The 71090-nt window shown below is 36.0% G+C and overlaps 6 protein-coding genes and 1 non-coding gene across 9 annotated transcripts; 2 read left to right on the top strand and 5 right to left on the bottom strand.

The window, feature by feature from the left end:
• Positions 1-23134: 23134 nt before the first annotated feature.
• LOC107611918 (protein STRICTOSIDINE SYNTHASE-LIKE 11-like) lies at positions 23135-24295 on the bottom strand. The gene is made up of 2 exons (XM_016313791.3): positions 23748-24295; positions 23135-23677 (listed from the first exon to the last, which is right to left on the bottom strand). Exons 1-2 carry the CDS (start codon positions 24257-24259, stop codon positions 23188-23190), a joined length of 1002 nt encoding a protein of 333 aa, XP_016169277.2. The 5' UTR covers positions 24260-24295; the 3' UTR covers positions 23135-23187.
• A 7149-nt stretch (positions 24296-31444) lies between these two features.
• LOC107635080 (tRNA synthetase beta subunit family protein) lies at positions 31445-39024 on the bottom strand. Of its 2 annotated transcripts, none has more exons than XM_016338442.3 (20): positions 38866-39024; positions 38725-38780; positions 38518-38621; positions 38244-38373; positions 37973-38088; positions 37578-37644; positions 36901-36942; positions 36664-36705; positions 36429-36505; positions 35571-35697; positions 35326-35493; positions 34779-34907; positions 34545-34676; positions 34265-34399; positions 33120-33194; positions 32898-33005; positions 32580-32675; positions 32378-32461; positions 31959-32045; positions 31445-31815 (listed from the first exon to the last, which is right to left on the bottom strand). In XM_016338442.3, exons 1-19 carry the CDS (start codon positions 38921-38923, stop codon positions 31977-31979), a joined length of 1815 nt encoding a protein of 604 aa, XP_016193928.1. In that variant the 5' UTR covers positions 38924-39024; the 3' UTR covers positions 31445-31815; positions 31959-31976. The 2 variants fall into 2 exon arrangements, with proteins under 2 accessions (XP_016193928.1, XP_016193946.1); XM_016338460.3 differs by having other exon boundaries at positions 38518-38635; positions 38866-39003.
• Positions 33711-33853, bottom strand: LOC148578476 (small nucleolar RNA snoR135). The gene has a single exon (XR_015904387.1). It is a non-coding gene; the product is annotated as a small nucleolar RNA snoR135 (small nucleolar RNA).
• Positions 39025-39555: 531 nt separating the features above from the next.
• LOC107635069 (Ribosomal protein L7Ae/L30e/S12e/Gadd45 family protein) lies at positions 39556-40766 on the top strand. The gene is made up of 4 exons (XM_016338433.3): positions 39556-39798; positions 40016-40085; positions 40259-40364; positions 40491-40766. Exons 1-4 carry the CDS (start codon positions 39663-39665, stop codon positions 40650-40652), a joined length of 474 nt encoding a protein of 157 aa, XP_016193919.1. The 5' UTR covers positions 39556-39662; the 3' UTR covers positions 40653-40766.
• Positions 40767-41062: 296 nt separating this feature from the next.
• Positions 41063-48421, bottom strand: LOC107635051 (inorganic pyrophosphatase TTM1). Of its 2 annotated transcripts, none has more exons than XM_016338414.3 (12): positions 47972-48421; positions 45773-46144; positions 44487-44601; positions 44184-44379; positions 43939-44052; positions 43677-43850; positions 43081-43275; positions 42856-42978; positions 42674-42786; positions 42396-42519; positions 41756-42022; positions 41063-41489 (listed from the first exon to the last, which is right to left on the bottom strand). In XM_016338414.3, the coding sequence occupies exons 2-12, from the start codon at positions 46113-46115 to the stop codon at positions 41271-41273; spliced, it is 1983 nt and encodes a 660-aa protein (XP_016193900.1). In that variant the 5' UTR covers positions 46116-46144; positions 47972-48421; the 3' UTR covers positions 41063-41270. The 2 variants fall into 2 exon arrangements, with proteins under 2 accessions (XP_016193900.1, XP_016193914.1); XM_016338428.3 differs by having other exon boundaries at positions 42686-42786; positions 47972-48294.
• Positions 48422-50580: 2159 nt separating this feature from the next.
• LOC148578475 (uncharacterized) lies at positions 50581-54823 on the bottom strand. The gene is made up of 8 exons (XM_088503057.1): positions 54758-54823; positions 54065-54172; positions 53600-53907; positions 53170-53493; positions 52566-52759; positions 51983-52450; positions 51286-51426; positions 50581-51059 (listed from the first exon to the last, which is right to left on the bottom strand). The coding sequence occupies exons 1-8, from the start codon at positions 54821-54823 to the stop codon at positions 50581-50583; spliced, it is 2088 nt and encodes a 695-aa protein (XP_088359183.1).
• Positions 54824-62819: 7996 nt separating this feature from the next.
• Positions 62820-64033, top strand: LOC148578474 (uncharacterized). The gene is made up of 4 exons (XM_088503056.1): positions 62820-62878; positions 62949-63041; positions 63472-63723; positions 63820-64033. Exons 1-4 carry the CDS (start codon positions 62820-62822, stop codon positions 64031-64033), a joined length of 618 nt encoding a protein of 205 aa, XP_088359182.1.
• The last annotated feature ends 7057 nt before the right edge of the window (positions 64034-71090 follow it).

The raw sequence follows: 71090 nt of genomic DNA, 5'->3' as shown, positions 1-71090 counted from the left end.
AGAGGATGAAGATCTTCATCTAATTCATTGACTACAACATATGGAATATTGTTGTAAGCGGCCCCAAGATTCCTACAAAAACAAGTGTTGATGTAGTGGTGACTCCAAAAGAAGAAACTAAATGGAATGACGATGACAAGAAGAAAATAGAACTGAATGCCAAAGCCATCAACCTTCTTCACTGTGCTATCAGCTTTGAAGAGTACCGAAATGTGTCTAGATGCAAGACAGTCAAAGAAATATGGGAGAAACTCCAGGTTACACACGAAGGCACTAAACATGTCAAAGAAACGAGGATTGATATGCTGCGAAAAAAATACGAGATGTTCAACATGAAGGACGAAGAAAGTATTGATGAAGTGTTTGAGAGATTCTCAATCATAATCAACAACCTTGATGCTATGGGTACAACCTACTCAGAACAAACCTTAGTGAGAAAACTACTTAGAAGCCTCACAAAGGAATGGAAAACAACAGCCATTGTCCTAGCCGAGAGTAACAATCTAAGTCCCATAACCTATGATGAGCTGAGAGGAAAACTCCTTTCCTATGAAGCCATACACATAAGCCCGGACTCAAAGAAAATAGGAATAGCCCTTAAGTCAAAAATAAAACCAAAAGAGAGTGAGTCTAGTGATGGTTTTTCATATGATGAACTTGTGTTTTTTGCTAGGAGAGTTAGAAGGCTAATGAGAAACAAAGGCAAGTACAAGGGTTCAAGCTTAAAAGAATACAAGAAGGACTTGAGCAAGGTGATTTGTCATCATTGTGAGGAGGCTGGACATTTTAAGTTCAACTGTCCGAAGCTCAAGAAGGAAGAAAAAGGAAAGAAAGAAAAGAAAAGAGTGCACATGGCATCTTGGGAAGATCTTGAAAACGATTCGGATGAAGAAGAAGACTCCGAATGTGAAGCACAAATCTGCTTCATGGCTGGTGATGATCAACTTAATGAGGTAAATTACTATGACTTGTCCATAGATGATTTACATGTTATAATTGATGATCTCACAGAAAATTCTTCAAAACTGCTGGAAAAATACACTAAATGTAAATATGAAAAAGAAATGTTGAAAGGTGAAAATAATTTTTTGAAAGAAAAGGTGAAGAAAACTAAATGTGCTTTGGATATTATTGAAGAAAACAGATTTTTAAAATCTGAACTTGAAAAACTAAAGGGAAAGCACATTGTGGATCTTTCTCAAGAGCTTATTGCTGAAAATAAAAGACTAAATGAAATGATTAAAAGATTGAATGTTGACTTAGTAAAATTTGCTCAAAGTTCTAGCAACTTGGACAAATTACTTGCAAGTCAAAAACCATTGTTTGAAAAATCTGGTTTAAGATATGTGACAAATAATGATGCTATTTTTGATAGATCTCCTACAATATTTCTGGCCTCTTCATCGAAAATTAAGTCCAACATGGACAAATCTGTTTTGGGACATGTTCCCACATATGAAGAAAATTCTGGAAGTTCCTTTTCAAATGAAAATGCTTTGTCTTCAAGAACCGAATCTGTTTCTAACAAGTCGGGTCTAGGCTATGTTCCAACCAATGAGGTTACATTAAAAAAACCAATATTTAACAACAGAACCTCATCTTCAAAAAGCCAAAATATATTCAAAAATTCTAGTTGGAATGCTTTTACAAAAAGAAAAAATAATAACAAAAATTATTTTGTCAAAAGAAATGCACCTCTTCTAAAAACCAGAAAATTTCAGTCATTTAATCATTTCCAGCATCATAACTCACCTCCATTTTAGCAACATGCATCAGAAAATTATTGTTTTAATTGTAAGAAATTTGGTCACTCATACTTACAATGCTTCATTGAAAAAAGAATAGTAGGAAACCAAATTTACAATGTTGTCTATGATTTTAATACACTTTAGCAACCAAGGTGGATTAACTTCAAATGATCCAAATTAATTTGGGTACCTAAGGTTACTTAAAGTCTTAACGCAGATTTGCCTAGCATCCAAGAACAAAAGGGAGACGTGGTACTTGGACAGTGGATGCTCAAGGCACATGATTGGAAGGTCAACTTTCTTCATCAAACTAAGCAAGTATGATGGAGGCTTTGTGACCTTTGGAGATGATGAAAAAGGTAAAATTGTGGCTGTTAGAAAAGTAGGTAACAATCAATCTACTTTCATTGATGATGTCTTCTTGGTAAATGGCTTAAGGCATAATCTTTTGAGTATAAGTCAATTGTGTGACTTAGGTTATTTGGTAATTTTTAAAAGATTGGAATGTTGTGTTGTAAATAAAAAGACCAATGAAGTGTTGTTTATTGCTAAGCATTGTGATAATGTGTATGGACTTACCCTTGATGAACTAAAGGATCAAAATGTAGCTTGTTTTCATTCTAAAGAATCTGAAAAGTGGTTATGGCATAAGAGATTGGGCCATACAAGTATGTTTTAAATAAACAAACTTGTCAAGAAAGGATTAGTAAGAGGTCTTCCTTTGATAAGGTTTGACAAAGACATCACTTGTGATGCTTGCCAAATGAAAAAACAAACAAAGAGTTTATTTAAATCAAAGGAAGACATCTCTACTAAAAGACCACTTGAATTGCTACATATTGATTTATTTAGTCCAACAAGAACTCAAAGCTTAGGTGGTAAACATTATGGTTTAGTAATTGTGGATGACTACTCTAGATTTGGTTGAGTTTTATTTCTTACACACAAAAATGAAGCCTTTTCGGCCTTTGAAATTTTTAGCAAGAAAGTTCAAAATAAAAAGGATTTAAAAATCTCTTCTATAAGAAGTGATCATGGAATTGAATTTGAAAACCATTTATTTGAATCCTTTTGTGAGGAATTTGGAATATCACACAACTTCTCTTGTCAAAGAACACCACAACAAAATGGTGTTGTGGAAAGAAGAAACAGGAGTATTCAAGAAATGACAAGAGCTATGCTTTGTGAGAGCAATGTTCCGAAATTTCTTTAGGCTGAGGCGGTTAACACTGCTTGCCACATTTTGAATAGAACTATCATAAGAAAATTTTTGAAGAAAATACCTTATGAACTTTGGAAAGGTCACCCGCCAAATTTAAATTACTTACATATCTTTGGATGCAAATGCTTTATTCTTAATAACAAAGTTAATTTGGAAAAATTTTATCCAAAGGCATATGAGTGTTTATTTGTAGGATACTCCACAAATAGTAAAGCATATAAAGTTTATTATCAAGATGCTAGAATAATTGAGGAGTCCATACATGTTACATTTTGTGATACTAACTTGGTTCAAAAGGATGTTGAAAAGGAACAAAATCATGAAAATGAGAATTCTGAGCAAGTTGAATCAGAAACTGCAGTTACTGAAAATTCTGCAAGAGACAATTCTGTTTTGTCTCATGAATTTGGAGAAAATCCTGAAACCACCAGTTTCTTGAATTCCTTAGTGACTGAATCTACATCCAAGTCTACTAGACCTCGTAAATGGAGATTCTTAAACAATTATCCTGAGAAATTTGTCATCGGGGACGTCTCACAAGATGTCAAGACTCGTTCTTCTACTAGGAAGGCAAATGAAGAAACTAACATTGCTTTTCTATCTCAAATGGAGCCTCAAAACATCAAAGAATCCCTTGACGACCCCTCTTGGGTAAAGGCAATGAAGGATGACCTTCATGAGTTTGAGAAAAATCAAGTTTGGACATTAATTCTAAAGCCAAGTGGAAAGAAAGTAACAGACACCAAATGGATATTTCAGAACAAGCTTGGTGAAGATAGAAGCATTGCCAGAAATAAAGCAAGATTGGTGGCATAAGGATATGACCAAGAAGAGGGAATAGATTTTGATGAATCCATTGCCCGTGTTGCCCGAATGGAAGCCATAAGACTTCTTCTAGCTTATGCTGCTTTTTGTGGTTTTAAATTATATCAAATGGATGTGAAATGTGCATTCTTGAATGGTGCGATAGATAGAGAAGTGTATGTGGCTCAGCCGCCTGGTTTTGAAAATAAAGAATTTTCTGACCATGTTTTCAAACTATCAAAAGCTCTCTATGGTTTAAGACAAGCTCCTAGAGCTTGGTATGAGAGACTTAGCTCTTTTCTATTGAAAAATAGTTTTCAAAGAGGCACCATAGACACTACTCTATTTATCAAGAATTCTAATGATTCTTTCATTCTAGTCCAAATTTTTGTTGATGACATTATTTTTGGATCAGCCAATGAATCCCTTTGTACTGAATTTGGAAAACTCATGACAAGTGAATTTGACATGAATATGATGGGTGAACTTAATTTTTTCCTTGGGCTTCAAATTAAGCAAACTAAACTTGGTACTTTTATTCATCAAGAGAAGTATGCCAAGGAACTAGTTAAAAAATTTGGTATGAAATATGCCAAACCCATGGGAACTCCCATGCACCCTAATTCAAAATTAGAAAAGGGAGAAATTGAGAAAGATATAGACGAGACTAGGTATAGAGGAATAATTGGCTCTCTTATGTACTTAACTTCCTCTAGACCTGATATTGTGCAAAGTGTTGGAATGTGTTCAAGATTCCAATCAAAACCAAAAGAATCACATCTTTTAGTAGTTAAGAGAATCATTAGATATGTTCATGACACATCCAATTTTGGTTTATGGTATCCTAAGACTGATGATTTTTCTGCAGTTGGTTATTGTGATGCAGATTTTGCTGGTGATAGAGTTAATAGAAGGAGCAAATTAGGCATACGTTATTTCATTGGAAAGTTTCTAAATGTCTGGTGAAGTAAAAAGCAGTCCACATTGGCTTTATCCACTGCAGATGCTGAGTATATAACTACTTCTTCTTGTTGTTCTCAACTTATGTGGTTAAAAACACAACTTGCTAATTATAAATTAAATACTGAAAATATTCCCTTGTTGTGTGATAATATGAGTGCCATTAATATTTCAAAGAATCCAGTTTTGCACTCTAGAACTAGTCTAAACATATTGAAGTGAGATTTCACTCAATAAGAGAACATGTTCAAAAAAGGGATATTAACATTCAATATGTTAAATCAGAAGAGCAATTAGCTGATATTTTCACTAAACCACTCGCTGAAGACAGATTCTGCATGCTTAGGACTAGTCTAGGGATTTTAAGTCATGATTCATTGTTTGAAAATTGCTAATGTGTTTGTTGAAGTTTTTGTCTCATAGGTCGGGATGAGACAATTCTGGGCATATGAAGAACCATCTCTCTGAACTTTGCTCTCTGGGCCAACCTTAAAAATTTCAGATTCTGAATGGTCTTATGTGTTTCCTTAAACCCAACCACCTCTGGCCCAAAATGAGTGTTACATTATCCATGTGTTTTTATTTTATTTTATTCCTTTGTCCTTTAGTAAAAAAATTTCAAATTTAAATTACTTTCTATTTTAATTTTTAATAAAATCAAATCACTTTTTCTTTGTGATGTCAAGTCTTTTCAAGGTCAAATCATAGATGATGCAGTTGCATGTTTCAAGAAAATCCTTTTTCATGGTGCGGTTACCAACACTCCATCTTCTCCCTTCATAACTCCTTCTTTCAACCCTTCGGTTTCTCCCCACAACCTTTACTGCTTCTCTTTGTTCCAAAAAAAAAAACCAACCAAATGAGGAAGAAAACTGTTCTTCAAAAGCCTCCTCGTGAAAAGGTTCTCAAGCTTCCAGCAAAATCAAAACCCTCCACTCGTTCACAAGACCGAACCTTTACACCTTCTCCTTCTCCTCCTACATCTCATCCTCACACAGATCCCATGGCTTGCACCAAGAATCCCTCAAGGATTCCATTTTTCTCCAAGACAACCTCAAATCCCAGCGCTCCTCACAGCGCTCCATCGAAGCCAAGCACCTCGAAAGGGAAACGCCCTGCTACAGTCGAACTAGCCATTGAGCCAACTCAACCTAAGACAAGGTCTGTTTCCAATCGTCCTCAGAGAGGTAAACCACGTATCCCTCTTAAATTTATTAGGGAATCAGACGTTGATTCTTTTGCACATAATTCACACTTCATGACCTCCCACTCAAACTATAACCCTCACAGGTTTAGGTCTTCCATGAATAATAATTTTTTTGAAGGAGTCATTCAGTACCGTACCCTATGTCCCACTTTTCTTGCTGATTTACCCTCTGAAAAAGAAATATTTTCCTTTTGTTGAAAATTTAAAATTTCTGAACTGGCATCATCTTTTTAAAATTAAAAAACCTGTTTACCCACTGTTAGTCAAGGAGTTTTATGCAAATATGACGTACCATGAGGGCAATATTCATTCTTATGTTAAGGGTTGAGACATTGTGCTAAACAATGAAACTATCAGTGATTTCTTGAAATACAATGATGTTGGGGCGTGTACCTATGCTTCAGGTAAGTGGGACGAAGGAGCTGGTATCTCTTTCAATGATGCTCTGGCTTATGTATGTGAACATGTTTCTCTGATTGATGGCATCACACCCACTCACAAGGCCCTGGGTTATGATCGTGCCCAACTGCACCGTATAGTAAATCATATTATCCTTCCGCAGAGTGGTTCATACCAAAGGATATCTTACACTAACACTCTTGTTTTGTATGCTATTCTCACAAAAACAAAAATCTCTTTTTCTTATCTAATAGTAAGATATATGTTTGATTCTGTTAGAAGTGAGAAAGATAAAGCCCTTTCTTATGGCATGTTCTTGTATTTTTGAGCATTTTGGTGTTGACTTGTCAAATGAGAATTATGAAAATAGACTCTCATATCTAAAAGGAGGTGGTTAAGTGAAACAGCAGAAAAAATATTCGTTCTAAAAGGGTAGTGCTTGATGATGATGATGATGAATCTGTTCCTGAGGATTTCCCTCCTCCTTCTATAGAGGGTACCTCAGTCTCAACTGGACAAAAATCTGCTTTATTTGGGGTTGTTAAGGACGTGATACAAGAATTTGTCTCCCGGTCAAACCATATGATTGCTATGAGCAACGAACATAGGAAGCCAGCAAGCAAGCATGAGAACTTTCTCCAGAAATCAAGTGATAGAGTGGCTGTTTTCATGAAGTTCATTGATAATCTCCAACAGGATGAAGATGCTGCCACTGATGCTGAAGAAGAAGCTGATTCTGAGGAGGATGATTCGGATGCCTGAAATTGTCTCATGATTGCTGTTGCCTTGTGTTCACTTTTATCTCATGAAAACTGTTGTCATTTACTTTTGAACTACTCTATGTTTTATTCTGGATGACTGTAATATTTTTAACTACTGTTGCACTTAGTTAATTACCTACCTATTTTAGACTTTGCACTAACACTTTTTTGCAGGTTTTAGTTCACTTTTGCTCCACCCTTGATGACAAAAGGGGGAGTAGTTGCATAGTTATCTACTGTATAGTTGCATGTGAATATTTGCTGTGTGAATATTTACTGCTGTGACATTTTTTGTTTATTGAATTTGAAAGTGAATATTTGCTGCTGTGACATTTTTTGTGAATTGAACTTGAAAGCTCGATGCTGATATGATCAGGCTGTGATCATCATATTTGACCTCACCTCACAAGATTTATTGCTTGGTCATGTCTTTGTTTGTCTTGATGCTCTGTTTTGTTTAATTTTGAGCAGTTTTTTTTGAAACGAATATTTGTTAAAATTACTGATGTAATCTGTCAAAGTTTGGGCTGGATTTTTGTTGATGGTTGTGTAAAATTCCTTAGTCAAGTTAAATTGTGTGTTGTACTTTATTGTGTTCTCTATAAGAATAATAAACAAGAAGGAAGAGAAGAGCACTAATCTAGGGGGAGCAACCCTTTTAAAGGAAAGGGGGAGCAATACAAAATCAAAGAGAAGTTCCTTAACTATATTTAAATTTAATTCTTTTTTATTAATATTTTAATTACGTTTGTCATCAAGAGGGAGATTGTTGAGTTAAGAAATTAACTAAATTAAATTAATGATGACAAACATTATCTTTTAGTGGGCTAATCACCGAATTAGTTTTGATTATTTCTGATTAAGTGATGCAGGCCATTATTAGCAAACATAGTAGTAGCCCAATATGGAACAAAATGAATCTACTGGTGGACCGTCTAAACAAAGGAAGCCTAAAGAAATCAAAGCAAGAAATTCAGCTGGGTCAATTGGATCAAAGCCAACCTAAGCCCAATGTAATTCTCTCAAGCTAATCTCTCCAGGTGCTTGCCTCCAAAGTAACGTTCCTTTTTCAATTCGGACAAAACTCAGAGAAAAGAGAGAGTGCTTCGTTCCTAACTCAATCATCGAAGAAGAAAGAAAGAGAAGGGTTAAGCTAAAAAGGTTGAGGTCTAATCACCTAAATCAAACCATATCAAGCTAAGATAGAGGCTAAAGGTGATTTATTTCCTTTTATATGCATCTTACTTTCTTTCCTCCTTCTCCAACTCTTTGCTACTTCATTTTGAGATATATGGAGAAAGTGATTTTTGAGACACACTGCTGTGAATCAAAGGTCAAGATCGTTTCTTGAGGATCAAGTAGTATCTCAAGGGTTCAGATGTGAGATTGCCATTGAAAACTTTTTTTCTTTGCTGTTCTGAGTCTTTCGATCAAGAAAAAGGGATCTGTTCCAAAATTTCAATTTGGGATTAATGGAAGAAAGTGAACGGCTAAGTTGGTGAAGCACAAAACTCGAGGGTTGACTTGGAAGAGAGCATCTCAGCAACATACAAGGAGATATAAAAAGAAAAAAAATTTGTTTCTGCTGAAGCAAGGAGAGAGAACCAAGGTTTGAAGTTCATGTTCTGAGAAGTCTTCTCTGAGAGAGTTTGACTGGGAATTGATTAGTTGGAATCCCTATTATTGTTGGAATGCTCTCAGGATTAATTGACAATTAAAGGTTATCCTGTTTAGTTATCCTTCACTAGGTGAAGGAAAGTTAAACAAGTTGGAATACTACGTCCGTTCACAAGTTGCAATCCACTTAATTAAAAGGGATTGGTGTTAGTGATTAAGAGGCAATCCAACCATAAACCCAATTACAACTTTTCTTTCAAGCCTTCCAACTCAAGGTTTCCTTTCAATCAATTCCCCATCAAGTTAGGAAACTACTCACTCATAAAGGTAAAATTCATAGCATATAAAAAGGAATTAAGGAAAGACATTGTAAATAAAATTAAAATAGTCAATTAAAAATTAAAGTGATCCCTGTATTAAATATCCCTAAGAATATTCCAAGGGTAAAATTAAACAAAGCAAAGAACATGGAAGAGTAAGACCAAGTAAAGAAAACGAACTAGAATGACGAAGTCTTGATGAGGTAATAACTCTTCTCAATATCCCAAACTATGAATGTAAAATAATAATCCTAAAAACTATGAATGTGTAGAGAGAAAAACCTAGAGGAGAGTAAAACTAGATCTAAAACTAAAATTGTGTAGAATGAATGTTGTCCTTGGTTTCTGCATGTTCTCTGGCTCTAGTCTGCTGTTCCGGGCCAAAAACTGGGTCAAGATAGGGCCCGAAATCATCCCCAGCGAATCTGCAAATTATGCAGATCGCGCACGTCACGTGATTACGTCGCTCATGTGGACGCGTCATTCGCGTTTTTGCTTTGCCACGCGGACGCGTCGTCTATGCGGCCGCGTCACTCGTGCTATTTCATGCCGCGCGGTTGACGATTGGATTTTTGATGGTTTAGAAATTCACTAATAAAATCTCGTTGTAAAGTATAGTTTCTAAACCAAGCAATAATCCTTTCATACAAAAAGTTGTTTGTCACTAGTACAAACCCCTAAAATTTATAAACCGAAGTATTGGACCTCGGGTCGTTCTCCCTAGGAATTACAATAAAGTGTCTTGTTATTGGTTATGGATTGTATTTTGGGGTTTTGGGATAAGAGACATGAAATGTAAATGACAATGAAAATAAACTAACAACTAAAAAAGGCTCTTGGTAAGGTGTGAGAACTAGAAGTCCTATCCTAGTTATCCTTCTCAATTGTGATGAGAATTGTTCATTGCTACCACTTAGTTAACCCTTACTAATTAAAGGAAAGTCAAGTGGATGAATTGACTTGAGCCACAAGTCCTAGCCAACTCCCAAGGAAAGACTAGCTTTAGTGCACTCCAAACCAATTAGCAATCTCTCCAATTGCCAATCAACAAAGGAATTAGATAACTCAAGCGTCACTAATTGCTCTACCATAGCCAAGAGGAACAAAATCTATACTAAAATCCAACCAAGCATTTCATCAAACACTTAGAAGGCATAAAAGAAAGGCAAAGTAATTTGATAACAAAAATAGAATCTAACAACAATTATGGCAATGAATTAACACAACAATCAAAAGGAACACAATTATTATGAATTACCTCTAATTGAATTGAAAGAAAATAGAAGGAGCAAAAGTAGATCTACAACAAAACATAAGAACAACATAAAGGAAATTGCAACAAAAGAATGGAAGAATGGTGAATGTAACAACAAAGAATTGAAAAGTAGAAGTAGAAGAAAGCAAAGATTAAAACCTAGATCTAAGAACTAAACCTAATCCTAATCCTAATTCTAGAGAGAAGAGAGAGCTTCTCTCTCTAGAAACTAACTCTCACTACTAAGCTAAAACTAAACTAATGATAACTAACATCTAAAGTATGAAAAGTATGAAAAGTACCTCCATTCCCCCTTTAATCCTTGGCTTAAATAGCATCAGAAATGAGTTGGATTGGGCCCACAAGGCTTCTAAAATCGCTGGCCACGAGTTGCATTAAGTGGGTCATGTGTCACCATCGGCGCGTCCGCGTACCGTGCACGTGCGCGCCCCTATGCGCAATGAAGCTATGGCAAATCTTATATCGTTTCGAAGCCCCGGATGTTAGCTTTCCAACGCAACTGGAACCGCATCATTTGGACCTCTGTAGCTCAAGTTATGGTCGTTTAAGTGCAAAGAGGTCGGCTTGACAGCTTTCCGGTTCTTTCATTTCTTCATGAGTTCTCCAACTTTTCATGCTTTCTTTCTTCATTCCCTTGATCCAATCTTTGCCTCCTAAACCTTAAATCACTTAACAAACATATCAAGGCATCTAATAGAATCAAGGTGAATTAAATTTAGCTATTTTGAGTCCTAAAAAGCATGTTTTCACATTCAAGCACAATTAAAGGAGAATATACAAAACCATGCCATTTCTTGAATAAATATGGGTAAAAGGTGATAAAATCCCCAAAAATTAATACAAGATAAACCCTACAAATGGGGTTTGTCAACCTCCCCACACTTAAACCAAGCATGTCCTCATGCTTAAACCAAGAATGAAGTAAGGGTATGGCATTTATTCAATGGAAACTAACTAAATGCAATCTACCTATATGCAACTATCTAAATGAATGCAAGTGCTTGGTTAAAATAAATCAATTCCCAAGAAACATATATGCACAAGGGCTAAGGACTAGCAAGTCTAATCCACAATTGAATTGAGTTATTAAATATTTTTACAAACTTGCATGAAGAATGATGATCATAGGTGAAAACATGTAATTGAGCATCAAACCCTCACCGGATGTGTTTGCACTCTATTCGCTCAAGTGTTTAGGGTTGATTCACTCAATTCTCCTCTATTTCATGCTTTCCAAGATTTATTTTTTTCTTCTAACAATCAACATTTATTTCATGCATGCATACAAGTATCATGAGGTCTTTTCATTGGTTGTAATGGGGCTAGGGTCAAGGTAGGATGCATATTTGGTTAAGTGAGCTTGAAATTTGAATCTTTGATAAGCTTAAACTTCCCACCTAACCTATGACATCCTATACAATTAAGTTCTAATCTAACTACCCATTTTTCACCTTTTCACATACTCATGCATTTTCTTTTTCATTTCACAACACTTATGCATTGATTTTATTGGACCTTGCCTTGGGGCATTTTGTCCCCTTTTTATTATTTTTTTCTTCTTTTTTTTCTATTTTTTTTCTTTTCCATATTTTTTTTCTTTTCTTTTTCTTTTGTTTTTCTCATTTTTTTTTTCTTTCTATATACAAGAGCATCAATGCATAAGGTTTTACATTTGATCAATACATGAGTATGTACCCAATTCCCAATATTTTCAATAACAATACAAAATACCCTTTTATTCACCCAATGTCCCAAGGTTCCCACACTTGAATGATACTCACACACACTAGCCTAAGCTAATCAAAGATCCAAATTAAGGGACAATTATTGTTTTTCGCTTTAAGGCTTGTAATGTGCTAAAATAAGAATAAGTGGGTTAAGCGTAGGCTCAAATTTGGCTAACAAAGGAAGATAAAAGGTAAGGCTATTTGGGTAAGTGAGCTAATAAAATGATGGCCTCAATCATATAAATGCATGAATACACAAAATAATGGACATAAAAAATCAAACAAATCAAAGATTACAATCATAGAAAGAGAATAATGCACACAAGAAGGAAAAATAAGTGGTTGTAAGATGTAACCACACCGTTAGGCTCAAATCTCACAAGCTTGTGTTCTTAGCTCAAAACATGTTCCACAATATATATAATTCAAGCAAGTTCTATGAAAAGTTTTCACTCAAATCAATTGACATGCCCTATAGATAGAAATCTTGAAAAATTCTCATTATCTTGACTAAGCTTATTGTGTATACATATGCAAAAATAAGAAAATGCAAGTAAAAATCCTAAAATCCTAAAATGAAATGCAAAAGTGTTGGGATTAGAAATTTGTCACCCAAAATCGCCGACCGGTCGGACGACCTCCCCACACTTAAAAGTTTGCACCGTCCTCGGTGCACTCAAAGATGAGCAAGGGGGTACGGCGACTCTCCGGATTGCTATGTGTTCTTTCTTCCGCTTCCATGGTTGCTTGTGGTGCATTCGTTAGGAAAAACAAAAATATAACACCATAAGATGAGAAGATATAAAAGCAAGGAAGCATACATTGTTGGAATGAGGTAAATCACTAGAATGAGGTGAGTGAATTAGTGTGACATTAAGAAATATTAGGTGTGTGAATTCTAAATTGCGCGGTTTAGAATACACATTAGCATAAAAGCTATGTCACAAAAGAAGCATGCACTTCACTTATCCTAGTGTGCTTGAGATGCTTTAAGTAAGCTTGTAAGGTAAGACAAGCATTAGAGAAGCATGAAAGCATTCAAGTCAAACATATGGATGGATATGATCATGAAATACAATGCATTAAGGTAAATGCTCAACATTATCCATCAAGAGATTGCCTAATCAAAGAATACGGTTCAAATCACATGGTGGCTAGCTACAACATGCAATTCAAAAGAGTTATAAGCTCGAAGACAATTCTCATCACTTGGTATTTTTCAAAAGGTAAGCATGAAGAACTCAAAACCAAGTAACAAAATATAACCTCAATCATATAATCCAACAAAGATTATCTAAAAACATTCATGCTAAAATAGCATTTAGGCAATAAGGGATATAGCAATGTATAGTAAACAAAGTCAATACTCCAACACTTATGATGAAAAGAGAGAAAATAAAATGAAAACTAAACTAAAACTAACTAATCAACTAACTAACTAACTAATTTGTTAACTAAAATAAATGGTTGTCAATGGTGTTTGGAAGTGTTGGATGAGGGGTAGGAGGAGGGAAGAAGAAAGGAAAAGGGGAGAAATGGAAGGAGGAGAAGAAAAGAAATGGATGGAAGAAAGGGCATCCACGCGCACGCACGCATGGCGCGCGCGCGTCGTTGGCTTATTTCGAGAGTGGCGCGTACGCGTCATGTGCGCGTACGCGCGAGTTGGTTTGTGCGAAAGGCACAACGTTGGCGCGGCGCAGGCACAACTCTCTGGAAAATGTATGGAGGTTGGAACTTCTCAATCCACGCGTACGCACGCATGGCGCGCGCGCGTGGATGGTCGGAAATGCTGTAAGTGCGCGTACGCGCCATGTACGCGTACGCGTGGATGGTGCTCTGTTTTTCAAAATTTTTTTCTATGTTTTTTTTTTTTTTTTTTGCACCAACCCAAGCATTCCAAACCTCCAAACAGCTACCAAAACACCATAAAACCTTATTTAACATACTTAAACTACCGAACATACTCAACTAACTAAACAAAACATGAAATTAAGCTAATTTTACCAATATATACAAAAGAGAAAATGAAAGGATTTTACCATGGTGGGTTGTCTCCCACCTAGCACTTTTGTTTATTGTCCTTAAGTTGGACTTATGGGGAGCTCCTCATCAAGGTGGCTTGTGCTTGTATTCATCTTGGAACTCCCACCAATGCTTGGTTCTCCATTGTGCCCCAAGTAGATTCTTCATGGATTGAGCCAAGTCTTGATGGAGTTCTTCACAAGCTTGGGGCTCCCAAAGTTGATCCTCTTGTAATCCGGGATCCCACACTTTGTTTTCACACCCGTCTTGAGGTTGATCATCATTATTAGTCCAACCGGGTGGTGAGTGAGGTGAATTCTCTATATAGTGGCCAACAATCCTCCTAGACCCATCTAATTGAGCACTACTCCAACCTTTATATCTCATGTTTGATGCATCAACCATAATGAGCCTTGATTTGCAACGCCAACCACGAAACATCTTTCGCTTACGCTTCATCCCACAAAGCTCCCTAAGTTGGCCATCCGTTTCAAGCAAACCATATTCAAGTGGGATAATAAAGCTAATAGAAATAAATTTCACCCACTCAAATGAAGGAGTAGATGGCAACCTAGGCAAAGACAACTCCAAGAGTTTTGATAAAGCGTATTCAATTCCCATCCTCCTTTTTCTAAGGATTTCCACCTCTTCACAAGACTTCTCAATTATAATCCTTTGTTCAACAATTTTATATAAACCTTTTCTCCTACTCAAGTCATAAATGGGAGGGTAAGAAAAATTTACCTCCACATTGCTTTCCATCTTGTTGGGAGAAGGTTCTTCATGCTCAAAGGATTCTTCACCACTAAGGTTTGATGCTTGATCTTCATCACCAAGGGAACTCACTTCTTGCTCTATCCCATCCAAATCTTCATATGGAATATGTCTTGGAAGGTGTGCACTTTCCTCCCTAGCATCAATTTCAATCATCTTGGAGGGGTTTTCTTCAACTCTATGTTCCCATGGAGGTTCCGCATCTCCTAAGTCATCAACCACTTCTTCCTTTTCTTTAATAATCATAGGCTCCTCCAATTGTTCTAACACAAAGTAGCATTCCTCCTTTTCCACCGGAGTTTTCAATCTCTCCTTCATGCTATGTTCCTTTTTAGAGTCTCCACATGTAGCCATGGGAGTTCCTTGAGTGTCCAAAAGTTGGGATGCTAGCCGGTTTACCACCTCATCCAAGGCGGTCATGAATTGTTGCACATCCCTTGTCATCTCCTCTTGTCCTTGAAGAAGAACATCGAGGGTTTCATCCATTAGAGGTTGGGGTGGATGGGAGGGTTCATCATATTGGAGAAAGGGTTCATTATAGGAAGGTGGTTCTTCTTGGTAAGGTGGTGGTGTGTATTGAGGTGGTTCTTGGGAGTAGTAATCTTGAAATTGTGGTTCCATGTATGGCTCATATGGTTCAAAAGGAGGTTGGTATGGTGGGTAAGGATCATGATCATATGGAGGTGTTTGTTGAAAATAGGCTTGTGAGTGTGGTTGAGACTCATGTTGAGGATATGACTCATAGGCATATGGTGGTGGTTCTTGAAAGTCACAAGGAGATTCACCATAGCCATTGGATTGGTATGCATCATAGAATGGCTCTTCTTCATAGTGCATTGGTGGAGGTTGTTGCCATGAAGATTGATCATGTGCATGTGGCTCTTCCCACCTTTGGTCATCCCATTCTTGATACACATCTTCATTGTAGCTCCCATCACCTACAACATAGTTGTAATCACACTCATAGCCAAAGTGAGAATTCATAGTGAAAAGTAAAAATAGGAAGCAAAAGCTAACAAGAAATAATGAAACAAAGTCCTAGAACTAGCAAAAACTAACAAGCAATCCAAAAATCAAGCTATTCACAATATTCACATATATACAATAACCAATAACATAACACCATTGCAACTCCCCGGCAACGGTGCCATTTTGACGATTGGATTTTTGATGGTTTAGAAATTCACTAATAAAATCTCGTTGTAAAGTATAGTTTCTAAACCAAGCAATAATCCTTTCATACAAAAAGTTGTTTGTCACTAGTACAAACCCCTAAAATTTATAAACCGAAGTATTGGACCTCGGGTCGTTCTCCCTAGGAATTACAATAAAGTGTCTTGTTATTGGTTATGGATTGTATTTTGGGGTTTTGGGATAAGAGACATGAAATGTAAATGACAATGAAAATAAACTAACAACTAAAAAAGGCTCTTGGTAAGGTGTGAGAACTAGAAGTCCTATCCTAGTTATCCTTCTCAATTGTGATGAGAATTGTTCATTGCTACCACTTAGTTAACCCTTACTAATTAAAGGAAAGTCAAGTGGATGAATTGACTTGAGCCACAAGTCCTAGCCAACTCCCAAGGAAAGACTAGCTTTAGTGCACTCCAAACTAATTAGCAATCTCTCCAATTGCCAATCAACAAAGGAATTAGATAACTCAAGCATCACTAATTGCTCTACCATAGCCAAGAGGAACAAAATCTATACTAAAATCCAACCAAGCATTTCATCAAACACTTAGAAGGCATAAAAGAAAGGCAAAGTAATTTGATAACAAAAATAGAATCTAACAACAATTATGGCAATGAATTAACACAACAATCAAAAGGAACACAATTATTATGAATTACCTCTAATTGAATTGAAAGAAAATAGAAGGAGCAAAAGTAGATCTACAACAAAACATAAGAACAACATAAAGGAAATTGCAACAAAAGAATGGAAGAATGGTGAATGTAACAACAAAGAATTGAAAAGTAGAAGTAGAAGAAAGCAAAGATTAAAACCTAGATCTAAGAACTAAACCTAATCCTAATCCTAATTCTAGAGAGAAGAAAGAGCTTCTCTCTCTAGAAACTAACTCTCACTACTAAGCTAAAACTAAACTAATGATAACTAACATCTAAAGTATGAAAAGTATGAAAAGTCTCTCCATTCCCCCTTCAATTCTTGGCTTAAATAGCATCAGAAATGAGTTGGATTGGGCCCACAAGGCTTCTAAAATCGCTGGCCACGAGTTGCATTAAGTGGGTCATGTGTCACCATCGGCGCGTCCGCGTACCATGCGCGTGCGCGCCCCTATGCGCAATGAAGCTATGACAAATCTTATATCGTTTCGAAGCCCCGGATGTTAGCTTTCCAACGCAACTGGAACCGCATCATTTGGACCTCTGTAGCTCAAGTTATGGTCGTTTAAGTGCAAAGAGGTCGGCTTGACAGCTTTCCGGTTCTTTCATTTCTTCATGAGTTCTCCAACTTTTCATGCTTTCTTTCTTCATTCCCTTGATCCAATCTTTGCCTCCTAAACCTTAAATCACTTAACAAACATATCAAGGCATCTAATAGAATCAAGGTGAATTAAATTTAGCTATTTTGAGTCCTAAAAAGCATGTTTTCACATTCAAGCACAATTAAAGGAGAATATACAAAACCATGCCATTTCTTGAATAAATATGGGTAAAAGGTGATAAAATCCCCAAAAATCAATACAAGATAAACCCTACAAATGGGGTTTGTCAGCGGTCGCGTCATCCATGCGGCCGCGTCGCTTCTCGCTGGTCATCTCCTCAATTTCTTGTGTTCCTTCCATTTTTGCAGGCCTCCCTTCCAATCTCCGACTCATTCATGCCCTATAAAGCCTGAAACACTTAACACACAGATCACGGCATCGAATGGAATAAGGGAGAAAAAAAATACATAATTAAAAGTCTCTAGGAAGCAAGTTTTCAACCATAAAACATTTTTAGGAAGGAAATATAAATGCATGCTTATTTAATGAATAAGTGGGTAAAGATCATGATAAAACCACACAATTAAACACAATATAAACCATGAAATAGTGGTTTATCAGAGTTCATCAACTTGGACAGTGTTTTCTATCAAAGGAGCATTCTGCCAGAATGAGGAACGAAATCAGAGTTAAGTAAATCTGGTTCATCGCATAGTAATAGAGGTTGTTGAAGTAATCAATCTCCTTCATGTTTTACAGATTGTAGTTTTCCTTTTTAATGTATATCTTTCTGTAATTTTTTGAATGTAAAAAAGCATAAAGAGAGAGATCAAGTAAAAGCCAAAGAGTGATAAAAAGGCTGAGTGATACACTTGAGAGAAAAGCCTAGAGTGATTTCAGATTTTTTTAGGTTGTTTATTGTATCTTGTATCTTGTACCTGTGAGGTACCCCTTTCTTAGTTGGGTAAGCACTAAGAGTGAAGAGTTAGATATTAGCATAACCAAGTCAAGTTAGGTTAGAACTTGAGAGGGAAAGGATTGTGTCAATCCTATGGAATTGGTGTATGTAACACTTTAACTATAGTGAAACTTTTACTACTGTTGTAGTGGAGACTGGATATAGGTTGCATTGCACAAAGTAACTGAACCAAGATACATGATGGTGTCAGTTTCTCTTTTCCCTTCTCTGTTCTGTTTTCTGATATTTATGAGACAAAATGAAATTGTCTCATAAATTTTTCGCTGCTGAGTTCAAATAGATTCAGGTTGAAAGTTTGTAATTAAAAGGTTATTTTATTAAAGTAAAAGAAGGCCATAGATTCAACCCCCTTCTCTAAGCCATCTACAACCTTCAATTGATGAATAATTTGAGTCTTTTAGTAAGGCACTTGCAAGAAACCTAATGGCACTATTGTCATCCATGTGGCTTACTGGCGTAAGAGGTGTGCATGAGCACATCATGAGGTTGAGAGACATAGCAGCACAATTAAAAACTTTAGAGGTTGAGATTTCTGACTCATTTTTGGTGCATTTTATTTTGAATTCTCTTCCTACCCAGTATGAGCCATTTAAATTTTCTTATAACACACATAAATAAAAATGGTCCATTAATGAATTACTGGTGATGTGTGTCCAAGAAGAAGGAAGACTAGTTCAAAAATTTGGTAAAAATGCACTGTTGGTGATAAATGAGTAGTAAGAAGCAAGTTCATAAGAAGAAAGGAAAGGGTATTGTATCCTATTCTATAAAAAAAGGTGCACAATGTTTCTTTTGCAATAAAAAAGAAACACATGAAAAAGGAGTACCCAAAGTTTAAAGTTGACTTGAGAAAAAATGTACTAACCTTTGTGATCTTATTCCTTTAGTATGTTTTGAATATAATTTTATTGAAATATGTCATGACACTTAGTGGATTGATTCTGGTACTAAAATTCATATTTCAAATATCATGCAAGATTTCATAAGGAAAAAAAATCGATAGGAAGTGAACTGAACATCTATATGAACAATCGGATGCGTTCATATGTGAAAGCTGCTAGAACATTTAAGCTTGTATTAAGTACTGATTGTATTTTAGATTTAGAAAGAACATTTTATATTTCAGACTTCTCTAAAAATTTGATTTTTTTTTTATCAAAACTTGTAAAACAAGAATTATGTATATATTTTTATGATGATATTGTTGACATTATTACAAATTCTAATATTATTGGACGTGGTACTTTAATTGGTGATTTATTCACTGTTCATTTAACTAATAATGTTCCATCAGGTTTAATGGTTATACATGGTAATGTTATGAATAAAAAATTCTCCACGTTATGGCACCGTAGGTTGGGACACATCTCCATTAGAAGAATGAAGAAATTAGTAAATGATAGAGTTCTTAAACCTCTAGACTTTACTAATGTTGATACTTATATGGATTGCATTAAGGAAAAGCAAACTTAAAAGTCTCAAAAAAGTGCTAGAAGAAATTCTGACATATTAGAAATAATTCACACTAACATATGTTGTCTTAATATGTCCTCAACTGGTAAGAAATACTTCATCTCCTTCATTGATGATTATTCACGATATATGTATCTCTATATGCTTCATAATAAATATGAGACATTGGATGCTTTTAAAGTTTATAAAGTTAAAGTAGAGAAACAATGTAAAAAGAAAATTAAGACCGTGAGATCAGATAAAAGTGGAAAATTTTATGGGAGATATATTGAAAGTGGACAAGGACTTGGTCCATTTGCAAAGTATCTTCAAGAACATGGTATTGTGGTACAATACACCATGCCTAGCACACCAAATCAAAATGGTGTAGGTAAAAAAAGAAATAGGACTTTGCTGAATATGGTGAGGAGTATGTTTAGCAACTCTAATCTTCCTTTATCTTTGTGGAGTGAAATCCTTAAGACAGCCATATATATATATTAAATAGAGTTCCAACCAAGACAGTTGCTAAAATATCATTTGAACTATGCAAAGGTTGAAAATCTAGTTTTAATCATATACGCATTTGGGGCTGTCCTACTGAAGTTCGGGTTTATAATCCACAAAAAAAAAAAAAAGAAGTGGGACCTAAGGATAATAAGTGCTTATTTTATAGGTTATGCAAAAAAGTCTAAGGGTTATTGGTTTTATTGTCTCTCCCATTCAAGTAAAATAGTTAAATCTATAAATGCAAGGTTTTTAGAGTATGATGTGAAAAGTGGGAGAAATTGTTCTCTTAAGGTTATTGAGAATAATAATATTTGTCAAACCTCTCCATGTAGAAGAGTGATTGTTCAATATAATGCCCATACAGATAGGGTCAATGTAGAACAACCTATTACTGATATTTCACATTATGAGAATAATATTTTAGTAGATCATATAGTGGAAAATCAAACTCTTTATAATGAAAATATTGTTCAAAAATACATTGTTCAAGAACAACCTCAAGAAGAGAAAGAACTTGTTATGCCACTACCTTTACAAGAGGTTGATGATGCAATATTAAAAATATTAACTAGAATAAGAAAACCTACAATTTCTAGTGACTATATAGTGTATCTTGCTAAATCTGACTATGATGTTTGTGATGAAAAAGACCCAACGATGTTTTTCACAAGTAATGAAAAGTCGTAATTCTAATTTATAACTAGATGTTATGAATGATGAAATGAATTCTATGGCGAATAATTAAATTTGGGATCTTATAGAATTGCCTGATAGGAAAAAGACATTGGACGTAAATGGGTCTTTAAGACAAAAAAGGATTCATCAGAAAATATTGAGTGCTACAAGATTCGACTTGTTGCCAAAGGAATTACTCAAAGGGAAGGAGTTGACTACAAGAAAACCTTTTCTCCTGTTTTAAAGAAAGACTCTTTTCACATCATTATATCATTGGTAGCACACTTTAACATAAAATTGTATCAAATAGATGTGAAAACGGCCTTCTTTAATGGAGATTTAGAAGAAGATGTCTATATGAGACAACCCAAAGAGTTAATCTCTGGTAAGAAGTTAGTTTGCAAGCTTAAGAGAGCAATATATGGTCTTAAGCAAGCTTCCTGACAGTGGTATTTGAAGTTTCACAATGTGATTTCTTCGTTTGGTTTCATTGAGAATATTTTTAATCAATGTATATACCACAAAATTAGTGGGAGTAAGATCATATTTCTCATCTTATATATAGATGATATTTTACTTGCAACAAATGACTTGGGATTGTTACATGAAGTGAAATAATTTCTCTTAGACATTTTGATATGAAAGATATGGGTGACGCATCTTATGTCATTGGCATAAAGATTCATGGAGATAAACATAAAGAAATTTTAGATTTATCTCAAAAAACCTATATTAATAAAATTTTTGAGAGGTTTAAAATACAAAATTGTTCACTAAGTGTTGCACCTATTGTGAAAGGTGATAGTTCTGCTTAGATCAATTTCTTAAAAATGAACTTGGAAAAGAATAGATACAAAATATTCCTTATGCTTTAGTCATTGGAAAGCTAATGTATGCTCAGGTCTGTACAAGCCCTGACATTGCTTTTGCTGTTGGAATGTTAGAAAGATATCAAATTAATCCAGGAATTATCCATTGGAGTGCTGCAAAGAAGGTCTTAAGATATCTTCAAGAGACCAAGGACTTCATGCTTACATATAGAAGAACCGACAATTTAAAAATTGTTGGATACTCAGATTCAGACATGGCGGGATGTGTTGATTCTAGGAAGTCAACGTCAGGATACATCTTTATGCTTGCTGATGGAGCAGTATTTTAGAAGATTGCAAAATAATCACTTGTAGCCACTTCTACCATGGAAGTCGAGTTTATTGCTTGTTTTGAGGCTGCATCACAAGGTGTTTAGTTAAAAAATTTTATCTCTAAGCTTAAGATTATGGATTGTATCTCTAGGCCATTGTGAATATATTGTGACAATTCCATTGCTGTATTTATGACTAAAAATAATAGAAATAGTAGTCGAAGTAAGTACATTGACATTAAGTACTTAACCATTAAAGACCGAATTAGGTCTAATGAGGTACATATAAAGCATATTAGTGCTAAACATATGATAGCTGATCCTTTGACAAAAGACATGCCACTAAAATTGTTTAAGGATCACGTTACTATTATAGATTTATGTTCTGTAACGTCACTTATATGACTTATGTTGTATTATATGACATATTTGAATATGAAATTCTTATTATTATTTATTTCTCATTTGGTTAGTATATATGTACATACATGATTGAGAATGACAAATAAAATTTAGTGAAGGACCTAAAATAAGCATTGGGTTTATTCCTACAAAAATATCACATAAAAAAATTTATTCAATTAGAAGATATTACATTGCAATATATAGAAGGTAATACTCGATTAATGAGGATTTACTACTATAATTTGTGTAAGTTGTCTTAATTATTTAAGCATAGTATGTAATCACAAACTATATGTAACAAAAATTAGACCAAATACGAAAATGTTAAAATTTTTATTTTATTTGTAGTCTAATTTATTAATATAGAAATTAGTTTAAGTGTTATTGACAGTTAGTTTGTTCTTTTGACGAAAAGAACACAATTGTTAATAAAAAATTATAAAGTTTGGATCTCTAACCAATTTTAATAAACACAATAACCAAACACATTCTGATTTCATCTTTCTTGGTGTATCAAAAATTAAAAATTCTAAATTAAATTAAAGAATATAACAATGACTAAAAGTACTTAAATTACTTGTTTTTATAAAATATCTAACATGGACGGCATTGATTTATAAGTTGTTGAGATCTATAAGTGACAATAAGAAGAGCAAGAGGTTTTTTCAGTGCTACTCCCTGGATTCATCAAGATTTTCTTTTTTATTTATAAGAATTTTGCTCATACTTTTCATAATTAGGGTGTAAAAACGACAGCATAGGAAGCAAAGAGGGATCCTCCATAGAGCGTCCCATTAAACTCTTGAACTTCACTGACTGCTTGTGTACGATACTCATCTACAAGAGGCACAATCTGTAAAGGAATCCCGGAATCGCTGATTCTGATTCCTGAGGCCATAAAAGGGGGCAGTGGAGGTGGAGGTGGTCCTAAGGGATTGTTAACTGCCACCCAAAACTGGTTCCTGGGGTTCCTCTTGATGTTATCTGGGCTTCCCGGAATTCGCGCAAATATATCCGATGTGTTTGCTTTTTGTCCTTTGAGCCAGAATCGCTGGATTCTTCTTCCTGAGAATTCAGTAACAAGGACAAATGATCCATCACCGCTCACTGCCACCCCGGCTGCAGAAGCAAGACCACGGAGCAACTCCGTGGTTTGGTTGGTGCTTGGGTCATATCTGAATAGGCTTCCAGAACTATCTCTGCTGTTTATCAATGCTGTCAAATTTCTGCAAAAAATTACATGTCAATTTGAGAAATAATAAATCCTTCAACTTAAAGAATGAAGTAATTAATTACCTGATCTGAAAATTTGCACTAGACTGTGCAAAATAAACGATTCCAGTTTGAGGGTCGACGTCCAAGGCGTCTGTAAAGCGAAGAGGAGTGCCTTGTACAGCTTCAACAAGCTGGGTTGGAGGCCCTCCATTGGGACCAATCTTGACCAAACCAAAATATGCATCAGCAACATACAATTCGTTTGTCTGATGATTGAAACCCAACCCCAAAGGCCTCCCACAGGTTGTTTGGAGGTCTGAGAAGTCAGTAAGGCCATCACATACTGTCTTGTTCCTCGTTGGCGAAGAGTAACCATATTCGACAAAACTACCATTTCGTGGTCCGGTAGCTACATATTTAAAAATCCTTCCATCAGAAGAACCAACATAAGGCCCTCCGCCGTTTCGATCAAATGCGAGGGACTCAGGGCCTCTCAACGGATTTGGTAGCTGGAGTTGGTTGAGTAAATAGGCTGCTGATGGGAAACACATGAAAAATAGGAGGATCAAACTTGTTAAGATACCCATCACCATAGTAACGTTTGATGTGATTCACAAAGCTTTTGAAACCAGTAATATTTATAGGCATGCATGCAATGCTCTTACGTGAAACCTTAATAAGAGTAAGATTATGGACACAACAAAAGCAACCACCTCGTGAAAAGAACACAGAGGATAGCAAGAGATTCATGTTAGAAAGGCTCATGTTTGTTATGAGTTAGGAATTTTAGTTGGAGTCATACATAGAAAAAGCTCAAATGTACAATATGTGCATTATGGGAAAGAAGGAAAATGTGAATAATCAATGATAGGGATTATGGAGATTGGAGAGTAGAGAGTCAGCAGTAACAAGCTACTAGCTAGCTTGATTGAGACTTGCTCTTCAAGGAGGTTTCTCTCGTGACGCCCTCGCATGAATTGATCTTCGTCTTTAGAGTGTGAAAGCATGTTCAAATTTTCCAACATTTAATTGATAGCACTTATTTAGTTATTTTTGCTGAGAGAGAGGCGAGATGTAATTGTTGCTTATATGCTAGCTAAAAACCTGCTGACAACATAAACTTTCTTTTTCCATAATATAAGACTAAATTATTGTTAATTTAAGTTGTCCCACGCCGATATGGGAAGCTTCCAAAATCACCATAAATGTGAGTACACTTAATATAGGGCTGGCTGTGGCTGGTATTAATATTGCTTTTAATTATTTAAAGGAAAATTATAATGTACAGATCCCCAATCTTTAAAGATTTACAGATTTTGGATGGGAAGAAGGCAACGACAACACGTGTCCATGAGCCATGCAAGTGGGGGCAGCATGAAATTGTGTGGAGAATGATTTGTGCCCACCACAGAGCCGAGCTTCCTACGTTGAGGCAGGGGAAGGGTCGTTTGGTTTTAAATTATTTTTTTTTCACAAGCTTCATATAAGTGGACCAATGCAAGCCTTTGCAATGAATAGGTCTGGAGACAAAAAAAAAATGATCAAATGATGTTATACGAAGAACATATAATTGAAGGGTTTCTGACCCAAATTAAAAATATATATATAGGATAAAAAAATTATTAATTTAATATAATAAATATGAGTTAAACAATATTTAATATGTGTTCGGCACTGTTATATTAAAAATAGATGTATGACATAGTCAATTTTGCCAAAAAATTGTAATGAAAAATTCTTTTAAAGGTAATATACTTTAGATTTTAGAATTTAGAGTGTAGGGTTTAGATTTTGAAAATTAGTGTGAACGAAATCAGCAGTAGAATTGAGAGTTTAGGATTTAGAAACAAAAATTAATTTAATATTTGGTTTAATTATTCTGTAGGTCCCTATAGTTTCACCAAATTTTCAATTAGATCCTTATACTTTTTTTTCTTTTCAATTGGGTCCCTATACATTATTTTTTTTTCAATTTAGTCCTTGTTAACGTTAAACGTTAAACAAATGTTAGTGAATTGTGAAATTACTTGTATACCCCTAGGAACCTAATTAAAAAGAAAAAAATATAGGGGCTTAATTGAAAATTTAAAAAAATTATAAATATTCAATAAAATATATTCCTATAATTCCTATTTAATGATTCTACGACATAAAAAATATTTCTATAATCCCTTTTATTTTATCACTATCATTTTTTTCTTATTTATATACAAATTGTACCAAAAATACCGTCTCTTTCTTTTTTTTTACTTTCAAAATACCTTATCTTAAGAATATAAAAAAAATAATGGTTAAAATGAAACAGAGAAATAGTAGTAATAAGTATAATATAAAATTCAATTTTCATCATTCAAGTATTTATTATGACCAACATAATGAAAGAACTTGCATATGACATATGGTAATAAGAATCATTGATAGAATAATAAGTAAAATTGTTTACAAAAATTGAGTTCTATATAATTCCTCAAACAAGAGAACCAATTTGGCTGACAAAAACTCAAAAACAAGTATATTGAAGAAATGAATTTTCCTTATGGTAATAAGTACCATCAGAAAGAAATCCCTAAAGGCTACTTGCTCTAGCATAAACAGATATTCCATCTCTGTTGGATATGATCTTTGCCATTGCAACTGATGCCAAGTGACGCACAGGCCGTCGACAACCAAAAGTGAGCAGGGAATACAATGCATCCTCACACTGTCTTTGCCACAACAAAATATTTTCCTAGGAGAAAGAACCACAGCTTAAGTGATTTTTGTTACGGCATCGAAGCTTCAAGATTTGTCGCTAACACTTCCAACCTTGATTCATCTTTGTTCCGTCGACTGTTGCTGGTAGTGGATGAATGGCCTTCTTCTAGTGGCGACGAGCATGGGAGGGACGCCGAGCAGAGGAGATGCCGCAAGAGGGGACCTTACGGTGGATCCAGTGGGAGCTTAAGAAGTTAGGGCTATTGGGTTAGGACGGGGTGAGTGTGGGACAAAATAATAAGGGATTTTTTGGGAATTTTTAAAATATGATGGTATCTTTGATTAGTTTTTTTTTTTTAAATATGAGAATATTCGTTTATTTAATAGAATATTCCGTTATTTTAAACGTTTTTGTTACGGTAGGGACTAAATTGAAAAAAATTATATGGTATAGGGACTCAATTAAAAAGAAAAAAGTATAAGGATTTAATTGAAAATTTGGTGAAACTATAGGGACTTGCAGAGTAATTAAACCTTAATATTTTTATGTATTACTTTTTGCACCGTAATATAAATTTGTCGGTGTCCATCATCAGTTTGCGGTATAATTATTGAATGCAAAACTTTTAGTCAAGTGTGCATTGTTACGGTGACTTATTTTTTCTTTCTAAGTATTAATGTTAATTAAAAGGAGGGAAAAGAAAAAGTGAGCTTGGTTAGTATGGATGTGGCTATGCCTCCGATGTGAAAATAAAATTGTTGACACATAGAATGTAAAATAAGAAAACAGTCGGTCTTCAGTGTATTCTAAGTGGAGGTGATGAAATAGTGGAAGAAGTAACGATGAGACAAAATGAAGATGAGATTCATGATTAACGCAAACGAGTTGTTAATTCATTGTGGTGAAAATAAAATGTCACATTAAACTGCAAATAGGAGAGCGTAAACACTCAACCGTAAACTTAAGCCCATAAACTTCAACCATGAGCCCTAAACCCCAAACAGGAAAAACCGAAAGAACGGAACTCGTATCCCTAATCCACGAAACATGATTCGTATACCCGTGAGAGACGAAATGATGTATACAAATTTCTAGAAGACGAATCCTAGACCGTAAAAAGTCAATTAATTTGTTTATTTCTTTTGGGGACAGTACACGGCAAGACTAATTCTGCTAGCTGAACCCCGCATGCGCAACCCGAAACTCCTTACCGCAAAAATGGTGAACCATCGGCGGGGAGCCCAAGAACCAAATTTTATGAACACCATATCCGAAATCGTAAATCGCAGTTGATTTGTCTATCTTGTTTGGTGAAATAACACCATAACACTGTATGCTGGACAAAAACCCTAAGCCATGTAAGATGAGATGTGAATCTTGAATTTGAATATGTAAACCGAAATTCGTATTCCGAAGTCTGTTAGCTTTAAACCATGATCCGATAAACCGGTCAATAGAGTGGGTTGAATCTTAGTTAAAAAAACCGAACCAAAAAAAAATATTGATTCACTACTTATTTGGTTTAACTAATAAGTTATTGATTGAACCGATAAAATCGGTCTTGCGTGGACAAATATAATCAATTTTTAAATTATTTGACTAATATATCTATTAAAAAGAACTTAATAATCTAAAACAATAAAAAGTTATTGAAATTTTATTTATTTTTTGTTTTATATTTTTAAAAATATAGGAGAATTTTATTGTCAATTCAATAAAGCATTTTCATTTTAAGAAAATGATCTTTTAAAGTAAAAACATAAGATCTCAATCATTATTGAATTTATAATTTTCATAACGTGCGAGTTTGTTATTTTGATTTAAAATTATATTAGAACCTTATTTTCTCATTTTACCAAATTTTTCTCTTTAAAAAGTATAATCTTTCTTTCTATATACGTTACTAAATAATCATTTAAAAAATTATTCATCTTTTATACAATTACAAAATTGACTCTTTATTTTAATATTTCTAGCAAAGAATACTTTTAAATTTTAATTATGGTTGTTGTTCATACTCTGCCCTAATGCAATGGCCAGGTCCAATTAAGCCAACAAGGTCCAATCCAAAATCCACCTGACCTCCTGAAGAGGTCGGATTCGACACGTGCTGGCAGATTCAAATAAATAACTACCCCAACAAATCTCACCTATTTCTGGAAGAGATATCTCAACAACCCTAAGATAAAGGGACGGTTATTCACCATCAGAAGTGGAACTACTTCAACGGTGGTTATTAGTCCATCACTTATAAATACATTGATGCACTCAGGTAAACCTAAGTTCCAATATTTTTAAACCTGCTTAATCCCTTGCTAACTTAGGCATCAGAGTGTCATTGCAGGTGCCACCCCCCATTCTCCAACACACATACCAATTAACTCGGACGAGGGCCCCCAAGCGTAAACTAAGTTGGAGATCGCCTACCATAAGCTTTTGGGACCTCTAATTTATTTCAATCCACTTATTTCAGGTTTTGCCATGGAATAGTTGTCAAAATCGAAGCTAACTCCAAAAAAAGAATTAACTTATAAACATATTTTTTTTAATCTCAAAAAATTAAAAAGACCACAAATTCAATTTAAGTTTGATTATTCATATTTTGATTGCACATTTAGTTATCAAGTTGATTATTAGGTGTCAAACATTGAATTAAAAAAAATAAAATTAAAATAATCAGGTTACCTTTTCATTATCAAATATTAAAAATAAAATAAATTAAAATAAAATTGACTTTTAATAAATATAAACAACAACAAATGTATTTGATAAAATAACTTTTAAAATTTAAAAATACTATAATAAACGTTAATATAAAAATTAAATTTAGATATTAATTAATGTATGAGATTATATTAAACTTTTTTAATTTTGGCAATAAGAACAAGCTAACTTTAAAAAGTTTTATCTTAAGTGCTTTTAAAAGCACTCATAATTTTAAAAATTGCAAGTATTAGTATATGTGCTTTTTAATTTACTAGATGCACAACGAGATACTTGTGCTTTTGAAAAATTCAAATATCTTTTTAAAAAATTTTACCAAATCAAATCCTAGTTGAAAAATGCTATTTGTACACTAAAATTAGCCATCAATGTATTTGTGTATAAATACATGTGTGGTTTAATTTATTTTCAATGTGTATTTATATTTTAACATGTATTTTATACTGATGACTTATTTTGGTGGCTGATTTTAATGTACACGTAACATAATCCATCTTAGTTATAATCCAATCCTTTTATATTGAAGATATATAGTCCAAAGAAAATTTAAAAAGATGAGACATTTTCGGTATATCTTGCAACCCAATTCCATGTTTTGTTATTTCTCTATGTGAAGAAAAATTTTTATAATAAAATTAATTAATTAATTAATTAATTTATCTCTAAAATAAATTAAATTAACTTTATTTATGAATATATACATATTTGTTTGGAACTGTTTTATTTAATTCTTGTTTGATATTCGACTACAGATGTTGATCAAATTTATATCAAAAGATTTTAATTCAGAGAGTAGATATAACTTTTCTATAGAAATGAGTTCGAATTGAGACTTATTAATTTTGTTTCTCTTTTTGTATGAATATGTTGACGAATTTAAGATATAAAAGACTATTTTATATTATTTTGCATATAGTAATTTGAAATAATTATTTGTAATATAGTAATTAATAATTATTGTTTTGATATTGTTATTATATTTATCAAGATAATATTCGATGTAAGATGCAAATTAAAAAGATGGAATATATTGTTTCTGAAAAATAATTATTTTTTAAAATTTAATTAAAAAAATCCCAATTATTCTAATTTATTATTTGATTGTTACATGATATATCATCTAATTTTTTCTAAATTGATATTTTATCTTTAATAATGTTATGTGATCAAGTCATTTTAACAATTAAGTATTAATTTGTTTGAAGCAAAATTATCAAAAATAATTTGTAATATTATTTGTGTATGCTCATCCCCTAATTAAAATAAAATAAATTCAGTTAATATTAAATTAGCTTTATCTTTGTCATTTTTTTTAAGTTGTAATGTTCGAACAAATTTAAAGAAACGCTTAACTGTTATTTTAAAATATTATTCTTAATTTATATGTACAATTATTTAGTTCTTAAAAATTCAAAATATTATAAAAGAAACTTTAATAATAAATTTCATCTAATAAAAAGAACACTCTGTTTTTGAGCATCTCACCTTTGTCAATGTTCTTCCGCCAACCATGCTAGTTGTGCTTTTCTCCCGCACATTCATTTTTTCCCTTTATTATCTATGAGCCATATAATAAAAGATCAAACATCACATGACCCAACAACCAATCAGGCCTAAATCTCCAAGCTGGCACTGGCGAAAAGCAAAACAATGAAAATCCCGTTCGGCTCAGCTGATCCCATAAGCGCCCATATATTACTGACATTCTGCTTCATCCTACAAAAGGAAAACAACAGGTGTTAAAAGGAGATACATTGAAAAGGAATATCTGTACATCTATATAAATTTAGATCTTTACACTAGAGTGACCCTTTTTTAAAATCTCAACAACTTAAAAGTTATCCCCATTGATTATTCAGTTTTGCAAAATTATGTAACTAGTTCAACTAATAACATGTTTATGAGTCAAAAGTTGCAAGTGGAAAGGAAAGGAATGTTATATGCTCTGCTTTTGTTAATAAATTTTTTTTTACAAAAAAATTGTTTTAGTGTACAACAAAACAAAAAATGCGACCAAATACACTGCTGTAAATAAAAGTGCAAATACTAAACATGTACCAGCATTTGGCCAAGTAAAACCAAGATGACATGACATCATTACCCTCACGAGACTTTTCATTAATGTTGAGCAATACGATCTAAACGCTGTTAAGACCTTTCGAAAACATTTAATATGAAGCGAGAAAAAAAATCGGTTAACAAAAGTTTCTTCAACTTAATAATGATGATCAACAGGATTCATCTTCACTAAGAAGTAAAAAGATGCCAAGGCATTGAGTTTAGCAATATTCCTCAATTATATCCCAAGGATATTATCATATTATGCAATAATGAGAAAAAGTAACAGACCAATAAATGCTGTAAAATATGAGACATAACATGTGACTATTCACTTTGTATTAACAAAAATTTCAAACTCATCAAAATCTCGTCTTGGCTTCTAGGCCAACCATAATCTTTTCCAACAATCGCTCCATAATTCACAGTAGAAACTATCCCACCCAGTAATTTATAGCTTCTAATGTTAAACAATGAACTAAGAAACAAGAAAATGATACAATTGTATAATTTAATTAGCAAGCCCTTAATCCCGGGTAAATAATTAAAACTCAGTTCCCTATCAAGCAAGTGTAAGAAGCTGATGTCACTGAAGCACTTGAACTTATTGATTCCCAGTTTCAAAAGGAACAGTGCCTTCAAAAGAGCACATTGAGAAAACGGCAACTTAACCTACAAATATGTCAAAATATCAGACAACCAAACTTTATCAGAGGGTGGAGATGGATAGTGGGAACAGGGAAATGGGGGGAAACATGGGTCATGAACAGCAGCATCATACAGACATCGATGAAATAGTTGTGGAAGACACTCACATTTGCTGTAAATGATCATTATAATAGGCTTTCAATGTTAAGTTCAACAAAGGAGCACGGATCAGGAATGTCAAAATTGTTCAATACCTGAAATAACGCATAACATGTAAACTCAATAGTATTAGAGGAATATAACTCCAAAATACATGTACATTTGTACGTCAGTTAGAAATATAAATATGAAGTGTATGATGCCAATTCAAAAACAAACTGAACAACTAAGCATCCATTGTGCAATTCTTATTTATTTATTTATTTTTGTGGTGATATAACAATCTAAAAATAGTTCCATTGATCATTAGATAGGGTTGACATACACAATAAAATAATTAGCAAAATGACATTAACGGGAATGCAAAAGTTATGTCAACAACTGGAGATATTACGATCAAGATGACAATTTCAGGGATCACGGATACCTCCGGGTGGACAATGCCAAAAGTGCCAATGTGCTTTCCCTTGTAAATGATTCTAGCTTGTCTACCCGCAAGAAACTCAGGCTCCTTCAATAAGCAGTAGAAAAGCAATCCAAAGCAAGTTAATTTTCTTTAAAAGAAAAAAGGGGCAGAACACATGCAAATACATACACAGAACGTATGCTGTAAACACCATTACACTTACATCTGATCGCTCAATATAGTAACCTGATTTATCACCGGATGAAACAAAGGGAACCCCATTCTTTTCCATTACTCTGTCCACCAAACCATGAACAACCTGCATAACATTGGGTGAAATATGAGGGGCAGTGACATTTGCTTTAGAATCTAGATATCAAACATTTATTACAGTTAAAAAGAAAGAAAGTATGATAAATCCTAACCCTTTTAGGAAAAAAAAATTAATTTACTCTCAAGTTTCATCAAACAACCAAAGACGATATATCCAATATTGTATGTTCAGAACTTATATTTAAAGAGCAAAGAGCCAAATCTGAACCTCAAATCCTGCATTAGCACCGCAGTATAGTGCAGCAAGTTGGCGAAGATTTTTTGCACCAACGTCATTGTTGTCATCTAAAACTGATATATCCCCTACTTCAAAAATCTGAACCAAAATGTTAAGATCTGAAGGTCACACTTCTATCATAGAAAACATGATTACCATAAGCTGGTGATACAAAAATCAAGGATCCACCATCGAAGGGAAGAAAAATAATACCTTTATGGGCTTTGGATGATCCTTGTTATGAGCCACAGTTTTCAAGATGCCAGGCATAAGACTGGTCCGTACAGCCTGAACATGTTACTATAAAAGTTAAAATTAATTGAACTTAAGAGAAAACCTTAACAACTAAATTGTTATATCACTCTAACAAAACAGACATCCAACCATATGCTTGAACTTTTCTTTCCAAAAAGAAATTTGAGATTGAAACCAAAGTTTACAGATTAACAGATATGGACTTGGGTGCATGTTGGGTTTGGCTGCAACTCAAGTCCTACCTTATTACTTGTTGGCATTACACAATTCCAAGCAAGTATGCAACTAGCTAAACTTAATAGTTTACCCTCAAGTAAATCTACTACTACCCGAAATGCAATGTCAGATAATCATTAATGATGTGAAAACCAGTCAATCACAACAAGAAAAAGGATCAGAAAACTTTGACAAACTTAGTTGTAGACTGGATGGTTTAATGCAGCAGCACTGCCATCTTGTCATTCATTATGTGACTCTAATTTAAATTCTTATATAATAAAATTTTGCATTATTGCATCTTTAAGTACTAAGTACAAAAGGAAAGGAAAAAAATGTAGGGAAAATGATTGTTGAGATTATCAACAGGAAAAATGAACCACAACTGCCCATTTTCTCACAGTAATCTTGCAGGGAAATCTTTCAGAAGAGTGCATTGAATTCAGCACAGCCCCGATACACACAATCCCTGCACTCTCAACTCCTTTTGCTTCCAAATTAAGATCAAATAATCATAATTCAAATACAAAAACAAATTTACAAAAGACCTCGGGGATCATGAAAGAACCAGAAAGTAAGCTATAGGCACGGGGGAAGTAAGAAAGTACAAGTATATATAAAATTAACAGCATTGTAACCAGACAAATCATGACATAAATAATGAACAACGACAATTAATAGTGAGCAGAAGTAATAACAGAAATAAGTGGCTATCAGAAGAGCTACGTATGAGAAACAGTGAAAACCATTAGTAGTTCACATAACTTCATGTGGATAGAGGACCATACAGATTACTAACATGTGGATCAATAATCGCAGTGAGATAAAATTGTTGTTATAATACTGAATAAACACACTGTCAGTGAACAAGGATAAGGTGTATACACCTCAAAGTCTGAAGACCTAGGGTTTCCAATGATAACTGCTTTTGATGTATCATCTTTGCGGTTTAGCATGGCAAAGTTTTCCTTTTTAGAGCAAAGTATAAATGTCAAGACCTCTGTGAACCCAACCATTGCCACCTGAAAGAAGTTCAGGAATACAGGGACTCAGATAACAAGGCACTTCTGATAATTAACAAACATCATCCATAAATAATATTCAGTGATTTGAAGTATTCTGACACTGATACAGTCACAGGTGTCAAGATGATATATTTATTCTAACCTCTTTTCTGATCAGATCACTGAGCTCATTCAGAGGAAGTAGCTTCAATGAAGCAGCCAATCTCTTTGAGCCCTTATTATCTACTATTGCTTTATCCTTGATAGCATTGAATCCATAAGCAATTGCAACATCCTATGCACAGAAAAACCAAAACAAAAAAGGTCTTCCAACTACATATACATGTAAAGGATCCAATTTTCATTCATGAATGATCAATACTATTATTGCCAATACCTCCATAACATCACACGGGTGAAGAATATCACTTCTAGTAGGGGGTACAGATACAACAAATTTAGCCTGCTTATTATCAGATGTAGACTGTTTGGCATGCAATTGCATCCTATTTAAGAGCTTAGTGACCTGAAGAAAAGGGAGAAAGATTAATGAAATTAGAAAAATTACTGAAATATCATTTGTTTCATTTGGAAAAAAATGAGAGCACTGAATATTGCATTAGAGAGAATACACTCGGATAAAAAGACCACCTATTAGAATTAATTCATGACATCAACAACTGAAAAACTCAACCACATATAAGGTAAATGCATATATAGATAAAACAAGAGTATAAAATCATCACATAAAAGTATACTAACCTACAAAATCAACAAATAGAAGCATTACAAGTACTCTTTACATGAGATAAGAGAAAAGTGTTAAAAAAAGCATTAAAGAATTGATAATAATCAATTTGAAAGAGCAGCAGGAAGAAAACACTTTGTACGAGGCCCCAAATTTCTTGTAAAATTTATATTAGCAAGTTACAGGAAATAACTACCTCTTCTGCTTCCAAGGATACCCCGATTAATCCATTGACGTAAGGTAGAGAAACCTCCATATTATAGATGGATAAGTCGGGGTATATATGTGACTTTCCATCAGGATAAACCACTTCTACTGGTTCAATGACAAACTTATTTGCACAATATTCCGAGAAGGTTGTGACCTAAAAAAATAGTTGATCAGCAAACTCACAATTGTACATAAACAAAATGCAAAGAGTAACATACAATAAAACTTTACCATTGTGTTTAAAACAATCTTTGCCTTTGTTAAGTCAGTAGCAGTACATTCAATAAATACATTCTTTGTCTCCAGAGTGATGGCCGAATGTGCACCGTTGATAATTGGAGGCAAAGATAACACAGTTCTGTCAAAATATATAGTATATCAAAAATTTAATTCAATAATGATAGGTTGGAAGAGCATATGAGCAACTTAAAAGGTTGGTGCCGTGAGCGTTATTCAAAGATAATCTATGAGATCACATTCCTGTATAGACTATACACTTATACAGGCATCAAAGCCCAGCGTGGAAGATGTAAACCAGTCACCATAGTCCACCAGGAGATCTCACAGCAGTGCATTTGTTTCAGATTCTTAAAAAGATGATTTTATAACAAACACATTCTATACCGATGAAAATTCTAGAAACATTTCTCTGAACCTACTGTTTAAGATACTATTTAAAACAGTTTTTCTTTTTCTTTCAAGATTATAAATATTTTCTAAAATTAAATAAGAAATATAGACAAACATGAAAAAAGTTAATTTCTACAGCAAAAACATGTTTTGTCTAGTGTGTGTGTGTTTTGTTTTGTTTTTTTTGGGGGGGGGGGGGGGCTATCTTATGTGAATGAGAGTGACATTAAAATTAAAATGAATCAAGATGCGACGAATTCACTTTGCATATGGAGCTACGCATCCGTAACAGCATACTGAATGAAGATGAGAACTATAAATTTGTAATTAAAACTATAAAAATCCCATAACATTGAAGACAAAACAACTTTGACACGACTCCGCATTGGGGTACCCCAATATGAGCCAAGAGATTTCATATCTTTGTAAATTTAAAGTGTACTTATATAAAAGTAGTACCTGTTACGGTCATATATAACAGGAAAAACAGGGGAGTCCTCAATTATATGCAAGAATTTCTTCAGCTTCAAATCTGACTGTCAAACATGAACAACACATCTCGGAATAAGCATGATCTAAAAGGAACCATGGATAATCAACATAGTTAAGTGGATGCCAATGCATAAACCAACTTGAGCTAGGTTTATAATATGTTTCAATGTATGCAGCAAGGAGATACTACACAAAAACTCACTTTGTAGAACTCCATCAGCTCATCAGCCCTGAAGCTCCTTTCCTAGCATGGAAAGAAAACTTCAATTATTAGTTGCCGTTGGTACTCAAAATTTTTAAGTATGGTTTCCATTAAATCATGCAAGTATAAACTAAATCATACACCTTTCCAATAAAGACGTGGTAAGAGTATTTGATTTCAAAACATGCTTACCAACAAATTGAATGCAAAAAAAAAAAAAAAAAAAAAAAAAACTACCTGCTTCAGCGGGGTAAAATTTACACTTGACGGTGGTAAAGCCTGTAGAAACACGTCTATAAGTCACTGATGCTACAAATATAATCAAAGTACATGAGAAAATAGTTATTGACTAATATTTCAGTTGGTCAACTGATTTTGAGAGAATTCAGACAGTTTTGGTACATAAACACCACATCACAACATGAAGAAGCAACCACCATGTTTCCTTTGATACCAACAAGCTTCAAAACATAGTGATGCACTGATGTGTTAACGATTCTAAAGAGATCACATTATGATGCAAGGTTAGGCTATATTCGGGAACGGAATTCACATCCATGAATCCACAACGACAGATCAATTCAGTAAAACATTTTCTTACGCCTCACATTTATAATGATGAAGTAAGATGTGAGGTAACAATAATAATATTCCATTACATCACAAGGAAGAAAAACTAAGTTTTATTTGAAATTTTATGCAGTTTTTTGCAGAAGGCCCCTCCAAGAAAGCCCATGCCACAGCTGGATGTTTAATCACAAAAACCGACATACCCAAGTAACAAATTCCTTTTTGAAAGGGCACAAGGTAGCTTCAAACTTAGCACCCAAATGTATTTCTACTATTAAATTCGTGAGTTGTCTATTAAGAGTACAATAAAATTTTCCTCGTTATATAATTTAATAGGTACCAACCTCATAGGTGAAAGGTCCTTTCAATGTATCCAGATCATGAGTGCCAATAGCAACAAGCGTTCTTCTCCTGAAAAATCGATGACGAAGATGAAAACAAAGCAACTGAAAATCGATTCTTAAGTTAATGGTGCAGTCAGGTGAGAAGACCGAAACCTATAACATAAAGATAAGCATGCAACCCAATAAAGAAAGAAACCACCAAAAGGTGAAAATCTAAGGTAATCCAACACAATCCCGAAACTTATATGAAAGCTAGCAACATAAAGAGAGTAAGACCAAGGAAGATATTACTATATTTAGAATACACATGCAACTTCAAGCAAACAAAGCAAGGAGAAAAGGGCCAGCACTTAAACTCACTCAAGCAAACAAATCAGTGAGTCAAACCACATTACCTACAAATGTTTTGGTGAAGCTTGTCTTGGAGATCAATAAAGCTGTTGTATCTTGCTTTATCAAAAGTAATACCTCTCAACACGGCACAGACAATGTATGGACGAATCTGAGATGTCTGCAATAATTCAATAAACCATAAGAACTTAAGAGGCATCACATTTTCAGCTCAGCAAAAAATGACCAAGCTCAATCGTTTTTCCTTAGGGAAAAAGAAGAAAAAATAAAAAATAGAAAAGGACTAATTCATGCATAACATAACATAATAACTACCTCAGGCTTAACATGCATTTTGAGCATTGCATCTTTACTAACATCTGCCAATTTGTAAGTGGGGATCTGCTGCCACTCACAGAATACTCGAAGGGCCTGTGCAAGCCCTTCAAGGCACAACAAATCATATCTGAACAATAGCCCCAAAAATTAAATACACAAAAGCAAGTTATCACCAATTCTCAACTTCATGAATTAATTATTAATGAACAATTACAATCAACACTCTTGAGTAAAAACCTTTTCTTTTCTTCAAATTTGTTATGATATATACCTATTGGCGGGAACTTCAATTTTGTAGATAACTTCTTCATCCTCGTCAACATCTTCTTCTGCTTCCAAATGCTTCTCTTTCCTCACAATCGCCTTCTCCGTCGTCTGATACAATCACACTGTTCATCAGATTACCATATTCATCACTAAAAAATCCAAAATTAACTCATAAAAAAAAGAAAACGACGCATTGCTCAAAGCTCCTTACGACGTCATCCAGCTCGATCCCAAAGCTGAAGCACAAGTCTTCGAATTCCTCTTGCGCTGGAAAAAAAAGTGTCAGCGCGAATGCGAGCTATGATTTGAAAAAAAAATAAAAAGTAGTTTTTTTGTCAAAATGGAGGCTCACTGTAGGTTCTTCCTAGAGCCGCAAACAGGCGATCCCGCCCCACACTGATGGTAGGCATTCTTACTTCCTAGTTCTCACTTCTTACTCTGCAAATGCGATGAGATGCCACACTCCTAGTCCTCGACGTAGACGAATCCCAAAAACACCGTGTGTTTAGGTTTTCCTTATATGGGCCGGGTCATGCCATCTCGGCCCATTGGGCCCTTGTTTATGGGCTTCGGTTAATCTCGTCTCGTTAATCAGTAAAAAAAAAAAGATCGTTAGTCGGCCAGAATCCTCTGCTTTGGTTGTTCACTGGAATTTAGTAGCAATGGTGGGGATTCAATCAGAAGCCTTCAGTCTGTCATTGGAGAGCCAGAAGATCGGAAATTATCCTCAAGCTGTTGTCCTCAGAAGCAGGGTTCTCTTGGTTTGTTCCCCTTCGCCGGCGCGCAGAATCAACCGCCGGAGTCTCCGAAGCGTCATGCGTCATGCGTCATGCGAGCAGCAGGAGGGAGAGGCGATGAGGCGCAACTTACGGGTAGTTTCGGCCTTTCAGGAAGTGATTTTTTTTTTTTTTGGGGGTCTTAGGGAGCGATTTGAATTTCTGGTGTTGTTTTCGAGCGTGGGTCTTTCGGTGCGGGTCGGTCATATTCGGCCCATACCCAGACCAAAAATAAAAGTTGGTCATGGTTACGCGCCAGGCGCGTGTTGTTTTGGTGTCAAACCCTAATTAAACCCTGACCTAGGAGGTTCTTTCTCTTTCACCTTCACTTCCACCATCGTCTTCGCGGCAGAGAGAGAGAGAGAGAGAGAGAATGGGGAGTGACAGCGAAGCAGAGAAGTCGGCGCATAAGGAGAAGGAGAGGAAGAAGATGCTTGCACTTGCTCCTATTGCGAAGCCCCTTGCTGGCAAGAAGCTCTGCAAGCGAACCTTGAAGCTTGTTCGTAAGGGTATCGCTATGCTATTCTTAATGCTTTGTTGTGGTTCTTCTTTGATGCTGCTCTCTAAAATTTTTGCCCTTAGTAGGAAAAAATTAACATTTTTTTAGCTTCTACCGTATGTATCACATCTCCTGTTATTTAAATGATGGAGAATGTGTGCTGTAAATTTTTTTCTGTTGTTGGAATCTGCAATGTAATGAAGATGCTGTTGGTTGATTGGTTTCAGCTGCTGAACATAAGTGCTTGAAGAGAGGAGTAAAGGAAGTTGTCAAAAGCATAAGGCGTGGTCATAAAGGGTAAGTTTGTTAGTATTACATTATTACATGAACTTCCTCTTTTTCACAAAAGGAAGATAAAAAAACTCATACTCAATGGGGTTATGTGAATTCTGGTTTTTATTTTGTGGTTTTTCATTGAGCAAAAGGAATGTGGTTTGCCTAATTTTGGTGTGTTTGTTCTGTGAGTGCAGAGTGTGTGTTATAGCTGGGAACATATCACCCATTGATGTGATCACTCACGTTCCTATCTTGTGTGAAGAGGCTGACATTCCCTATGTTTATGTCCCCTCCAAAGAAGTATGTACCTTACCAATACTTTTGTTTTTATGTCTTTTAGATTATATTGTTGTTGTTATTGGAATTATTACAACTATAGGAAGAAAAGAACTGTTGTTCAAAGATGCTGTGTTCATGAATGTTCAGGATCTTGCAAGTGCTGGAGCAACAAAGAGGCCTACTTGCTGTGTGTTGGTGATGACCAAGCCTGCAAAGGGAGAACTGGAGAAAGGGGAGCAAGAGAAACTGAAGTCAGATTATGATCAAGTTGTAACTGAAATTAATGAGATTGCAGCTTCACTTTTTTGAAATCAGTAATACATGTATTTATGCCCGCTGTACCAGTTGGCGGTTGGGTTAACGTTATCAGTAGTGTACCTTTTGCAATCAATTTATTTGGCGTCGTTTTTCTAGATGGGTTAATATCTGTGTGGATTGTAGATTCTACTTGCCACTATTTTTCCTTTTTATTTAGTTTGCTTTCTTTTTGCTTCTTTCAATGGATCAACTGAAACCATGGTTATCGCCATTGAATTTGGTAAGGTATTTGGTTCATTAAAACATCTTTTCACTGAAATTACTTAAAAAATTTTCATTAGCAAACCGGGAACGATACATTCATATGGAATGAGCAATGAATTCTTGTACTTCTTGCTCACTCAGCAAACTTGGTAAGATCAAATGGGAAGTGTAAAGCCCATTAAGATGAAGTTTAATACTTGACTCCACAAAAAAAAAGTTGATGAATTATTTTAAGAACAAATATATTGACAAACAAAATATACCACCATCATTCCCATTGTCGTTACACATAGATGGTTGTGTTTACTGTATACAGACACATTTGGCATATACTTATTACTTATTAGGCTTCCTTCTCAACGTGTCAAGTAATGGGGAAAAATTACATATTTACGTATATCTGTATTATTTTTGGGATGTGAAACCCCTGAACAAGAAGACACCAACAGCACCAATGGCCAAAGTCAGAACCAGGGGGATGGCAATGGTTTCCACTTCGTGCATTCTGTTTGTCTGGTCTGTCCTTCCCTGTCGCGACCTTTCTCCGCAGTATTCGTGCAACAGAGTACTTAGAGAGTCTAGTTGATGTATAATTTGCCGCTGTCCTCGTGCAACAAGCAAAACCTATTAAACATTAAACGACAATAGAACAGTGTTTTATTGCTTCAAGTTGATGTTTTCAGCATAGCAGTTAGCGAAATGTTAAACCATGTCACTATGACTTAAAATCTAAACATCATCACGCCCATATATCCTATTATCCAACTCATAATTCCCTTTCTATAAGCATTTTAAATAGACCAATATCATGCTCAAGAGATTATATAATGTTCTCATCTAGGTCTCATATGAACTGCCATACGAATTTGTAAGGGTATATAGTGATCTACCTCTTCCATCAGGGGAGCATCCCTGGCTAATTGGGAAGATGATGAAGAATGAGGCAGCAATGATCTTGTCAATGAACCATTTCCCAATCCAGTTACAAAAAGAGAAGTGTGACCTGAGCCATTGCAGGCTTCAGCAGGCAAGGCTATGTTCTGTTGACTGGCTTTTCTGGATGCAAACTTTGAATTTAGCTCCTCAATACGATTCGTGAACTCATCCATTCTTTCAGTTAATGTGGATATTTGTTCAGAAAGCTGAGTGATGACTCCCTGAACAACTCAAAAGCAAATATCAGCATATGACTCATTGATGTGGATAAAGAAAAATAGTCAAGAAACGATAATAACATTAACAACCAAGTCTCATTACACCAAGTTCGGTTAGTTATACAAAGCAAACAACACCATTTTCCTAGTGTAATTTTGTCCACATGGATAGGAAAGTAAGAAACAGAAAAATAAGCCTTACTAATGATGGATTCCAGCTATTATATTTCTTTGCAACTTATCACAGAAAAAGGAAAATAAAAATAAACTTGATTAATTTCCCACGAAGTTCAATACAGTTTGCTATGCATACCATCTAAGGTTCATTGCCATTATGTAGTACAATTGCATGTCATTCGATATAAATATATCTTACTTGGTTGGCAACTGGCGCAGGTGATTCAAGAGCTCTCCCATCAAATCTTCTGTTATTTATAGCTAGTCTAGTCAACTTAGATAGATGCTTCTCTCTCTGAGTTGAAAATGAGTGAGAAATACCACTACAGAAGACAAACATGAGAAAAACATCACAAGGCCATACTTCAACTTTATTTCAGTAGGATTTATAGATTCTTATGATAAACAAGGAAAACAAGTAGAGGATATATCAGTATTCTCTTCATGGCAACAAAAATATATAAAGAAATTAAGCACCGATTCAGATACTTCATTCTCCTATCAGCAGAAGCTCGAGAAAGGGCTTCTTTAGGGCTTGAAACCATATCATCATCAATGCTGAGCTTTGTCTTAAGATCCTCTGGCAGTGCCTGCACTTTGGATAAATCAGTATACAAATATAGCTCGGGGGGAAACAAAATGTAGCAGAAGAATCATACCATTACATCATTAACAAGCTTTTCTAGCTGAATTTGTTCTATGTAAGTGCGAGGAACATATGAACCATCCAATCCCAGTTTCTCTGCAACAAGTTTAACATAGTTTCTATCTTTCCCTTGAACCTTCAAAACAAAATAAAATGAAACAACTATCAGAGTTGCCGACAAGAAAGTAGACAAAAACATGAGAACAGGTGTGAACATTTGTACAATATCTTGTTATACCTGAACATATAGGCGGTTAACTTGTTCGAGCCAATCAGTTTTTACAGTCACCTTATCATCGGAAAAGACATGGCTGCTTCGTTTTAGTATAGCTGCAATTGTGTAACCCAATGCCATCAACCCTCCTAGAAGGCGCACACTGACCTCAAATGTTATTCTGGGTGATATTATGAATGGAATATCTGTGACCCATTCCTGAAAAGAAGAAATGTCTATTAATAATAAAGGATATTCCTAACAGCGGGATCAAAGAAAACTACTTATCTTAAATCTGAAGGCCAAATATTATCAAGGAAGCATTGCATTGCCAAATTAGTTTAAAAGAAAATAAAGTATACCTTCTTCAACATTGTCTCAACAATAATATAAGTATATAGAGTTTAATTTTGATGTACTGACAAAGAGTAAATAGATTTGCAGTGTCATCTAATAAGATTCGTGTGTTTATATGACTTTAAGTAATAAGTTTGAAAATTAGTTATTTTAACTAATGTGGCAATACACGATTGGTTGTATGTGTCTTACATAGTGCATGAAAATTAAATTTAAGTTTATAAATACAAGAATCCAAAAGGTTAAGTTTTCGATCACCAAACCTCAAACATGAGATTATACTTCCCATCGCGGTTTCTCATCCTCAGGTATGATTGACATGCTTCAGGGTCTTCCCCTGGGGGTAGAAGATATATGTCATATGTTTCCTCTCTCGTCTCAGTATGCTCAGCAGCAATAACTGACTTGATTTGATCCTCTGTCACAGCTTTTAGTGACTAAAGAAGTATTTTAAAAAATCAGGAATCGTCAACAAGACGCTTGCAAACAAAAACACCGGACTATGATAATATGGCATAGTTTCACCTTCAATATGTAGGTGGGATTCTGGAATCCAGAGAACGGATTAAACTTGTTAATAATTTTTATATGTGCCGTTTGAAGATCAGGCTCAATAAAAGCTTTATACATAGGATATACCTACAATAAAAAATGAATTAAAAAAAAAGAAAAGTAAAGATCAAAGCAGATACCTCTTACTTCACAATCATGTTTTACAAAATACAATTAGAAAGAAAATAAAAATATCTAACATGGGATCAGTGTAAAACCGTTTCAGAGATTTGATGAATGATTTCTTCAGGCTCTTGACCAGCACGTTGAATGTCACGCAGCACACGCTTGACAAGGTCAAAGTGAACTCCCCCAGTGACCGAAACTCGAAGATCAAGCAATGGTCGTAATTTTTCACTTAAGGCATAAATGCCTTCTATGATGACAATGCGGGAACTAGGGACTTCAACAGTCCTGTAAGCAAAATATAACAAATGCAATCAACAAAGATATTAGTAGTATGATGAAAATACATTTGATTTAAAATATTCTATCGAAGAGGACATTCAAAGGTACACAACCTGTAACCTACGCGAGAACTAGTCTTGAAATCATATATTGGAACCTGTACTGCCTTCCCTTCTTTAAGACCCATTATATTTTCAAGCAAGGTATCATAATCCGTCAAACGAGGGTCTGTTTCAAAATATCATGACATTAGAAATATGGGTCATATGGCATCCCCTCCTAATTCTTGCTTATTAACTACAATAATAAACAAGTAAAAAGTATTTTAAGGCAAAAAGAAATGAGTATAGCATATGTAGATACTAAGGGAAACTCATGCATTGCATATACATATAGACATGCTTGTTACTCTGATTAACTGATTTTTTCCTAGGATATGTAAATGTATAGGTTATGGCATATAGATCATCCAATATTGGGTTCTGCAGAAAAAAAAAGATATCGAGGGCTTCTTATTGTGGATCACACTTAATTTAACTAACTTGATTACATTATCAACTAATCATTAACTAACTAATTTAATCAATTAGTTAATTAAGGGTTTGTTTGGATGAGCTTCTAAGAAAAGATTTTTTTTCAAAAGATCTTGTAGAAAAGTAAAAATAATTTTATGTTTGGATATCTCATGCAAAAAGATCTTTTTTATTTATCAATTATGTTTGGGTATAACCATATAAGAGTACTTTTTTGTTTATTTATTACGTGAAAAACATCTTTTCTTTAAAGCAAAAAGATTTAAAAAAAAAAATATAAATTGTAGCTTCTCAAAAGAAATATTTTTTTTCTAGTGCTTTTATTTTTACTACTAGAAATTTACCAAACACGCGAAAAAATAAAAAAAAAATCTTTTTTCATTGAAAAAAGATCATTTTTTATCAACTTAATGGCGCCCAAACAAGCCCTAACTTGATCCACAATACTTCTACACCTATCTAAGGGCAGTGGCTTTAGGATTATCTTCTCGAACGCACGAAAGGGATGGCTATGGAGAGTGTGGATGCTACGCTAGATAACAAAATGCTACTTTTAGCTAATAACCAAATAGCTTGAGATCAATCCGTGGAAAACTAATAAAAACTTGCCTTTCTGGACAAGGGGAATTCAGAAAAGAAATTCATTGTGATCATTCGAGTCTTGCGTTTAGAATTTAAATATTACAAAAGGACAGAAAAAAATGATAACCTTATGCCCACTATGCAGTTATGCAAAAACCATGAAGGGAAAAGAAGTAATTCTTCTTTATAGTTTATGTTCAATCTTAATTTTATTCTCTTATTATGTTCACAATCAAAATTGTAGGAATAAATTATACACAACAACGACAACAGAGAGACCTTACCATCAAAATTGCCATCTATGATTCGACTAGAATCGTTATAATTGTCCATTGTGATGACGGCTAAGCTTGGCATAAAATTGTTGACCTTCTCAGTGAAAACAGTTTTGCCTGCTCCAGAGGGACCTGCAAGTCCTACTAATATGATCCCATCATTCTTTTGAGCCAACAACTGGCATGCACGAATCACGATGAAAAATCCTTTCTCAAACGACAAGGAATCCTGGATTGGAACAATTTCATAGCGATCACAATCCTTTCTTTTAACCAGTTGAACTTGGTCCCGTAGTAGGCCATAACGCCTCGTACGAGGCGAATCAGCACCAGAAGTTGGGTCTTGGGCCATTAAGGAACCAAGGATGTTCACTCCATATGCTGCAGAAAATGGAAGAGAGCAATGAAAAACTCAATGGCAGAGACCGAAAAAAACAGGGACAAATTATGACTTGAAACTGCAAATTCCTATGGAATCAAGGGGTCACATTATCATATATAAAAGATATATTGTAGAAACAAAATATAATTTAATTCCGCAGTGAATTTACAAAATCACCAGATGTGTCAACCACAAATTAATATTGCATTCAAATGGATGTTAACAAATCCAACTCATAATTATAGGTTATATTCTTGGTAGCCACTCAAATACAAGTTAACCACAATTTCATGCTACAGTATCAGTAAAAAGGACTAAAAGAGTTGACTCCTGCATCATAGCAAAACAACTAGTTGAAGGGAACAACTACTACCATCACACTGTTAATAACAGTAATGAATGTTCATATCCACTTTTTGATATCATCCTATTCAATTCATAAATACACGAATTCTAACGTGAGTAATTTGTTCCACAACACGTGGAAAGAAAGCACAAAACAGAAAACTCTAAATTTTCAGAAATGGAATATATTGGGACATGGTTACAAGTATCAACTAAATCTGCTGCTGTAGTAGCAGCATGTACTTTTTCCTTCGATAAAACTTTTTACACCATTTCATTGCAGAATCACAGTCACAAACAACAGGGGAGGACAACCCATCAACTTATAAGAGAATTGAATCTAGTTCCTGCTAATTGAAAATTTCTATCATATCATATCATAATTTCATAACATTCCACACACCATGTAAAAGAGAATGAACCGCAAAAATGCACGCATAAACGAAATAGTAATAACTGAAGATCATAAACACTTTCCTGGTCCAAAATTCCGAATCCCTACAAAGAAAATAATCATAAGTTCATAACAACAATTTATTTGGGGAGGGTAGCCAAAAACACACACACACACTAGATTAATTGACCTGAATCAAAGGACTCATGAAGTCATAGTTATAAGAATCAAACCAGTAATTGACCCGGTCGATCACTGGTTCAACCGGTGGTCACTGATTCACCCGGTTGACTCGGTCATAATTAAATAAAAATGTAAAATTATAAAGTTAAAATTAAAATCAAAAGTTAAAACTTAAAATGCATGTCTTCACAAACATATTAATAACAATCAAGTATTAATTTTTAGACATAACTAATGATGCAAAAAGAGATAATCAACTAGTTACTAGTACAAAATACTTTCTCAATTTAAATGAATAAGAGAGACCAAAAGATAACACAATCAGTAAATCAAATCCATGGGGTGATCTCAAAGTCTACATCTATATCTTCATAGGACAAATTTGAAGCTTGACCAACATTTCTTTCATTTTGATTTGTATCTATATTTACATTTGTGTATTTTTCACAAAACTATACCAAGAATAATTCATACTAGCAACTGAGTTGTGATGAAGACATTTTAAAAATTCTAGGAAAAAAAAAGCAAACAGAGAACATGGGAACAACAATTTAACTGAACAATTTTGTTCTGAGTTGCAGAGAGCATGAGCCTCATTTTCAACAACAAATTCAACTATGATAGTTTTCAGTAACAAAAGATTTAGCTCAAAAGATGATTTACAGATTTACAGCAACAAAAAATTTAGCTAAGTGATTATTTCAGCAAGACAACTACAGATTCAAGCTTCAGTGATGATAATCAATAACAAATTTAACTCAGTGATGATTTTCAGCCACAAAAAAATTAGTTCAGTGATATTATCAGCAACAAATACAACTTTCAGCAACAAAATCAAGGTGCACAGATGAATTACAGCAACAAGATTGAGCATGAAAGAACAGGGTAATTTGTTGGAACTCACGAAATCGGGACCAGCTGCTGACGGCGAGGCTCGAAGCAAGAAGACGACAACGACGACCGGCCCCGGGACGTGCTGCTTCTTCCGCCACCGGTGATGAGCGCAGGGAAGGCGCGCGACTGAGTGCGAGACGGTGACGAGACAAAGAGCGACTACGACTACCAACCCGGACCTGCAGCTTATGCAAAGTGCAAAGTTCGAATTCGAACCTTTGAAAAAGTGGAAAATTCGGAGAGATTGAACGGTGCTGTGCTGTGCAGAGTGGAAGATCCTTTGATTTTTGTTTTGCTGTAAAAATTTCAGGCACCTGTCGGATTCTGCGATTTTCTTTTTCTTTTTTTTTTTCTTTTCTTCAATTTTTCAGAGAGAATTAAAAAAGGACACGTGGAAAGAAGTTATGGGTTAATACAAAACATCCGAAGGACACGAGGTCAGAGGAGTCTTCCTGATCCTGATCGTCCCGACCAATTCAACAATGCCTTAATAATGTACTTAAGCTTTTACTTTTGATTTTTTTTTTGTGTGTATTAGGGGTGCACATGGGCCGGGTGAAGCCGGGTTTGATGTGACCCAGACCCGACCCGAAATATACACCGGGTCTATTTATTAGACCCGAACCCGACCCTAGACCCGATGAAACCAATACACTTTCGGGCCACAATTATACCGGGTGAAAATCGGGTGAAAACCGGGCCGTTAACATTACATTAATTTGATACCTTCTTGTAAGCTAGCATGTAAAAATATCCAAATTTTTAAGACTCCAACCATTAGTTAACATGGTAAAATTCACTTAGAAAAATATAACAAGAACCAACCCTTCTTCAAAATTAAAGCATAACCACAATCAATATTAATATTGTCTAATAATACCAAATATTTAAATCAATATAAATAACACAATCTTATGTATTAGTCTAAAGTCTTATGCATTCTAAACATAAAACATTAACTTATAGTCTTATAATGACTAATAACACAAAATATTAAGGTTTACAATACTTAAATTCCACATAAGAATAGTCATGATCTATCACTAATAACACAAAATATTAATTGTGTATGATGATCGGGCCACCGGGCCGACTTCGGGTGACCCGAGCTATGGCCCGGACCCGACCCAAAATAATGACCGGGTCTATTTTTGAGACCCGTACCCGACCCTAAACCCGATAAAATCACACCAAATTAGTCTCTAAAGTGTTCGGGACCGGGCCGGGCCGGGTCTGTGCACCCCTAGTGTGTATCAAAAGTAAATAATAGAATTTGTGTTCTTTCTCTTGCGAGTTGAGAGTACTAAGCTTATTTAAGCTACTTACTAACTGTAAAATAAGTGGAACTAGTTTTAAGACCGTGCCAAGCACGGGACATTAAAGAAATGGTTACCGAGAAGATGACGAAAGAGCCACACGACAAATATATCGTTCAAGACAGAATGTTAGGTAGTAAGCTAGTAAAAAATTTTTTATAGACAACATTAATAGTATGATTTGAAATTGTGCTGTTAGATCCAACAGATAATATCTTTAGTCCAGAATGCATACTGACTCGAGAGAGTGCAATATAAAGTTGACCATGAGTAAAAACAGGTCTTGGAAGATACACGCCAACAGTTGACAGTGTTTGTCCTTGGGACTTGTTTATGGTCATCGCAAAGCAAAGCGCAACCGGAAATTGTTGTCGAGTAAACCTGATCGGTAATGTCTCATTATTAGGGAACATGTTCATCCTGAAAATAAAGACAACCTCACCAGTATTACGACCTGCTAATATGATGCACTCAATGACGTGGTCGCCAAGACGTCTAACCTGGATTCGCGTACCGTTGCATAGTCCATTGGATTGGTCAATATTGCGAAGAAGCATCATAGGAACACCAATTTTAAGAACTAACCGGTGTTGGGGAATTCCTGAACAATTCAACGCATTCAATACTCCGTGCTCATTGTGTATAATTCAGATTCCAGGTGACCATCTTCATTAATTAGTGCATCAGAGCTCAAGTAAACTCTCTCGTTGCCATGGATCAAAGACATCACATGATTGTTTACTTCAGTTACAACATCAAGTGTTGGTGCTAATATACTCCTGCTCTTAAAATAATCCACACTAGAAGAATGGAGTAAAATGTCACAACACCAAATCATGCAGACATGGAGACTCAATATCCTGCAGCAAGTTGTCGGGTATTCTAATTACCGATTCGCCATCGGTGTTGTCTCCGAGTAACCCGTCGCCAATTTGAAGCAGCCATTCAGCAAATTCCTCTAACTGTACACCGTGGATATCTCACAAACCATGGCCCAGCCTCATGTTTTCAGTTAACTGCAACACTTGGCAACATTGCCACAGGTTCGAAGTATTAATACACGAATGAACAATCTCCTCCCGGAAACCACGCGGAATCACAGGCAATATTTGACGGAAATCACCTCCCAGAACAACAAATTTTCCACCAAATGGAGCATCAGGATTATATCCATTATCAAAACGAAGAACATCTTTAAGGCACTTGTCAAGCGCTTCAAAGCAAAATTTATTTAACATAGGTGCCTCATCCCATATAATTAATTTTGCAGATGAAATAAGACGCGCGAGGGGTGTGCCTTGCCTTATATTACAAATAGAGTCCTGGTTAACATTGAGTGGAACATTAAAGCGTGAATGAGCAGTGCACCCGTTAGGCAACAACAGCGCTGCAATGCCACTGGATGCCATGTTGAGAACATATCACCCTTCGACCTTATTGAAGCAGACAGTGCATTCCATAGAAAAGTCTTACCAGTTCCACCATATCCACAAACAAAGAAAAAACCACCAGCGCCACGACTAACTGCATTTGCTATTGTGTGGAACGCAACGCACTGGTCTCGATTCAACCGGGAAACCAAATCAACGGAAATACTTGCCAACTCTGTCCTGTCGAAATTGAGCTCATCAAAGAAGACTATGTCGGAAGGTTCAGTCGAATCAACAGAATCAAGAAACGGCATGTCAGTAAATTCTTTTAGGCTCCTACCATTCAGCTGCAAAAGTTTTTCAATTTTGGCAAGCGTGGTGGACTTCATCTCATCAACGGAACACTGGAGACCTTAAATCAAAATGGAAGATAGTTACATCAAAAACAAATTCGCCACAATGATAAAGGGAAAAAAATAAATGCACAACACACTACAAGAGGAGGAAAAAGGGTAGTTTTTAAATTGTTTGGTCTGATTTTTTGGCGACACAGTAACATTATAGGGAAAAAAATCTACAAAGTTTACCCAAGTTATGTCTTCTAGAAAGCATCGAGTTGTCTACACAATGTTGCCAACATTGCTCCCACACCATGTCCGGGCGGACCATGTTGTTTGACATCAAAAGCATTGCAAACAGCCTTCTGATATAATTCGGTGAAGCCCCCACACTGGCTTCATTAAGTGCATCGATAAATTCCCTATCGTCCTGTAACAACCCTAGCACATAACAGGTGTCTTTGAATGTATCGTACACAATGCCACCAACAGAATGAACATCAGCAAATGTCTAGCACCCTTTTTGATAGTTCAATAACAAACGAAGATAGTACTCCTCTCCATGCGAGTGAGGAACATGTGTGAGACGACCAATCACATTCCCTTGCTTCCATGGTCTCTACATATGCCCCTGCTTGTCCCAGACAAAAAATGATGGCATCTCCGCGTAGCTCAGTGTACGGGCCAGATCAAAATCCTTGTTAGCCTTAAACCAGCCAATAAACATACTATCCTTTGAGACCGCAGCCTCGATTACATTCTCAATAAGCTAATGATCTTCGTACAAAACATTCTATTCATTCGGCAGGTGGAATGGAAGGCAGATGACGTTAGGCTCTTTGAACTGAATCTCAAACCCGAATAGCCGCTAGGATGCCTCACAAGTAGATATATATAAGCAATCATAGTAGTTTTGGATTTTATCCACAGTGACGACAGTCGACAGAATCAACTGAATCATGTGATCCGAAAAACGAAACTGTGACACGGTCATTACCTTTGTGGACGTACTTGAACAAATACTTAATAGCAGACGTTTGGTAAGTATACTCGACATTTATGTGACATCCATACTTAAGAAGCAATGTTGCATTGTACGGGACAATAAACCGATTGTCGAGGTCAACATTCCTCTTGCTTGTTGAACGACCATTATCCGACCATTTATACTTGGGAAAACCTGCACTGTCTATGGCGGTTTTCTCACGAAATGGCATTGGATAAAACTTAGAACACTTCCCATTAACCATACACGGGCTACTCGTGTTTAAAACCCCACAGGGTCCATGAACCATGAACTTTTGGACCAACCTGTACAGCTTAGGTTGGGTGTGTTCGTCGGGTATCTTTGCCGAGATATGATGGTTAATATCATCGGATGATCTAGGCTTCTCGTCTGGCTGAACAAATAATAAAATGTGACAATGGAGAAGACCACGCTTCTGGAATTCAATTGTGTACACAACTAAAATAAAGAAAATGGAAAAAAGAAAAGAATATGTTAGGGGACAAATAACCACTGATGGAAAAAGGACTAATCTGTTAGCGTGAACTTGAAGATACTGAATGAAAAATCTTACTTCCTTTAGGCTTTCCGAATATGGACCCATCCTTTAAGTCTTTTAGCAAGGCTTCTAACTTGATCTTGAAAACCCTTGATATGATATCAGGCCTGTCACTTGGCTTTAATGAATAGTTCGCAACGCAATCTTTAATCTCGTTCCAATCTGGGTTACATGTGATAGTAATGAAATAGCTAGGGTAACCGGCATACCTACAAATAGCAAATGCATCTTTGCAATTGTTGTACATGTACCGGGGACCATCAACAAAGGACGATGGCAGGATAACTCGTTTGCCAGTTCTAGCAGCTTATGTCTCACCACGAATTAGACACTCATGTAGGCCCTGCAGTTGATGGGAGCGAAACTTGCTCTAGTGGAACCTATGATATTGTAATCTTTCAGCTTCTACCAGAGTATAACTATCAACCAAAAATTGTTGGAACAAACGTCTTGATTTGAGAAGAACTTGCGACTCATGCGCTCTCATTTGGATTTGAAAAGACAGAAACTCCCTCATGCTAATTGTTCTCGCTTATGTAAATGTTGCTTAGATCTTTCATCGGATATTAAGATATCACTCCGAAAAGCATCTTATCCGTACGGAAAAAGCAAGGGGTACTGTAATGCAAGGTACTGGGAATGATTAACATCAATGCGTTTCAACTGATTTGAACGCGTCTGAAGTACAATGTCCCTCGCAAGGTTATCTGTATCAAAATCACCTACAATAAGAGCAGCAACTTCAGACGCTGATGGTAGATTATATCTCCTACCATCAGTATTCCTCTTCTTAATAAGATGAAGCTGTAGCGGAGTGGTTGAATCTTCAGCGAACCTTTGCCTAGCATATTGAAAAGACTTAGCAAGAGAATTGTGGGAATCAAGCATGCTGCTGAGGTCGGCCACAATGGTCTGATCTATAGATTTGTGTTGATAAGACAGGCTACATTAAACCAAAAATAAAATACATCAAGATAAATGAAGGTCACACCGGAATCATATAATACACATATTAAAATATCAACAGACGATAAGTACAACCAACTCACCCAATTGCGTCAATCCTATTCTGGACTTTAATTTCCGTATCATAAAAATAGAGCTGAGCAAACTTGAGCTTGCTAGACTGCTGTGGCATCAAACTTCCAATTGAATGGTAATTTTGGCCACTAATAACAAACATGGGGGGAGCGGGACCCTTGTTTAGTGTGTACTGAATCTTCCCAGCCATAGATGTGAACAAAAACATACCATTAAAGGCCCTGATATGTTTCTGATAATGCAAAGTTCGTTCATCATCACCATCCAACAACACCCCCAACAATGGAGGCGGAACGGGCAACAAAGGGAGAGTGACCTTTCCACTCATACAACAAATAGCAAATAATATAGTGTTATTGGCCCCACAAAAAACACATCTTTGCGTGGGCAGCCCAGTTGACCAAACATCTAGTGAACAAATGAAATAAAGCAAATTCAAGTTATGCAGGTGTGGAAGAATAGGTCAAAATAACGATAAACTCATAATCATAGTCATTGAGAATAACACCTGGTTCAGTAGAAGATGCAACAGAAGCTTCAACTTGGACGTCGCTTGCCTCAGCCAGATAAAAATTTGAAAACTGGGACAAAGGGGAATAGCCAACCAGACTGCGTATTTGATGAGAACTAGTTATCAATTGTCGGAGCAAAATTCGAAACAATTAAACGATTGAGTTAGCGGGCGGAACAATCCGGTGCAAGAGCCATGTTCAACTGTGGCTGCGGTTTAGGCTCGGCAAAAGGTCCCATACTAATGATGAAAAAAACCGCACCAGCTTATGCAGGAAAATTGTTAATTGCAGCATAATTCCACGCTCCAGAGTTTCAAGAAAAATGGCAAATTCAGGCATTACTTACGTGGTACGTGTTATGGAAGGCTTTTGTTTGTCACCAAACCTAGGTACGTTCCATGGTGAGGAACCTGCAAGGAAAAACAGGGTGTTATCCGCTGAGGGACAAGCCAATACCGTGGTATGGGGCAGGATTTAAAAAAGGAACAAAATGTAAAAAATGAAATAGAGCAGCACGAGTGATCACAACAACTAAGCAATACCAGCGGTGAGTATCGCACGTGGGGGGAATATTGTTAAGTTCCGCGGATAGCCAATTAGCCAAAGAATAAATTAGAAAAGAGATCCAACTTCGAATGACAAAGTAAAGCTAACCTTGGACTGCGACAACAGTGGCGAGTGATTTTTAGAGCACACCGATAGCGGTTTGGGAGGACTCATACGTCTATTTGTTAGTATCAGTTGCAACAATAGAAAATTGCAGTTGAAAGTTTATAAATCATGCATAAACAAACCAGGAGACCAGCAAGCTCAGGGTCACACAAAATTGCCAACAAAAGTTCACATGTTTCCCCACGGAGGAAAGAGTTGATCATGCCCAAAATGAAAAAGTCTAATGAAAAAATCACAACGAGCATCAAGCGAATTATGCAGTGGATAACGACTAACAAACCATTCTCGGGGCCGGATGGAGTCATCAACACGTTGACCTGGCGCCTCTTATGACCCAGCAAATTCATCCGCCGTTGCTGTGCGAGCTTAGCTTGGTGTTCCATGGAACCCAGGCAGCCAAACCGTTTGGCAAAGGGGTAGGTGTGTGAAATAATTTTGTTACAGGCGTTCAAACTGATTTTAGACTATTGCAAAATTGGACACATCTCGGCAAGACAGCAAAGGCTACACGCAGCGATAAAAGTCAACAAAGAATGGGAAGAAGGGAGAAGACCGAAAGATCTGCATCAGAAATGAGGTCAAACTTGGACTATGAAAGACACATGTGCTTAGCCGCTTGGTTAGTCTTTGACCATTAAGGAAAAGAAACCACTTTACAAAGGGAAAGGATCAATTTGGCATCCCGTGACTGAAACAAATTGAAAATACAATGAACTCAAGACATAGTCAACCGATCACCTCAAAGTGACCAAAAGAAAGAGAGGAGGAAGTTAGCTGATAGGGAAAAATTGTAATTATAGAATGATAGTTACACTTATTTGTAACATTAAAAGGAGTACTGGAACACGGAAACATGAGTCCAAGTAAGCACTAGTTCGGTATGACTACTCACCACATAGCTGCTATATCTAAGGGAAGCAAATAATGAAAAACGAATGTTTAGTGAGTTCTGGTATACAAACAAATGTGCCACAGGAAAGAATTAGAGTGGTTTTTTTAGAGAATAGAAGTAATGCATTGTGTTTTAACTTAATCTGCAAAACGAGCCGTGCAACTTATTATGCAGGCTCAAAAGGAATAGTGTGAAATATGCATTGTTCATATAAAAGAGGTGATAAGAATATTTTAGCTTTATCTCAACATAAGGGAAAATCTCTTTGGTTAAAATATCATATTTTAATATTTTAAGAATGATTGTTCGATATAAGATATTAATTTGTATCCAAACTAATTTTCTCTACCTCCTAGAATATGACAATCAACTGTTGGGCAAGAATTTGGAGTGCTGAAGCATGCAAACATCTTTCATGCGTGTAGGTAAATGGAATTTTTCATTGATCTTTTGTGCTTAATTACAATTTATTAGCACCACCATAAATTGGTAACAAACTGACTTGAAATCGAAATCCTAGCAGAAGGCAAGACATAAATAAACAACAGAAGAATAAAACCCACTACTGATAAGGTATAAGATAGCCTTGCTTATAAATAAGACTTTTTTATCTTTAAATTAGTGAAAAATTAAAACCGCTGGGTCTATTTTATCCCACCTAAGTATCTACAAATCTTGACAATACTCTAACGTGGAAGCATACAATCTACACACACAATATAGGAAAAAATGGGCTTTCTATTTAAAGATAAATCTGCTAGCACTATTGGAAAAATATAAGTACTTATAAATATGGTGTGTCTTCACAAAGTAAGAAGGATGGCACAAATCAGATTGCGACGTGTGCGTTTGAATCACATGAGGCTAATGCAAATTGAATAGTTCAATTAATGTGACATTATTGTCGGATGGCAGTCTGTTTAAGGAAATATATATATATATATATATATATATATATATATATATATATATATATATATATATATATATATATATGCAGTAGCAATGAAAGGCAAAACTTATTGTCGTACGCAACTCTATCATGCGTTATGCTGGTTGGTTATTGATTGGGTATGACTAATGTTCATGATGTTTTGAAGGATGGAAAAAGAAACCTATGCATCCAACTAATTTGCATTAAGCCTCGAGGAACACATTGCAAGAAACCGCTTGGTGATAAATCCATCATTATGCACAAAACAGCTACATTAGTGTGGGAAAGTGTGGGGTGCAACTGAAATGGCTTGTCGTTCATGCTGTGATGACGAAACTCCAGAAAACCAAACACTATCAATAGTTATTAGGAAATAATTAACAAAGAAAGTATGGAAATGAGCACACTATTTCGTACACAGGTCCCATGCTTCATATAGAGCTCCACTAATCAGGTAATGGAACGTGGTTACCGCATAACTAATCTCCAAAAAAATGAGCTTAACCTCCAATAGCACCCCAGTTGAAAGAAAACCCCCCATGCCATAAGAAAGCAACGTGAATAAGCAAATCCAACCCATAAAATTCCATGTTTAACGGCATACACTCATCTGGTTGCAATGATTGGAGAACACACAAACAGAAAAAAAAGAAGGAAAGGGAGGAAAAATGAAACCCTTGTTCCTATTCACATCAATCTTCCTTTGATCATAACTTTTGATCCGGAGCTCCGATCGACGCACTGTTTGCAGCCACGCGACCAAAGCGTCGAGCTCTACAAAACCCATATAATCAATCTTGAGGTAAGCCACATTTTTTCCTTCGATTACCAGCCCTTGATTTCGAATTTATTGGGCAAAAATGTTGAAATTTGTGAGCTCCTTGTGTTATAGGATCAAATTAGCTTAAAGGAAAGGCTTGTTCTAGCTTCCTTGGTCCTTGGATAAGGTGAGATTCTCAACTCTAAGCTAAAGACTTAGAATTTTGTGATTTAGTGATTGAGTTAATGTGTTTGGGTGTGATATTGTGGCTTAGGCATTGTATATTAATGTGTTTTGGAGCTTGATTGGTGGTTTTGGAAAGCTTTGGTATGAAGCCCAAGCTTAGAAATCTGTTGGTGGAATTTGGGAGACCTTGGAAGTTGAATTTGAAAGTGTTCCGGGTGGAACGGGAATCGGCCAATGTATGGTTTCGGTTTCCTGTATCTAAAATGTAATGTGGTTGTGAAAACATAGGCTGGTTGTCCCAGGATAAGATTTTTGGAACTATAGATGTGGTTGATAAATGATATATGTTGCGTGGTTATGTGTGTATTTATTGGATTATAAAATGTTGATGTAATTGTGGGGTGATTTGGATTAGGATTGGATATATGAATTACGATGATAATGGTGGGCAAGCATGTGATGTTGTATGTGATGTGCAATAATGTGTTTAATTGATGACTATGTTGAGGCTCTTGTTGGTGAGCATGAGTTGAAGGGTGATATTGAAATATGTATGTATATATGGTAATTAATGGATTGAACATTTGTTTGGAACTTGAATTATGAAATGTTGATTATGATTTTGAGATTTGGTTAAATATGTTGAAATTGGTGGATTGAGGTTTAAATAAGGACTTGGAAATGATTGATGTTGGGATGGTTGAGTTTTGGTTGAGTTTGAATGAAATTTGAAGTATATGTTTTGAAATTTGGGAGTTTATGAGTTTTGGTAAAAATGGAACTTTGATGAATTTCAACGGATCATATCTTAAGCTATTGTTTTCGGAATTTGATGATATTTATATCAATTGAAAGAGGATTTTATAAGCTTTAAAATGGTTTAAATTTGGTAGAAATTTGAAATTTGTGGAAGGAGATATGATCGTTGGAAGTTCGGGCCAAAAATTTGAATTCTGCAACTTCTGCAGAATTTGTGATTTTTGATTTGTGTGCGCACGCACAGCCCTGTGCACATGCACACCCCGCGGGAATTCGGACCTGTGCGCACGCACAGCCTTGTGCGTACGCACACGCGGGGGCAGGGCTGCTGATAGGAGGGATAGCACGCGTTGTGCGCACACACAACCAACGAAGGATTGCGAGCTGTGCGTCCGCACAGGCCTGTGCGCACGCACACGTTGGGAATGACATGCGGTTGGAGGCACTAGCACACCTTGTGCACGCACTCTACCCTGGAGATTTTGCTTTCTGTGCGTATGCACGCGACCCAGTTCTTTTCTAAAACTATTGTTTTCAAGTCTTTCACATTCCCAACAAGCTTGTCACCTTCCGAGATGTTGTTTCACACTTATAAACCCTGAATTTCATCCCCTAAATCTTAAATTGATGTAAATGCCTAGTGAATGAGAGTAAGCTAGGGAAGAGGGTAACTTGTGGAGGAAGAAGGGGGATGTTATGTTGAGTATGATGAATTATGATGATATGAGTTGTTGACGAAGATGGTGGAGTGCTGTATATGATATGGGCCGAATGGCTGAGTGTGATATGAGGTGAAAGGCTGAGTTTGATGTGAGCCGAATGGCTGTGTGTGATGATCGTTTATGAATGTGAATGAATTATGAAATTAAGCCGGATGGATGAGATGAATGTTGATTTATGGCTGAGGATAAATGTATATGTAAATTCATGATGGGATATAAAAAATGAATAATGAATGGAAAGGTTGGGTGTGAGTACGCTTGTAATGCTTCTCTCTGGTTGTAAGGGTGATAGGGCACCGATACCCTCTAATGGTAAATGAGCGACAGGGCGCAGATACCCCCTAATGGTAAATTGGCGACAGGGTGCAGATACCCTCTAATGGTAAATTGGTGACAGGGCACAGATACCCTCTAACGGTGACAGGGCACGTAATCCCTCTAATGGTATTAATGCGCACCAGAGAGACGGCGTCCGGGTTAGCTACCGGACGTGTCGGGTTGGCTAGATAACCGACAGATGAGACTCATCAGCCACTAGGACAGGCATGCATCATATGCATTATGTGTGATTTATCTGGATTGCCTAATTGACTGCATCATTACTTGCTAATTGCATGATTGACTTATTTGCCTCCTACTTGTGCATCTCTTATTTGATATACTTGTGTTTGCTTGTCAATTGTTGTTAGTGGTTGGGAGGTTTGCAGGATTTGGAATGGGGATTTGTAGTTAGAATGAAGACCTTTAGTTAGTTACCTGTTTTTTATTCTTATGGTCTAGACTTATTTATATGCTTTGATTATAATCTGGAAGTTCTAGGATTGCCTTCCACTTTCCCAGGATATTACATGTTATATATTTGGGCACTGTTACCATGCTGAGAACCTCCGGTTTTCACCCATGCAGATTTTGTGGTTTTTAGATGCAGGACGTGAGGCTCATTGCTGAGGCATGCTGGAGACTTCCTTTTGGCGGAGATCCTTAGTATCTTGGGGTTTTATTTTGATTATGTATACTTGTTTAGATACCATATTCTTCACTGTATATATACATTTTGTATTTGCTCTTCTTAGAGGTTATTTTGGAGAAACATGTTTTGTATTTTGTCTTTTGGGTTATTTTGGGCAATTCCTTTATATATGTACATATACTTATATGCTCGGACCGGTTATCTTCGCAAGTCGGGTCCCGAGTTTTGCTATACGTATCTTGGCACTCTTGTATATCTCTTAGCGTCAACTTGTCCTCTATCTGTTAATTTACGTTACCGATCGGAGTGTTGCGCATTTTGAATTATCGGTTTTAATTTATCCCTTTTTCTTCAAAGGCTCCTAGTTATGAACATCTTTGCAATACTATACGTACTAAATTTTATTTTTAGAGGTCGTAATACCTCGCCACCTCTGTTTTATGACTTAAGCATAAGACTCTGTGTGGTAGGGTGTTACATTATGGTATCAGAGCAGTTCGTTCCTATAGAGCCTGAGGGACGGATTGACTATGCTTCTGTGCATTCTCTGTGTCTGTGTTTTTGTGCTATTAGGATATCTGACTGATATAACTGGCACAAACATTCATGAGCATACATTTGGGACTTTGAGCACTAGACTTCTGATATTGAGACTAATCAACTTGATATCACTTGTTTGGTGTGTATAGGAACCAGATGGCGCCTCGTGGACGTGGTCGAGGCCATGGGAGAGGATGAACCGGCACTCATGAGCCGAAAACCAATCCGAATGATCCGGTGAACTTCATGGCTGCATTGCAAAACATGGTTGCTGCTATGTAGGCCACTGTTGAGGCACTCGGACAGCAGATGAGCAACAATAATCATAATGAGGAAATAGCGAAAACGGGACTCAAGGCCCAATGACCTTGGCGACTTTCTTAAAGGTCAATCCACCGAAGTTCAAGGGGACTACTAATCCAACTGAGGCCAACACTTGGTATTAAGCTATGGAGCGAGCACTGCAAGCACAGCTGGTGCCTGAAGAGCAGTGCGTCGAGTTTGCTACTTATCTGCTCGCTGGGGAAGTATCACATTGGTGGCAGGGAACCCGACGTCTCATACAGCAGGGCGATGATCCTATCACCTGGGATGCCTTCTAGGTGGAATTCTACAAGAAGTACTTTCCAAATTCCGCCCAGACGGCCAAGGAACTAGAGTTACTACAGCTGAATTAGGGAACTATGTCTGTATCTGAGTATACGGATAAGTTTGAGGAGTTGTTCAGATTCTCCCACATGTGTCAAGGGGCTCCAGGAGACTTCGAGGAGTGGAAGTACATCAAGTATGAGAGAGGATTTCGGAGTGACATTCTGAGATCCATTGGACCGATGGAGATTAGGGTCTTTTTCGAACTTGTGAACAAGAGCTGTGTCGCTGAAGAATGTGTGAGGAAGGCTGCTGAGGCGGAGTATGACTGCCGGGAATCCCACCGCAGGGAGCATAACCAAGGATCCACAACAAGAGGACAAGAGTTTAAGAGAAGAGGATACCCACAGCATTATCCCCAAGGACGGAATAACCTTGCGACGAATGAGGGTTTACAAGGAAAAGGTAAGGAAAAACAGACAGTGGCTGCTTCAGATGTTTTGAGCTTTCAGAGATATGGACGTCATCTCCCAAATAGGCCGTGTCGTTATGGTTCGGGTTTGTGTTACAATTGCAGAAAGTTAGGGCATTTGGTCAGAGATTGCTTATACAGGAGGGACCGAGGTACTGCCGGATCCGATCTTCAGAGTTGAGGTAATAAGAAAAATGATAACTTAATTCTTTGCTACGTTAGACAATATTGGAGATTGGTATTCGCTCATAACACATGGTCAAATAATTATTATCTATTCTAGACGACCCTAAGTTATTTTAATAGAAGGTTTGGCTAGCATAGATGGATGGGTAGGTCCTTAATAAAAGACGATCAGAGTGATGCAGCGAAGGTGAGAGACTCCGGAGGTGAGACGCTACAAGGATCGGTAAAATGCGAGTGACTATTGACTAGGTGGAGAAGGGAACCACTCACGCGGACTCATGGAGCGAACGATATTTTCAAGGATGAAGTGAAGTCTCTTGGCCAAGTAGTGAGTAAATAGGGGGTAGCTGTAGATCCTTCTAAGGTGGAGGCAGTGATGGGTTGGGGATGACCGACCTTAGTTACTGAGATAAGGAGTTTCTGGACTTAGCTGGCTATTATCGGAGATTTATCAAAGGGTTATCGTAGATAGCTTTTCCATTGACAAAATTAACCCGCAAGGACACGCCGTTTGTTTGGACTTCTGAATGTGAGGAGAGCTTCCAAGCATTAAAGCAAAAGTTGGCTACCGCGCCTGTGTTGGTGCTACCCGAGCCGAATGAACCGTTTGAGGTGTATTGTGATGCCTCACTAAAGGGTCTGGGGTGCGTGTTAATGCAACACCGGAATGTGGTGGTGTATGCCTCACAGCAGTTGAGACCGCACGAAGTTAATTACCCAATGCACGACCCAGAACTTGCTGAGGTTGAGTTTGCAATTGAGTTGGTGCCGGGAATAGGGCCAATCTCGATTGCCCCTTATAGAATGTCGCCTTTGGAAATGGACGAGCTCCCGAAGGCTCATCAAAACGATGACGTGTTACCGAAGGTGTTGCCAGCTATTGAACAAGGAAAGTAGTGGAAAGTGTCAGAGGATCAAGATGGGCTATAGAGATTTAAGGGTAGGATCATTGTGCCGGATGTTGGGACTCTGCAGCAGGATATTCTAAAGGAAGTGCACAAAAGTGGATTTTCTATTCACCCTGGGAGTACTAAGATGTATAATAATCTAAAGGCTATGTTCTGGTGGCCGAGTATGAAGAATGATGTGGCAGAGTATGTCTCGGAGTGTTTAACTTATCAAAAGGTGAAGATTGAACATTAGAGACCTTCTGGGACGTTGCAGCCCTTGGAGATTCCGCAATGGAAGTGGGAGAGCATTGCGATGGATTTTGTATTGGGACTACCGAGAACTAGGACCAGATTCGATGCTGCCTGGGTAATGGTGGACCGGCTGACAAAGTCGGCTCACTTTTTACCCATTCGGATGTACTATACTCTTGAGGAGTTAGCGCGCTTGTATATCAAGGAGATTGTGAGACTTCATGGTGTGCCTACGACTATAATTTCTGACAGAGATCCCCGTTTTACTTCGATTTTCTGGGGTGCATTTCAGAGAGATTTTGGAACTCGTTGAGTTTAAGTACAGCTTACCATCCTCAAACAGATGGACAATTTGAGAGAACAATTCAAACCCTAGAAGATATGTAGAGGGCTTGTGTTCTGGATCAGCTGGCGAGCTGGGATCGGTATATGCCGCTAGTGGAGTTTGCGTACAATAATGGCTACCATGCGAGCATTGGAATGGCTCCGTATGTGGCTCTGTATGGGAGGAAATGCCAATCTCCGCTATGTTGGTATGAAGACAGGGAGAAAAGTCTGTTAGGGCCGGAATTGATAGCTGAGACTACCGAACAAGTTAAGAAAATCAGAGATAGGATGCTCACTGCTCAAAGCCGTCAGAAGAGTTACGCCGATCAGAGGCGGAAGCCCTTAGAGTTTGAGAAAGGAGACCATGCTTTCCTCGAGGTTACTCCGACAATAGGAGTAGGTAGAGCGATTAAGACAAAAAAGCTGAATCCCCGATACATCGGTCCGTTTCAGATTCTTGAGAGGGTTGGGTCGGTGGCGTATCGGATGGCTCTACCGCCTCACCTTTCGAACCTGCACGACGTGTTTCACGTGTTGCAGCTTTAGAAGTATACTCCTAATGCTAGTCATGTGCTAGAACCGGAATCGGTCCAGTTAAAGGAAGATTTGACTCTGCCGGTGACTCCGGTCAGGGTTGATGACACGAGTATTAAGAAGTTACGCGGAAAAGAGGTTTCGTTAGTGAAAGTGACATGGAGTCGAGTCGGTTTTGAGGAACACACTTGGAAGCTTGAGTCAGAGATGCGAGCAGACTACCCGCACTTATTCTCTGGTAATTGAAATCGAATTTTGTGGGCAAAATTCCTAATTAGGTGGGTAGAATGTAAAATCCGGTTAATTAGTGGATAATTAACCCATAAATTAAAATAGATTCTAGAAAGTGAGAAATGAGATTTTTATGGTTTAATTTGATAGAAAAATTAAAAACGAGAATTTTGACACTAATTTTAAAGAAATCGGCTCAAGATTGGGCCAAACGGACCAAACCGGGCCAACCGGACCCAAATTGGGCCCAAGGGCCCAACCAAGCCTCATTTATTAAAGAGAGTTCAGCACTTTCTCCCTTAAACAAACACACACACGCTGAAATTAAAGAAGGAACGGGGGAAACATGAAACCTTTGTTCCTATTCACATCAATCTTCCTTTGATCATAACTTTTGATCCGGAGCTCCAATTGATGCACCGTTTACGGCCACGCGACCACAGCGTTGAGCTCTACAAAACCCATATAATCAATCTTGAGGTAAACCATGTTTTATCCTTCGATTTCCAGCCCTTGATTTCGAGTTTATTGGGCAAAAATGTTGAAATTTGTGAGCTCCTTGTGTTATAAGATCAAATTAGCTTGAAGGGAAGGCTTGTTCTAGCTCCCTTGGTCCTTGGGTAAGGTGAGATTCTCAACTCTAAGCTAAAGACTTAGAATTTTGTGATTTAGTGATTGAGTTAATGTGTTTGAGAGTGATATTGTGGCTTAGGCATTGTATATTAATGTGTTTTGGAGCTTGATTGGTGGTTTTGGAAAGCTTTGGTGTGGAGCCCAAGCTTGGAAATCTGTTGGTGGAATTTGGGGGACCTTGGAAGTTGAATTTGAAAGTGTTCCGGGTGGAACGAGAATTGGCCAAGGTATGGTTTCGGTTTCCTGTATCTAAAATGTAATGTGGTTGTGAAAATATAGGCTAGTTGTCCCAGGATAAGATTTTTGGAACTATGGATGTGGTTGATGAATGATATATGTTGCGTGGTTATATGTGTATTTGATGGATTATGAAATGTTGATGTAATTATGGGGTGATTTGGATTAGGATTGGATATATGAATTACGATGATAATGGTGGGCAAGCATGTGATGTTGTATGTGATGTGCAATAATGTGTTTAATTGATGATTATGTTAAAACTCTTGTTGGTGAGCATGAGTTGAAGGGTGATATTGAAATATGTATGTATATATGGTAATTGATGGATTGAACATTTGTTTGGAACTTGAATTATGAAATGTTGATTATGATTTTGAGATTTGGTTAAATATATTGAAATTGGTGGATTGAGGTTTAAATAAGGACTTAGAAATGATTGATGTTGGGATGGTTGAGTTTTGGTTGATTTTGAATGAAATTGGAAGTATATGTTTTGAAATTTGGGAGTTTATGAGTTTTGGTAAAAATGGACTTTGATGAACTTCAATGGATCATATCTTGAGCTATTGTTTTCGGAATTTGATGATATTTATATCAATTGAAAGAGGATTTCATAAGCTTTAAAATGGTTTAAATTTGGTAGAAATCTGAATTTTGTGGAAGCAGGTATGATCATTGGTAGAAATCTGAATTCTGCAACTTCTGCAGAATTTGTGATTTTTGGTTTGTGTGCGCATGCACAGCCTTGTGCGTACGCACATGCGGGGGCAGGACTGCTGATGGGAGCGATAGCACGCCCTGTGCGCACACACAACCAACGAAGGATTGTGAGCTGTGCGTAAGCACAGGCCTGTGCGCACGCACACGTTGAGAATGACATGCGGTTGGAGGCGCTAGCACACCTTGTGCGCGCACTCAACCCTAAGTGACCGAGAGTTTTCATCAAAGAAACTGTAACCCTTCAACATTTTCTTTCTTTGATTTTACTTAATCCGTAACCCCAATCAAAAATCTAATCCGGTAAAAGTGTTTGTATCCTCTTCTTCTACGTGTTGGTGTCGCTTTTGTTCGGTGGAAGTCGATGGTAACGTAGCTCCCCTAGTCCTTGAGTTCGGCTAACTAGAGTTCTAGGAGGCACAGACAATTCCGGACACTTTTTTCTTCGACGGCTCGGTCAGAAGGCTTCTCCGGAGCTTCGAGTATTTTGATTTCGTACGAAGGTAGGGTTTTGGTAAATTCTCACCGGTTAAATTGATATTGGACAAGTGAATTGATGTCGTGATTACTTGTTGATTGAATTTGATTGAATTTATATTGAATTTTATGATATATTGATATTTGTGATAAGTTTGAGGTTTAGAGGGTTTTAGTGCAGTCAGGAACTGAGTTATTCTGATGAATTTAATTTTTGAATTACGAAGGATAATTTGAAAATGTTGAAATTTGTCGAGTTTGATCTATTGGAAATAGTTTGAGAAGAGTGTGGAAAATGCTTTGGATGGAACCCGAAAAGGGTGGCAAAGTATGGGTTTTAGGGGAAACACCGCCGAAATTTTGTTTTAAGTCTTAAGAATTTATTTGAAATTTTATTTAGAAGAAAAAGATTGAGTTTAATATTATAATTATATAAGTTTTTCGGGTATTTTGGGTAATAAATAAAGTTTAGGGGTAAAACGAGTATTTTATAAAAGCTTAGAGTTATTTATATAAATATGAAACAAAGTGAATATTTAAATATAATTTTATAAAATATTAAAGAATTCGTGGTTTAGAAAGTAATTAATAAAAGTTTAAAAATAAGGTTTTATAAAATAAGTTTTAAGAGTATTATAAATATTATTTTAAATATTTGTTTAAAATTATTCATTTACATTAGAGTAAATTATTATTACAAATTATTATTTATCAAGATATTATTTTATAAAAATATTATTGTATGTATTATGAAAAATAAAACAGAGAGTGGTAAACAGGAAAGTTTTTTCTAAAAGTTTTAGAAAGACAAATCTAAGTTAAGGATCTCATGATCCCATCTTCATAAAACATTTAGGGAAAGATGAAGGAAGAGTGTGAAGATAGTTTTTGATGTTAAAAGTAAGGAATTAAAAGAATGATGAGAAAAGACAAGAAAAGAATATATTAGTTAAAGGGATCTCTGCCACAGGAAAGCAAAGATATGGTGGTGAGTCCATCGAGATTTGCTTTCCAGAGATACATCTTCCAATCCAGGGGATGGTCGTATCTGTAAGACAGAGGTTGCTTACAGAGGTTATCAATACATACATTGGCCAGAGAGAGACTCACCTGTAAGACAAAGGTTGCTTACAGAGGTTATGTTTGCATACATCGGCTCAAGAGAGTCGCACCTGTAAGACAGAGGTTGCTTATAGAGGTTATGACACTGGAAACCAAACTCAGACAAAGGTTGTTGAGTTACGTCGGGAACGGGTCAAAACCGACAGATGAGCTCATTACCTGCACTAGGGATAGACATGCATCATGATTGATTGAGTATATCTTCTATGAATTTTGTTTTCTGTGATTGTGTATGTGTTGTGTTTGTTTTCTCTTTATGTTCTTTAGTTATTGTGTTTGATGCGTGATTCGGTTGTTACTGCTGACTGGGTATAGTATTAAAAACGGACTTAATTAACCACCCCGACCCTATTAAGAACTCCCCAGTTCTTACCCCTGCTCTTCCCCCTTCAGATGGAAACAGGAACTCTAGTTAAGATTACCCCTATATATATACGAGGACCCAGCAAAGGATATGAAGGTGATAGAAAACTCGTCTTTTGGCTGCAATGATCGATCAGAGACAGTAAGAGTTGGTAGCGTATTTTGGGTGGTGCCTACAGTGTAGCTTAGATATTTTGATTTAGTCTCTCACTTTTAGATAGATCCACCGAGAGAATAGGAGCTGTAAATACTGGTTAGGCTTGTTTCGGGTGCCAGCTTAGGGGCTTCCTATATGGACCAAGGCTCGGAGCGTTAACTATGTATATAGTAGCAAGATATGAAGATTTGTACGCTAACTCATGCGATATATGGTAGTACCTTTATATGTATGTATGATCTATACTCTATGTTATGTTGATATATGATGTTGGCCTTGTGTATGTTATATTTGATTCCCTATTATGGCTTGTGTATGTTTAATTAGCTGTCCTCGCAAATCTTTTCATAAAATAAAATTTTTTTTCCAAAAATTTGATTCGTGCGCTAATACGATTACAGGCTTAATAATAAATATTTAGTTAGCTATTAGGTGAACAAGTTAATGACACTTAATTTTCAGTATGATCATGACGTACTGAAAATTAAGTCGTTACATTGTAGACCTTAGTCTACGTGCAATAGAACATATGATTTTATATACATATTTAAAGCTTTATAAAGTGAATGCAGGTGAGATGCTATTCCTCATGACTTTATTTGCTATCCATTGTTTTTTCATAACTATTAGTGCTATAAAAAAAATATGACAGCATAAACCAGTCGAATTATGAGTTTAAAATTTAAATAATTATTATTACGAAAAAACCAAAAAGAAAATATTTGGACTCATTAATTATTCACACAATAATATAAGAACCATAAAATAAGAAATAGATTTTTTTTTGTTCCTCTAATGACTCATCAATAAACGGACTTTACTATTAAGTAACTATATTATATTTTTTTCTACAAAATTGTTTATTTTATTTAGAAACATCAACGGGCTATATGATAAACTCACTGTTATATGATAAACTCACTGTTTTGTTCAAAAACCAAAAAAGGCCAAAATTAGATGCCCACAGTTATGCTAACACAATTACTGCAAATGTTCTACATTAACATATTCACTTATCAATTATCACTCACATCACGTGAAAATAAACTATAGAATGTTGTAAAATAAAAGATATATAAAATAAAGATGTATTAATAGAAGACTCTAGTATTAAAAATTTAAAATAATTAGCTCAATAATATATATATATATATATATATATATATATATATATATATATATATATATATATATATATATATAAAGATAGAAAGGAGTATAAAAAGTAAAGAGAGATAAAATAGCATTTGCTTTTATTATTGCTATGTGTATAAAGGGAGAGAGAATAATATTCAGTTGTTGTTGTTTTTTCACTGTGTGTAAAATGTATCGAGTGATGCCATCTATTTATACAGGTAAGATGCTCTTATATTCAACTCTCATTTATTTTAGTTCATCCTTGAAAAATGACTCTTTCATAGTTCACCGCCCAAGTCATAAATGGGCATCCATTCCATGTGTTTGATCTTATCGTAACACTCCCCCTTAGATGACCATTTAGGATTATTGCCTCGTTAAAACCTTACTAAAGAAAAACCCAATGGGAAAAAACTTCAGTGAAGGAAAAAGAGTACAATATCCTCTGTGATAGAGACTGCCTCATTAAAAACCTTGTCAAGAAAAACTCAACGGGAAAAAAACCTGACCAAGGGAAAAAGAGTACAGTCTCCCCCTCTTGCCGACATCATTTAATGTCTCGAAATCGGCGCATCCCAATCTCATGTACCAATCTTTCAAATGAGGATTTTGGGAGTGACTTTGTAAATAAATATGCCAGATTGTCACTTGAGCGAATCTGTTGGACATCAATTGTCCCTTGATTTTGAAGATCATGAGTGAAGAAGAATTTTGGAGAAATATGCTTTGTTCTATCACCTTTGATGTATCCACCCTTAAGTTGAGCAATGCATGCTGTATTATCTTCAAACAGGACAGTTGGAGCTATCTTATGATCAATCAGTCCACATGATGACAGAATATATTGAATCAGACTCCTCAGCCAAAAACACTTACGACTAGCTTCATGAATCGCCAGTATTTCAGCATGATTAGAGGAGGTTGCTGCGCATGCTATCGTCTGTTTCGTGGACCTCCATGATATAGCTGAACCACCATATGTGAATAGGTATCTTGTTTGAGATCTCCCTTTATGTGGATCAGACAGGTATCCGGCATCTGCATAGCCAACTAGTTGTGACTTAGATCCATATGGATAAAACAATCCCATATCAACAGTTCCATGAAGATATCGAAAAATTTGTTTGATTCCACTCCAATGTCTTCTGGTTGGAGAGGAACTATACCTTGCTAGTAAATTTACCGCGAATGATATGTCAGGTTGCGTATTATTAGCAAGATACATTAGTGCTCCAATGGCACTGAGATATGGTACTTCAAGATCAAGGATATCTTCATTTTCTTCTTTAGGACGGAATTGATCCTTTTTCACATCCAAAGATCTTACGATCATCGGGGTACTTAATGGATGTGACTTATCCATATAAAATCTTTTCAAGATCTTTTCTGTGTATGTTGTTTGATGAATAAAGATCCCACCTTTTATATGCTCGATCTGCAGGCCGAGACAAAACTTAGTCTTTCCAAGATCTTTCATCTCAAACTCTTCTTTTAGAGTTTTTATAATTGTTGGAATCTCTTCAGGAGTCCCAATGATATTTAAATCATCAACGTACACAGCAATTATAATGAACCCATATGTAGTTTTCTTTATGAAAACACATGGCCAGATATCATCATTCTTGAATCCGTTTTTGGCCAGATACTCAGTAAGACGATTATACCACATTCGTCCAGATTGCTTTAGACCATATAAAGATCTTTGCAATTTGACTGAGTATAACCCTTGCGAATATTCATTGGATGGTTTAGATATCTTTAGTCCTTCAGGGACTTTCATATAGATATCCCGATCTAATGAGCCGTACAAATAGGCTGTTACCACATCCATTAAATGCATATGCAGTTTATGATATGCAGATAAACTGACCAAATAACGCAATGTTATCGCATCCACTACAGGGAAATATGTTTCTTCATAATCTATACCGGGCCTTTGTGAAAAACCTTGTGCCAGAAGTCGGGCTTTATAGCGCACAACTTCATTTTTCTCATTTCGTTTTCTCACAAATACCCACTTATATCCAACAGGTTTTACATCTTCAGGTGTACGGACTACAGGTCCAAAGACTTCACGTTTTGCAAGTGAGTCTAATTCAGCTTTCATGGCTTCTTTCCATTTTGGCCAATCATTCCTTTGTCGACATTCTTCGACTGATCTTGGCTCAAGATCCTTACTTTCATGCATGATATCTAATGCCACATTATATGCAAATATTTCATTGA

Source organism: Arachis ipaensis, chromosome B1, assembly GCF_059453495.1.
Source record: "Arachis ipaensis isolate K30076 ecotype BB chromosome B1, ASM5945349v1, whole genome shotgun sequence".
In the NCBI taxonomy this organism is placed as follows: Eukaryota; Viridiplantae; Streptophyta; class Magnoliopsida; order Fabales; family Fabaceae; genus Arachis; species Arachis ipaensis.
Note: the sequence above shows the minus strand (reverse complement) of the source record. Positions and strands in the feature narration are given on the sequence as shown.

Bases quoted from the DNA above. Each gene is read 5' to 3' on its own strand.
- LOC107611918 (XM_016313791.3), bottom strand. From the start codon at position 24,259: ATGGTGATGGGTATCTTAACAAGTTTGATCCTCCTATTTTTCATGTGT. The intron at 23,678-23,747 runs GTAATTAATTAC...AATTTTTTGCAG, and splicing joins AGTGCAAATTTTCAGATCAG to AAATTTGACAGCATTGATAA.
- LOC107635080 (XM_016338442.3), bottom strand. From the start codon at position 38,923: ATGCCTACCATCAGTGTGGGGCGGGATCGCCTGTTTGCGGCTCTAGGA. The intron at 38,374-38,517 runs GTATATATCATA...GCTATTGTTCAG, and splicing joins ATTGAAGTTCCCGCCAATAG to ATATGATTTGTTGTGCCTTG. The intron at 33,195-34,264 runs GTGTATACACCT...TAACATGTTCAG, and splicing joins CTAGGTCTTCAGACTTTGAG to GCTGTACGGACCAGTCTTAT.
- LOC107635051 (XM_016338414.3), bottom strand. From the start codon at position 46,115: ATGGCCCAAGACCCAACTTCTGGTGCTGATTCGCCTCGTACGAGGCGT. The intron at 44,602-45,772 runs GTAAGGTCTCTC...ATTTTGAAACAG, and splicing joins CATAGATGGCAATTTTGATG to ACCCTCGTTTGACGGATTAT. The intron at 42,023-42,395 runs GTAAGATATATT...TGAGTTGTTCAG, and splicing joins CTGCGCCAGTTGCCAACCAA to GGAGTCATCACTCAGCTTTC.
- LOC148578475 (XM_088503057.1), bottom strand. From the start codon at position 54,823: ATGAGTCCTCCCAAACCGCTATCGGTGTGCTCTAAAAATCACTCGCCA. The intron at 52,451-52,565 runs GTAAGATTTTTC...TCTTTATTTTAG, and splicing joins ATTCGGAAAGCCTAAAGGAA to TTGTGTACACAATTGAATTC. The intron at 51,060-51,285 runs GTTGGCAACATT...TTTTGATTTAAG, and splicing joins GGACATGGTGTGGGAGCAAT to GTCTCCAGTGTTCCGTTGAT.
- LOC148578474 (XM_088503056.1), top strand. From the start codon at position 62,820: ATGTATAATAATCTAAAGGCTATGTTCTGGTGGCCGAGTATGAAGAAT. The intron at 62,879-62,948 runs GTATGTCTCGGA...GGGACGTTGCAG, and splicing joins ATGAAGAATGATGTGGCAGA to CCCTTGGAGATTCCGCAATG. The intron at 63,724-63,819 runs GTCGGTGGCGTA...TCCTAATGCTAG, and splicing joins CAGATTCTTGAGAGGGTTGG to TCATGTGCTAGAACCGGAAT.
- LOC107635069 (XM_016338433.3), top strand. From the start codon at position 39,663: ATGGGGAGTGACAGCGAAGCAGAGAAGTCGGCGCATAAGGAGAAGGAG. The intron at 39,799-40,015 runs GTATCGCTATGC...GATTGGTTTCAG, and splicing joins CTTGAAGCTTGTTCGTAAGG to CTGCTGAACATAAGTGCTTG. The intron at 40,365-40,490 runs GTATGTACCTTA...ATGAATGTTCAG, and splicing joins TTTATGTCCCCTCCAAAGAA to GATCTTGCAAGTGCTGGAGC.